Raw genomic sequence first — 72,089 nt, 5'->3', positions numbered from 1 at the left:
AGAGACGAAATAGAATTGATTTGCTTAATAATACTAAACGTAGAGATAAAGAATTTGTTGAATAAGATTTTCGTAGATAATAGAAAGCAGAATTTGCCGAAAAGTTAGTTTTATCTTTTATGGGATAAGAAAAGAATAAGACATCAATTCAAAGGGTCATATGCCTAATATACAGCAAAATGCGGCGCACTTCTTAAACGTTTATAGTAGGGTTAATAAAATCAAATCGAAAACCACATAAAATCGTAAATTGAGTCAAATTTGAAAAAGAAATTCGACTAATAATTTGGTTTAATTTGATTTGGTATTGAAGAAAAACAAAACCCGATTATTTTGGTATTTTTTGTAAAATAATCATTTTACCCCTCCCGGTAGTTGCCCCAAGTCATGTTTGATCAATATTCGAAGTTGTTTTTGTGAAATCCTTTGAAAAGTTAAGGTTTTTGGAAAGTTTTGAGTTTTGAAGTTTTGAGTTGTCAAATAGTGGTATTCAATGTCATTTGGAGTTTTGAGTCTCTAAATAGAATTTCATCGATTCCATCAGCTCCAAAATATGGAATTTGGTCTAGAAGAGTTGACGTAATCTGATTTGGAGCTGTAAGGCCGTTTTGAGGTCCTAAGTTAGAAATAGTTGAGTTTTTGAATTTAAAGTTGACTTTGGTTAACTTTTGGTGTTCGGATGTTCAAAATGAGATTTTGATGATTCTGTTTGATTCGGAGATGATTTTAGGCCAAGGGAGAGTTCATGTGTACTTTTTGGAAGCTCTGAGAGCGTTTGGTCTTTTTGAGCCTAAAGTTAGTTTCTTGGCGTCTTATCGGATTCCAGGTCAAGGAGACCTCGAATTCAAATTCGGAAAGTCTCATTGAGTTTGCAATATTGAAACTAGAATGATTACATAGATGGTTCGTGTGTATGGAATTTTGAACGAATTCTGAGGATCAATTCGGTGACTTTTTGCAATTTTTTCTTTGTTCAGATCTGGTGCGATTGCGATCGTGGAGGGCCTACCTCTTTCGCCAAATCTGCTTTAATGGAGGCCCCTCGCTTTTGAAAAAAGGAGAAATTATGCGGGCGATGCGATAACGACCCAGGTTTTGCAAAAGCGACCCCTGTGTCGCTTAAATGACACTTAAGAGGGTTTAGCTGAGGTTTTGGTTCATTTTCACCATTTTTTATTTTCGAAGCTCGGGAGAAGGTGGTTTCAAGTGTTTTTTGTGGGGATTTCATTGGGTAAGTGTTGTTAACCTAAAATCTACATTACCTATCATTTATATGATGATTTTGAATTCGAATTAAGGATTTTGAACCCCAAATTTTGGATATTTCTTCAAGAACTTCAAGTTTCTTAAATTGGTGATTATGGGTTGTTTTAAACTCCATTTTTGAAATGGTTTTCACTAATGAGTTCCAAATGCTTTGAGGATCATTTTCATCCAAAAATTCTTGAATTTAAACCCCATTTTTGAAATCAGATTTTTGAGCCATTTTGACTCGTTTACCCAAATTTCGTGATTTTGGTGTCGTTAGTTTTGTAATTTAATTGTAAATCACTATTTGAATATGTTGTGGTGTTTTGAGATCTATTCAAAAGGGGAAGACTCAAGTTTGTTATTGATCAGTTATAAACTGAGGCAAGTGAACTTCTAAAACTCCATAAATCTTATACATTACTTGAACTTTCTTTCGTATGTGTGTTGGGGAGTAATGTGATTAAGGCTTGGAATGATAATCTTGTGAATTTTTCTTAAGAAAAGATGAGGGTTAATAAAAAAACTATGTGTGCTATAATTATGTTTAGAAATGTGAACCTCTTGACTTGAACTTGGTGTGAACTTGATGAAATTCTATGATAGCCTTAATGTGATTGTGAACTTGATGAAATTGTCATTTGGTCATTGTTGAATATGAGAATAGACTTGGAAATACTTTCTCACTGATTGATCTTAAATGTGATAAAGGGGTAATGAAATGGAGAGACTTGATAACTTATAATAATGTGAACGAGGTAAATGTTGATGTTGATATAATGTTGATAGTTGTCACATCCTGGGAGGGTCCCCTAGGTGTGGCCGGCACTCGAAGACCATTTTTGACCTCCAAGCGAACCGCCTGGTCCAGTCACCCATTTATTCAATCACCTTCTCTTAGCGAAAAACTCAATTAAGGGTATACCGTTCATAAGTTAGGTCCAAAGGCCAAACAATCATCAACTCGACAAGAAATTTTAAAAAGGGCTACTCAAAAGAACAATTCAATATTTCTACACTCCGGTCTATGAAGCCTCTATCTAGTAAATGACATCAAAACTATGCAAAAAGGGCTTAACATCCTCCGAAACTAGGAGGACTCACCGATAGCTGGGAGTGGGTGTGGATCTTCAATGGAGCGCCGGTTGATGATCTTTGGTACCTGTCTCTGCATCATTAAAACAATGCAGGTCAAATGGCGTCAGTATGTGGAATGTACTGGTATGTAAAATGGCCGAATGAAATGACATAAAGGAAACATCAAACCCACTCGGGACTCAACTCAAGAGAAATAACAACTCAATCAAGTGTCCTAGATCTAAACAAGAATACGGTTTAGACGGGACTAATCACATATCATTCAACTCAATCTGACTCAGAGTACTATCAAGACTTATGTTGGAGTTTCTCTTATCTGACAATCATCACTTATGAGCCAGTGACAGTACAACAAGTCGACGTTGTTGCCGCATCCGTTCATGCTTTGCCAGGGCATGAACGAGTCAACCAATTATGGATCCAATCCAACCAAGTCCTATAATGTCAGGACAAACATTTGGGGAAATATCCAACTTTAATGGTTCAATCCCCTCCTACGTTTGGCGATGTAGTTATTGGGTTCGAGTATGGACTTTACTCTTATCCAATTCGGTGCTCGATACTCCTCCCAAGACTCAATGCTCATAAAACTCCATCCAATCGACTCAATCAAATCATATCAACGAGTCCCATTTAAACCTTGCCAACTCATCCACTCTAGCTCAATCAATCATCTCTAAATCACATCTTTCAAGAGAAATTTAAAGGCACATTTATAGCAACGTGTAAACATAACCAATCATTCCCTCTATCCATTTAATCAACCTTTGAATCTCATCACAATTCCAAGGCTTTAAATCTATAATTCAAGATAAGCATCATTTTTTTTTTGAAAATAGCATCCTTTATCATAATCCACATAGCTAAGAAAAATCAATAAAACATATTTAACAACTCATCTTCATCAACTCATACTCACACAAAGACTCTTTTTGGAAGTCCTTGACTAAACCTCATCAACATAGAAAGAATTACTCTAATAGACAACAAAACTCATTTGAACACAACCCTAGCAAGAAACTTCATTTCTATGGGCATTTATCCTCAAAGAAGGTATAGGGCACATGGGTGGACTCAACCCATGTTTTAGATAGCCTTACATACCTTAGAGAAGACTTGAAGAAAACCTTGGTGTTGGGTCTTCAATGGAGAACTCGAATCTTGAAGCTCTTGGAACTCTTCTTGTTGGAAATGGAGAAGAAGAAGAGGATAGAGAGAGAGAGGAACTCCTAGGGCTTTTTAAAGAGAGAGAGGGGGATGAAAATATGAGCTCAAAATGGACTAGGGTGATACATATATAATTTGGGTAAGTTCCCAAATTACTCCTCGTCAAAAGTTCTGAAAATAGGCTAAAAATACACCTGGCGCGATAGTGGCACGTCGCGCCCTTGCAGCGCCAGGCTGATAACGCCTAAAACCTGTACACCTCGTAGTGCCGCGCCGCGCCAAGGACCAAACTACTGAGGCACATTCTTGGCGCGATAGTGGCGCGTCGCGCCCTTGCAGCGCCAAGGCCAATATTTTCTGGGTTCTGGAAATTGGCTTAAAAAACCCTGTACACCTTTTAGTGGCGCACTGCGCCAGAGACCAAACTACTGAGGCATGTTTCTGGCGTGATGTCACGACCCAATCCTAGGGCCTAGAAGTGACATGGCAAATGAGGAACCCGAAAGTACCTCAAACAAGCCTCTTAGCATTCTTTTTAGCCTTTTATAGGTAATGATGATAAATAAACAAGCGGAAATCATAATAGTAAATCTTCAACTTACATATGTCCAACAATACCTCTAACTATTAGATTTATCGGGGCTAAGACAAGTCCCTAGCTGACCCTCAATCATAATAGAAAAAATGCCATAGTAAAGTATCTTAACATATCATAAGCTAGAAAGATAAAGGATTATTGTTCTCGGAACATGGGAACTCACCAAAAGTAGTATTCAATGGAATATCAAATAGCCACGTGGAGGAAAACTAAGAGGAGCACTGATCCCTACATGGTGATATCATGTAGGACAAAGAGTATGCGTTAGTACTTTGAATGTACTAAGTATGTAAGGATGCATGAACATTGAGGAAACATTAAAATATTTATGTAATATGGAACATAATTTAATATATGCATAATAAATCATATATATATCCTTTAAAACATTCATTTTGTGGGAAATTAACCATAACCGATATTTAAGACCATGCGAGCTATTACATGGAATCCAACATAACCCCCTATGTTGGCCGGGGAGACTACTTGCCAGGTAGAACTCCATCAACTTCATTCATTTCTTTAACATTAACTTTAAGGGTTATTTATGGATCCATTAGCCTAAGCCTACAAGGGCTCCTATGTTGGCACATAGTTAATGAGACAAGGGGTTGCTACTAGGATTCCCTTACCGAATCCCACCTCAATGCCTCATTCGGTGCTAAGTCAATCCCACGGAATAGTTTAATACTTCAAAATATTCATAGCATATAACTTGAAAATTCAAACATCATATTCGGTAGAATAGCTCATTAAAACATTTGATAATTCAAATATGCAAGAATTGTCCTTATTGCATAAAGAATTCATCATTCATATCATTTCATCATTCTTTCATTTCATAAGACTCCTTTTTTTATCATAGATATTGCTTTGATAAATATTTATTTGGAGTCAAAGCTTTCAAGTCAAACTTTATTAAAAATATAGTAAAACTAGGTGGGTTCAAATCACTTCAACTTGCAAATATGTATGTAAATAAATATACATAAATACTTTGAAATCTATTAATTAAAAATCATGCTTTAAACAACCCACCATGAGTTTCAAGAATCTTTAAATAGATAAATAGAGGAATTACTTGTAAACCATCAATTCATACATATGAAATTATGTTACATCAAAATAGAACAATAATCATTAGTTTAACCATGATTCATACTATTAAGTAAAATTAAGAATTACCTTAAGAAAATATATTACTTGAAATCAAAAGACTTAATTGAAAGAGTTTTTGGACTATATGGGTGGAAGAACCCATGGATAAATTCCCACATAACTTAGAGTAGAGCTTAGAGAAAATAAATATAATTTATAATATAATCAAAATAATTTAGACATGAGAGTTGAAGGAATACTCTCATTAAAGCCTTACATACCTGGAATCCGAAGCTTTAGTTGGTACCGAAAGACTTAATGAACACTCTTGAGTACTAGCTTCTCTCCTCGCCGGAATATTTTGTGTACTATCCGGAGTATATGAATCACCGAAATAGTATTTCTTTACTACTAAAAACTAAAACTATATTTGAGAATATGTAAAGAAGTGTATAGAGAGAAGATTTGCTTTGAGAAAGCTTGATGAATAAAATGAGGAAATAAAGTGGGTATTTATAGGTGGAAAAGAGGGACCTAACAATAAATAAAATAATTATAAAGAAAATTTTGAAAATTTAATGGAATATATTGATGTCATGGATGATGTTAAATGGAGGACAATTTATGTCATGAGTGATGTCAAATGTATCTAGATCTTTCCATGGTAGGTGAGATGAGTTCTTTTTAACAGAATACTCTTTTTTGGAGCTGCGTTTGAATAAGATAAATTCCTTATTAGGATTTGGTGTCTCATAAGAATTGTAGATATGGAAGTCTAGTTTCATATCGTTCAAGAATCAACTAATTTGGATAAACCTACAGTGAGATATGATTTTTCTTCTATAAATACTCCTTTCCATCACAACATCCTACCTTACAAAAATTAATTTTGTTTGACCTACTTAGCCTCCGAAACGTAAAATATGGTCTTCACAAAAGTTGTAGGTAATGATCTTGTCCTTACTCAGAAATTTGAATCACCTAATTTGGATATTCCTATGAAAAGTTATGCCTAAAATACAGAGGTTGTATCATGTTTAGGCGAGAATTGAAACATCCTATACAACGTTTTTAGGGGATGTTACATTATCTCCCCATTGGGAACATTCATCCTCGAATGAGAAAAGACTTAGCTTGAGTAGAGTAGAGTGTAAACAAATAACCTATTATTAATACAACAGTGTAATTTAAAACATCATTTAAAACATATTTCATAATTTTGTAGGCATATGACAAGAAAAGTTGAGATGTAAAGATTTCAAGTAATTGAGCAAGAACAACTTAATACCTTTGGTTTGGGTAGAGGAGAAAATATGAGGGTATCTCTTAATCATATCTGCTTCCGCTTCCCATGTTGCACTTTCTATTTGTTGATTCTTCCAAAGGACTTTAACAGATGCAACTTCTTTGTTCCTTAATCTCTTAACTTGCCGGTCTAAAATTTCCACAGAAACTTCTTCATAGGTCAAGTTTTCTTCAATATTCACTACTCCCATAGATACAATGGAACTAGGATCACCCACACGTTTTTTCAACATAGACACGTGAAATACCGGATGAACCATGGCCATTTCCAATGGTAATTCCAACTCATATGCAACCTTACCAACACGTCTCACAATTCTATAAGGTCCTATATATCTAGGGCTCAATTTCCCTTTCTTACCAAATCGAACCACACCTTTCATGGGTGAAACCTTTAGATATACCCAATCATCCACATTAAACTCAATATCCCTTCTTCTAGTGTCAGAATATGACTTTTGATGACTTTGAGCCGTCTTCAACCTTTCTCTAATAATCTTTACCTTCTCTAAAGTATCAAGTACCAAATCAGGGCCCAATAAGGTCATCTCGCCTACTTCGAACCAACCAACCGGTGATCTACATCATCTCCCATACAAAGCCTCAAACGGCGCCATCTCAATACTTGAGTGGTAACTATTATTATAGGCAAACTCGATGAAAGGTAGATGATAATCCCAATTCCCTTTAAACTCCAACACACAAGCCCTTAACATATCCTCTAGTATTTGAATCGTTCTTTCGGCTTGCCCATCCATTTGAGGATGGAATACTGTGCTCAACTTTACCTTAGTACCGAGGCCTTTTTGAAATGATCTCTAGAAGTGAGAAGTGAATTGGGTACCACGATCCGAAATAATGGATAACAGCACACCATGTAACCTCACCAACTCCTGAATATATAACTTGGCATAGTCTTCAGCACTATAGGAAGTTTTAATCGGTAGGAAGTGAGCTGACTTAGTCATTCTATCAATAATTACCCAAATCGAGTCATGATGCTTCCGGGTATGAGGCAAACCCACTACGAAATCCACATTCACATCTTCCCACTTCCAAGTAGGGATTCCAATGTCTTGGGCTAGGCCACCCGGCCTTTGATGTTCGGCCTTCACTTGTTGGCAATTTGTACATTCGAACACAAACCTTGCTATGTCCTTCTTCATGCCACCCCACCAATACAACTCTTTTAAGTCTTGGTACATTTTTGTTAAATTGGGATGAATGGAGTATCTAGAATTATGGGCCTCCATCAAGATCAAACTCCTTAGGCTATCAACATCTGGAACACATATCCGACCTTGGTAGTATAGAACCCCATCTCCCCCTTGGGAAAAGACCTCTATCTTATTTTCCTTTACCAACTTCTTTAACTCAATAAACTTTGGGTCACGATCTTGCTTTGATTTAACATCCACCACCAAAGAGGATTCAGACCTATTTTGAACAACCATACCCCCATCATTAGTACTACCCAACTTCACTTCTAATCTAGTCAATCGGTGAACATCTCTCACCAACTCCCTCTTCCTTTCATCCACATAGGCCACACTCCCCATAGACACTCTACTAAGTGTATCAGTAACCACATTGGCTTTACCCGGATGATAGTGCATACTCATGTCATAGTCTTTAAGGCGTTCTAGCCACCTCCTTTGCCTTAGATTAAGGTCCTTTTAGGTGAACACATATTGAAGACTCTTATGATCAGTATACACATCCACATGCACCCCATAGAGGTAATGCCTCCAAATCTTCAGAGCAAAAACAACAGCCGCCAATTCAAGGTAATGGGTAGGGTAGTTGCGCTCATGCACCTTTAATTGCCTAGAAGCATACGCTATGACCTTGCCGTTTTGCATTAAGACACAACCTAAACCAATCTTTGAAGCATCACAATAAACTACAAACCCTTTAATCCTTCTGGGAGAGTCAAAATAGGAGCAGAGGTAAGTCGATCTTTTAAGGTCTGGAAACTCTTCTCACACTCATCTGTCCATATGAATTTGGATTTCTTTTGGGTCAATTTTGTCATAGGAGATGAGATGGAAGAAAAGCCTTTGACGAACCTTTTATAGTACCAGGCTAGACCTAAGAAGCTCCTAATGTCTAAAGGAGATAATGGTCTAGGCCAATTTTTGACTGCCTCTATTTTCTTAGGATCAACCTTGATCCCATTACCAGATACTACGTGACCAAGAAATGCTACCTCCTTTAACCAAAATTCATACTTACTAAATTTTGCAAATAATTGCCTATCCCTCAATGTTTGAAGCACAACTCTCAAGTGAGTTTTATGTTCTTCCTCACCCCGAGAGTAAATTAAAATATCATCAATGAAGACCACCACAAAGGTATCAAGGTAAGGTTTGAACACCCTATTCATCAAGTCCATAAACACCGCTGGTGTATTCGTTAACCCAAACTCATCACCACAAACTCATAGTGACCATACCTTGTTCGGAAGGCCGTTTTGGGAATGTCACACTCCCTCACCCGTAGTTGGTGATAACCAGACCAAAGGTCGATCTTGGAGAAGTGACTTGCCCCTTACAATTGATCAAATAAGTCATCTATTCTAGAGAGTGGGAACTTGTTCTTAATGGTCATCTTATTTAATTGACAGTAGTCTATGCATATTCGAAGCGATCCATCCTTCTTTCTCACAAATAATATAGGAGCACCCCATGGCGAAATACTTGGTCTTATGAACCCCTTCTCTAACAAGTCCTTTAACTATTCCTTCAACTATTTTAATTCTGTCAGGGCCATAGAGTAAGGAGGAATAGAGATAGGTTGGGTATGAGGGAGGAGATCGATACCAAAATCTACTTCCCTTTCGGGACGGATACCAGGAAGGTCATCAGGAAAGACATCGGAGAATTCATTGACTATAGGAACTGACTCAAGAGAAGGACTTTTGTAGTTGACATCCCTAACCCTTACAATGTGGTAAATATATCCCTTAGAAATCATTTTGCGAGCCTTAAGATAAGAAATAAACTGACCCTTCACCACCGAATCACGACCCTGCCATTCAATAATAGGCTCATTTGGAAATTGGAACTTGACTCGATGATTCCTATAATCTATGGAAGCATAAGATGCATGTAACCAATTCATCCCAAGAATGACATCGAAATCTATCATGTCAAGCTCAATGAGATCACAAGGAATAACTTTATGCAAGATAGATACAAGGCAACCCCTATAGACCTTTCTAGCAATAACTGACTTACCAACAGGGGTAGACACCAAATAAGGCTCTAATAACATTTCAGGTAAAACATCAAATCTATTATCAAGGAATGGAGTAACAAAAGATAAATTTACACCCGGATCTAATAGTGCATACACATCAAAAGAAAAGACCTGTAACATACCGGTAACGACATTGGGTGCATCCTCAACCTCTTATCTCCCATGCAAGGCGTAAAAGCGGTAGGTGCGTTGGACACCTCCTTGGACTTGTTGACCATGAGCAATTTGTCCTTGAGTCCTACCACTACCATCTCTACAATCCTTAGCATGGTGGCCCAGCTTGCCACACTTAAAAAATGCATTGGAGCCGGCTAAGCATTCCCTTTTGTGAGTCCTTCCACACTTCTTGCAAGCGGGGAAAGTTTGAGTAGCAACATTCTCTCTTGGAATCATTGGTTTACCACTCTTGTCCGTGTTGAACTTTGGAGGAGGAGTATTGGTGGAACCTTGTCCCACAAATTGTTGCCCACCTTGGCCTTTGCTATTGTTACCATGATCGGACCTTTGAGGGTTAAACCCTCCACCATCCACTTTAGCCTTTTTGAACCCCCTTGATCTCTCTCTAAGCTTCCCTTTTTCAATTTGTTCTGCATAAGTCATTAATCGAGAGATGTCCATCTCCTTGACCAATATGGCTGTTTTGCACTCCTTGGACACCAATCTTGAGACACCGGAAATAAACTTGCTCATCCTAGCTCTTGGGTCGGAGACCATGAAGGAAGCATACTTTGACAACTTAGTGAATTTGAGAGCATACTCTCTCACGCTCATACTCTCTTGACGGAGGTTGATGAACTCTTGGATTTTGGCCTTCCTTAGCTCCAATGGGAAGAAGCGGTCTAGGAAGGCACCTTTGAACTCTTCCCATCCTATCGACCCTATTTCTTCATCCCTCTCAACAACCTATTATTTGTACCACACTCGAGCCACACCTTTGAGTTGATAGGACACTAGCTCGGCCTTCTCATTTGGTGGCACACCCATGATAGCCACAATTCGGTACACCTCATTAATGAACTCCATAGGGTCCTCATCTAATTTAGAACCATCGAACTCGGGCGGATTCATCCTTTGGAAATCCCAAATCCTAGAGGCTGGATTTTGCATTTGGGGAGGAGGAACACCTAGATTCCCCTGGTTGGCTACGACTTGAGCTAACAAAGTAATAACACTGCGAAACTCAGCATGGGTTACCCTATCCTTATGATGTTGAGAATTGGGAACCGGAGGAGTTTGGTCCTCATCGTCAACCCTTGATCTTCGAGGTGCTCTTCCACGAGTCATTATCTAGATAACACGAAATGGGTCATTAGTTAAAGGAAAGCTTAGGAAACTCTAAGGCACGACATGAATTTGAAAGAAGTAAAATTTTTCCTAAACGCCTCATAGTCTTTTATTCATAATTATGACGCGCTTCACAACCATGAACAAGACCCTATTCGACGTAGTATGTTGGATTTCAAGGATTATTCAAAACCTTGGGCTCTGATACCAAGTTTGTCACGACCCAATCCTAGGGCCTAGAAGTGACATGTCAAATGAGGAACCCGAAAGTACCTCAAACAAGCCTCTTAGCATTCTTTTTAGCCTTTCATAGGTAATGATGATAAATAAACAAGCGGAAATCATAATAGTAAATCTTCAACTTACATATGTCCAACAATACCTCTAACTATTAGATTTATCGGGGCTAAGACAAGTCCCTAGCTGACCCTTAATCATAATAGAAAAAATGCCATAGTAAAGTATCTTAACATATCATAAGCTAGAAAGATAAAGGATTATTGTTCTCAGAACATGGGAACTCACCAAAAGTAGTCTTCAATGGAATATCAAATAGCCACGTGGAGGAAAACTAAGAGGAGCACTGATCCCTACATGGTGATATCATGTAGGACAAAGAGTATGTGTTAGTACTTTGAATGTACTAAGTATGTAAGGATGCATGAACATTGAGGAAACATTAAAATATTTATGTAATATGGAACATAATTTAATATATGCATAATAAATCATATATATATCCTTTAAAACATTCATTTTGTGGGAAATTAACCATAACCGACATTTAAGACCATGCGAGCTATTACATGGAATCCAACATAACCCCCTATGTTGGCCGGGGAGACTACTTGCCAGGTAGAACTCCATCAACTTCATTCATTTCTTTAACATTAACTTTAAGGGTTATTTATGGATCCATTAGCCTAAGCCTACAAGGGCTCCTATGTTGGTACATAGTTAATGAGACAAGGGGTTGCTACTAGGATTCCCTTACCGAATCCCACCTCAATGCCTCATTCGGTGCTAAGTCAATCCCACGGAATAGTTTAATACTTCAAAATATTCATAGCATATAACTTGAAAATTCAAACATCATATTCGGTAGAATAGCTCATTAAAACATTTGATAATTCAAATATGCAAGAATTGTCCTTATTGCATAAAGAATTCATCATTCATATCATTTCATCATTCTTTCATTTCATAAGACTCCTTTTTTTATCATAGATATTGCTTTGATAAATATTTATTTGGAGTCAAAGCTTTCAAGTCAAACTTTATTAAAAATATAGTAAAACTAGGTGGGTTCAAATCACTTCAACTTGCAAATATGTATGTAAATAAATATACATAAATACTTTGAAATCTATTAATTAAAAATCATGCTTTAAACAACCCACCATGAGTTTCAAGAATCTTTAAATAGATAAATAGAGGAATTACTTGTAAACCATCAATTCATACATATGAAATTATGTTACATCAAAATAGAACAATAATCATTAGTTTAACCATGATTCATACTATTAAGTAAAATTAAGAATTACCTTAAGAAAATATATTACTTGAAATCAAAAGACTTAATTGAAAGAGTTTTTGGACTATATGGGTGGAAGAACCCATGGATAAATTCCCACATAACTTAGAGTAGAGCTTAGAGAAAATAAATATAATTTATAATATAATCAAAATAATTTAGACATGAGAGTTGAAGGAATACTCTCATTAAAGCCTTACATACCTGGAATCCGAAGCTTTAGTCGGTACCGAAAGACTTAATGAACACTCTTGAGTACTAGCTTCTCTCCTCGCCGGAATATTTTGTGTACTATCCGGAGTATATGAATCACCGAAATAGTATTTCTTTACTACTAAAAACTAAAACTATATTTAAGAATATGTAAAGAAGTGTATAGAGAGAAGATTTGCTTTGAGAAAGCTTGATGAATAAAATGAGGAAATAAGGTGGGTATTTATAGGTGGAAAAGAGGGACCTAACAATAAATAAAATAATTATAAAGAAAATTTTGAAAATTTAATGGAATATATTGATGTCATGGATGATGTTAAATGGAGGACAATTTATGTCATGAGTGATGTCAAATGTATCTAGATCTTTCCATGGTAGGTGAGATGAGTTCTTTTTAACAGAATACTCTTTTTTGGAGCTGCGTATAAATTCCTTATTAGGATTTGGTGTCTCATAAGAATTGTAGATATGGAAGTCTAGTTTCATATCGTTCAAGAATCAACTAATTTGGATAAACCTACAGTGAGATATAATTTTTCTTCTATAAATACTCCTTTCCATCACAACATCCTACCTTACAAAAATTAATTTTGTTTGACCTACTTAGCCTCCGAAACGTAAAATATGGTCTTCACAAAAGTTGTAGGTAATGATCTTGTCCTTACTCAGAAATTTGAATCACCTAATTTGGATATTCCTATGAAAAGTTATGCCTAAAATACAGAGGTTGTATCATGTTTAGGCGAGAATTGAAACATCCTATACAACGTTTTTAGGGGATGTTACATGCGATAGTGGCGCATCGCGCCACTGCGGTGCCAAGCCCAGTTTTCCAGTAATTGCAACCCAGGCTTGAAAATCTCTACTGTGCTAGTTCATCTTAGGATCATCATATCTTTTGACTCCGAACTCTAAAATTTACATTCCTTGTGGCGTTGGAAAGAAGACTCGATGACCTTTAATTTGATAGGTTATGGGCCATCCAAATTGTCGTATTTCAAAAGATAAGGTCATTAGAAGTCGACCCCTTTTACGAACTCATCTTAAAACTTAGTCACGACGAATCTCTTGGATTTGATTTGGTCCTAGGGACCCCTTTTGACCCCACATCGCCTCCAACATCCTTAAATTTCTCGAAGACTCATCCTAGCTCATGCACATGCCCCTCAATACTCAGGTTCGTCCCTACCCATATACAAGAAGGGTCTGAATCTTAGGGAAATTTTTTTTGAGGGATGTTACAATAGTGTGATGAATTACGCTGATATGAATTATGTTGTGACTATGAACACTATAATTTTCTCATTATTTATGTAAACATGCTTATTTGTATTGATTTTAGAACACTGTGATGCGATCGATTGATAATGATGCTGATGAAAAATGGTTTCGGCGATTGACACTGATGTTGATGGGAAATGGTTTCGACGATTAATACTTATGCCGATGGAAAATGGTTCTAGCGATGTTGATGAGAAATGGTTTTAGCGATTGATAATTATGCTGATATGAAATGGTTTTGGTATATACATGGACCTTGTGCGTCCCTTATGGGTTCCGAACTAATATTCAGCAGATGTGTATCATTAGGACAAATATGAATGACTTTACGTGACATCATATTATATTACATTACATCTTATCTATTATCGTAAAGTTGTGCATATGCCCTTTGTGTCTCTATTATTGATATATTTGACACTGATGGGACTTATTGGTGATATTGATGAGCTAATGTTGATTTGTGTGATGTATGAACTGTGTAGTATAGATTAGGCTAATTTTTGTGCAGGTTGTAGTTGAGGAGATTTGGTTGGGATAAAATAAATTCTAGTGTCTATTAGATTTACTTAGTTTTGTTAGTTGACTTGTTGCGTACCATGTTGTCTGGTACTCACTCTTTGCTATCTACACTTCTGTAGATTCTGAGCCTAGATAGTGATTAAGTTTTCCTTCCATTATCTGAGGCTTTTGAGGACACTTGATAGGTAGTTGTTCGATGCCAGCGATCTCACTTGTCCCTATTTTTATGCTTTATTTTATTTGAGAATCAAATACATAGAGTCTTGTACTTATTTTTTATTTTTATTATAGTAGAGACTTGTACATGTGACAACCAGTGTTTGGGAGTTATTGTAGTTGATTAAGACTTTTGCTTTTTATATGAATTATGCTTTATTTGAATTACTTCTATATTATCTTTTCATAATTGTTGGGTTTAGGCTGACTTGTTCAGTGAGAAAGGATAAGTGTCATCACACCTGAATTTAGATCATGATAAAATGGTATTAGAGCCTCAGGTTCATAGGTCACAGTTAAAAGACAAATCTAAATAGAGTCTCGAGGATCGGTATCGAGATATTTATACTTATCTTCGAGAAGTTATGAAGATTGTTAGAGAATTTTCTTTATTCATTCTTTCTTATCATACGTGGTTATTATCGCTAGTGTTGAGTATCCAGTGTTGTTTTGGCAGATGTTGAGGATCAGAGCTATAACTATTAGTAGAGGGGAGACAGTCTCCGAAGCAGTTATCGACATCCGAGCTAGGGGTAGGGGTAGGACCCGATCTAGAGTTCGTGTTTATAGAATGGTGGCAGGTAAAGGTCATGCCCAAGGAGCGACACCAGTCTGAAGTCATGCTAGAGAGGACCAAGTCCCTCTTGAGATTGCTACTGTACTTTTGCTTCAGGATACCCAGTTGCAGTATTGGGTGCACTTGAGGGTTTTACGCAGAGTATGGGTGTGATTGGTACACCCAAGGGTTCTCAAACTAAGCAGCTGCTCAAACTCCATAACAGAGTCAAATCCTGATTATTCATGTTTAGGTGGGTCAGCCACTATTTTTTCCTGCACCAACTACTGTGCACAAGTTGATCCTAATATGGTTATGACAATAGATAATCATTAGTGTTATAAGAGGTTTTAGAAGATAAAACCACCCGAGTTTCAGGATGGTAGGAGAGAGGATGCTCATAAAATCTTGAAATTGTGCCATGAGATGCTTGAGCCAGTGAGTATGGTTGACGCCCGTGGGATACATTTTGTTATACTCCAGCTTTGTAGTTCAGCCAGGGAGTGGTGGAGGATATTTATGAGGTCTAGATCGATGAGATCTCCTCAGATAAAGTGGGATGCATTTACCAGTGCTTTTGAGGATCGCTTCATTCCATGAAGCGTGCGTGAAAAAAGCAGGTTGAGATTTAAGGGTTTAACACAGGGTGGTAAGTTTGTTGGTGAGTATAAGGTATGTATTTGCTAGTTGTTTCGACATACCAAAGGTTAATTCCAGATGATGCGGAGAGAGTCTGCAAGTTTGTGAGAGGATTAACTTTCTTCATTTGATCATATGTGTTCAAATCAGCCCATGAGGGGGCTTCCTTCCAGTCGATAGTGAGCACTACCAAGAAGGCAAAGTTGATGATCAGAGAGGAATTTGAAGACCCTAATAGGCTCTTTCTAGTGGCTAATTTTCTGCTACCTCATCTGGAGGTAAAAGTTCATACAGGCATGGTATTTTATTTTAGAGTTAGAGACGCTTCTATCCAAACGTCGAAGGGGTGACAAGTAGCTCGAGGGTCCCATAGTTCTAGCCGAGATGGATATGGTATTTCATCAGGTTCATCATAATTGTCCTCTATTATGAGATCTTCTTATACTTATGGGGACCTGGGTCATTTGATGTGATAATTCCCTCTATAGACTCATTCAAGACCCTAGTGTACTCATTTAGCCGCTCCAGAGAAAGATTTAGCATCTCCAACTAGAGGTTGGGGGAGGGTCAACCAGGTAGAGGCGGTAGATCCTTTAGTAGTGGTGTTGTGATTCCGCAAGGAGATAGACGTATAGTACAGATAGGTGGTGGTAGGCTAGCTTAGTGCTATGCTTTTCTGGGGAGATCCGAGGCTGAGGCTTCCAATGCTGTTATCACAGGTATCGTCCCAGTTTGCCATTGACCTACATTTGTGTTATTTGATCTAGATCTATATTCTCCTATGTGTTTGCCCATTTTGTATCTGGATTTGATTTGACTTGTGATCAAATGTATGTGCTTGTTCATGTTTCTACACCCGTAGGTGAGCACATAGTGGTGGATCAAGTTTATCTATCTTCTCTTGTTTTATTGGTTGGGTATGATACTTAGGTAGACATAATTATTCTGGGATGGTAGATTGTAATATGATCTTGGGTATGGATTAGTTTTCTCTCTATTGTGTTATTCTTGATTGTTATGCTCAGAATGTAACCATTGTGATACCTGGTGTCTCGAAGATCGAGTAGAAGAGTGCTAGTGGTTCTTATCCTATTAACGTCATCTCTTACATCTGTACTCAAAGGTTGATTGATAGAGGGTGTATGTCTTATTTGGCCATTATTTGGGATACTAGAGTTGAGTCTCCTTATATGGAGTCTATACCCATGGTTAAGGAGTTTTCTAATGTATTCCCTACTGATCTTCTTGGTGTTCCTCCAGATAGGGACATTGACTTTGCTATTAACTTGGAGCCGTGCACTAAGCCCATTTGTATTCCACTATATCACATGGCTCCGGATGAGTTAAAGGAATTGAAAGATCAATTGCAGAACTTCTTGAGTAAGGGGTTTATTCTTCCTAGTGTGTCACCTTGTGGTGCACCAGTTCTATTTGTGAAGAAGAAGGATGTGAATTAAATATAGACAGTTGAACAAGGTGAGTGTCAAGAACAAATATCTTCTTCCTCGTATTGATAATTTTCTTGATCAGCTTCAAAGAGCGGCTTTGTTCTTTAAGATCGATTTGAGGTCTAGTTACTATCAGCTGAGGATTAGGCCATCAGATATTCCCAAGACTACTTTTCAGACCCGTTATGACCATTATAAGTTCTTGGTTATGTCATTTGGATTGACTAACGCCCCGACAATGTTCATGAAGTTGATTAACAAGGTGTTCTATCCATATTTAGACTCATTTGTGATTGTTTGCATTGATGATATCTTGATGTATTCCAAGACTGATAAGGATCATGCTTGTCATTTGAGAGCGGTGTTTTAGAAATTGAGAGAGCAGAAGTTGTATGCAAAATTCTCCGAGTGTGACTTTTAGCTCGATTCTGTGACATTTCTGGGAAACATAGTGTCCAATGAATGTATTAGAGTAGATCTAGCCAAGATTAAGACAGTTAGAGAATGAACTAAGCCTACTTACCTTATTGAGATTTGGAGTTTTGTGGGGTTGGTTGGTTATTACAGATGCTTTGTGCAGGGATTCTCTACTATTGCAGCTCGTTTGACTAAACTGACTCAGAAGGTAGTAGATTTTCATTGGTCCGATGAGTGTGAGGCGAGCTTTCAAAAGATCAAGACTTTATTGACTTCGACTTCTATTTTGACCTTACTCGAGGAGGGTGTAGATGTCACCGTGTATTATGATGCTTCTAGAGTTGGTCTAGATAGAGTGTTGATGCAAAAAAGGAAGGTGTTTGTCTATGCTTCTAGATAGTTGAAGGCTCATGAGAAGAACTAATCTACTCACGATTTGGAATTAGCTGCGATGGTGTTTGTGTGGAAGCTATGGTGTTATTATTTGTATGGTGTGCATTATAAGGTATTCACCAATTATCGGAGTCTTTAGAACAGTTTCAGTCGAAGGGATCTGGACTTGATACATCGTATATGGCTTGAGTTATTGAATAAGTATTACATAATTATCTTGTATCATCCAGGAAAGGCCAATATGGTGGCCGATGCTTTAAGTAGGAAGGCTCCTAGAATAGGGAGTCTCGTGTGATTAGTGTTGACAAGAGGCCATTGTCTAGGGATGTTCAGAGGTTAGTCAACAACTTTGTCCGGTTATAGATTTCTGAGAAGAATGGAGGTTTTATTATTTTTATTAAGCCTTGCTTGAGGATCGAGGGTAGGTTTTGTGTGCCTAAGATGGATAACTTAATCAGATTGATTCTAGAAAAGGCTCATTATTCTTGATATTCTATTCACCAGGGTACAGCAAAGATGTATCATGAACTTAGCCAACACTACTGATGGTTTGGAATGAAGAGTGACAACACAGAGTTTATGTCCAGGTGTTTGACATATCCAGAGGTTAAACCTGAGCACTAACGACCTGGAGGTGTGACTCAAAGGATAACTATTCCTATATAGAAGTGGGAGCGGATCACCATAGACTTTATTGTGGGTTTGCCTACCACTGTGGGTGTTATGACTCCATTTGGGTAGTTGTTGACAGACTGACCAAGTTTGCCCATTTCATCCTAGTTTGGGTAAAGTATACGACAAAAAATCTAGCCAGCTGTACATCAATCAGATTGTTCGGCTTCATGGGGTGTATGTATCTATTGTTTCTGACTGGGGTTTATTATTTACTTTGTATTTCTGGAGGGCATTACAACATGGTTTGGGTACTAGGCTTGATATTAGTATAATTTTTCACCCACAGATCGATGGTCAGTCTAAGTAGACGATTCAGGTGTTGGACGACATGCTCCAACCTTGTGTTATTAATTTGATGCTTAGTGAGTTCAGCACTTGCCCTTAGTAAACTTTGCCTGCAACAATAGTTATCACTCTAGTATTCAGATTACCTCATTTGAGGTGTTGTAAGGTAGGTGGTGTCGATCTCCCATTGGTTGGGTTGATTCAGCTAAAGTAGACTTTTTAGACACGAACTTTCTTAGAGATGCCATGGAGCAGGTTTGTATGATTCAGGGTAAACTCTTGAAGACCCATAGTAGGCAAAAGAGATATGCAGACAGAATAGTTCAACCATTGGAGTTCATGGAGGGTGACCATGTTTGAATCTGAGTGTCATCCATGAAGAGCGTGATGCGGTTCGAAAAGAAGGGCAAGCTTAGCCCTCGATTCATTGGCTCATTTGATATTTTAGGGCGAGTGGGAGAGGTGGCTAATACATTACCCTTTACACCTAGATTATAATTAATACATCTTGTTTTTCATGTTTCCATACTCCAAAAGTATGATTCGGACTATTCCCACATGATATGCCTTGATTTGATAGAGTTGGGTCTAGATTTGACATTTGAGGAGGAGCCCATAGCTATTATAGGCAGGTCCGCAAGCTTAGAACTAAGGAGATTACTTCAGTAAAAGTGTAGTGGAGGCATCGTTTAGTCAAAGAGCAACTTAGGAGTCAGAGGATGGCATGCGTGCCCAATATCCCTAGCTTTTTGAGGCTTCAGATACTTTTTTTTACTTTATGTTTGAGGACGAACATGAATTTTAGTGGTAAATGATGTAATACCTCTGAAGGTCATTTTGATACTTTTCATAAAATGACTATTTTACCTATCCCGATGATTGCCTTTATTCATGTTTGATTAGTATTCAAATTTGGTTTTATGAAATCCCTTGAAAAGTTAAGGTTTTTAGAAAGTTTTGAGTTTTGAAGGTTCGAGTTGTCAAATAGTGGTATTCAATGTCTTTTAAAGTTCTGAATCTTGAAATGGAATTTCGATGATTCCATCAGCTCCGAAATATGAAATTTGGTCTAAGAGAGTTAGTCGAATCTGATTTGGAGTAGTAACGTGGATTTAAGGTCCTAAGTTAGAAATAGTCAAGGTTTTAGAGTTGACTTTGATCAATATTTGGCATTCAAATGTTCGGAATGAGATTTTGAAGACTCTGTTTGATTCGAGAGATGATTTTAGTCCTAGAGAGAGTTCCTATGTATTTTTTAAAAGCTTCAAGGGCATTTTGGTCTTTTTGAGCTTAAAGTTAGTTTCTTGGTGTCTTATTAGAATTCGGGTCAAGTGTGAAGTGTATACATATCATCATAGTTTACAAGATGTGTTCACTCAAAGAGACTTGAATTTTAGGCAAAGGAGGTGGATGGAATTGCTGAAAGACTATGATATTTCTATTCTTTATCACATAGGAAAAGCTAATATTGCTTCTGATGCCTTGTGCAGACTAGCAGGAAGCATGTGTAGTTTAGCTCATTTTCAGGTTTCTAAATGCTCGTTGGCTAGAGAGGTTCAAACTTTGGATACTGACTTTATGAGGCTACAAGTAATTGAGAAAAGAGAAATTTTGGCCCGTGTGGAGGCAAGATCTCATTTTCTTGACAAGATTAAAGGAAAGAAGTTTGATGATGAAAAGCTGAGCCGGATTCGTAATATCGTCTTGCATAAAGAGGCCAAGTGTCATGACCCTAACCGGCCATAATTGACACCCATACTAAACCTCCGGTGGGAGAATCATTACTACAGCCTAAACTAACAACATTCACGAGATATAAGAAGTTTAAATATACGGAAGGAGGTTTAACAACAAAACAAAGTCTGAGTTCCCATAAACTCAGAAATATCTAGTTATCAACCCAAACATGCAGAATTTACCTTCTAGGAACTGAAAGTTGGTATAGCAAAACTCTAACAACTAACAAGTCTAAGAAAAAGGGGATGCAACCCCAAATAGTCATAAGAAAAGGAAACAGTGTAAACTCTAAGTCCTAGAAGAAAGGTTTAGAATAAGGAAAGTCTATGACAGCCCGAAAGAGATGGCTCACCCTTAAACTCGAAACAACTAATGGTCTCTATTCTAGGTCTCTCAACAGCCGTCTAAATATACCTTGTACTAAAAATATAGAGAAAGTGTAGTAGCAGTACACAAAATCAACCGTGTACTGGTAGAATCATGCGGCTAGCCAGTAAACGAGTCATGGACAAGTAAACACAGCACAATAAGCACATATATAAATAATATACTTAACCAATATCATCGCATAACCAGTACTCAACATTATCACAGTTCATCAGTCTCAACATCATGTAAATTCACATAAGGGTACTCTCATGGGACCTATAGGTACATATCTATATGTCGGATCATGACACTCGGTCCAAGGTTTATGTTGGAATGTGACATCCGATCCATATGTGTGTTGGAATGTGACACCCGATCCAAATGTATGTAAAAATGTGGCACCTGATCCAAACATACAAGTTATCCACAATCACAATGAATAGTCAACTATCATATCTACCAAGAACGGGTTCATTATAATTCATGGCCAGAAAGTAGTCATTTTACTAGATCATTTCATGCCTCCCTATTCATATACACATATACATTCATTGAAGTAATTTAATAAGTACATGATTCACATACGGGAAGACAAACCATCACTTACCTCAAAACCAAGTTTTGACTGCTCTAAGTGAAGGAACTTTCCCTTTACAATTTCACTCAATTTGTTCTTGGTCTAAAAATAGTAATATTATATAAAGGATCAATACAAGGCCTAATTTACATGAATTATAACATAATTCTCCCTCTTAGACTAGCCATGATCCTAATCCCCATTCTAGGGCTAATTTCCACCATTAGTTACAGTCCATAACCCTCTTTAATGATCCCCCACTATAGTTTATAGGTTTTAGGAATCAACTTGCAAGTTTAGGAAGTAATTTACTTACATTTGGCACAAATTATGGTGGAAACCAACAAGAATTCACCCTAGGTTGCTTCTGGTCTCTTAAGAATGAAATGGAATAACTAAAAACCATTCTGGAACTTTTTTCCGACTTTAAGTCACGTCTGTCCTGCCATAGTGGGACTATCCCACTCTGGTGACCTCTTCTTGGCGGGATTATTCCTGTTCAGGCAGGATATGAAGAGATAAAAAGCTCGTAAAAAGTCTCGAAGTCTCTTATATCACAACATACCATCATCCCATGATGTCTTCACATTTACCCAACATGCCAAGTTTTAATCCCCCCCCATCCATTTCCAAATCACCCTAGACCTCACCTGGCTTAAAATCCATCCAAATCTAGCTTAGGCTCAAATTTTTCCGAGTCACTACCTAAAGTTTTATGGCTCAAATTCCTTCCTCATTGTCTTATTCGTAATGACTGAGCCAGGTCATTATAATAGATATTAATTTATATATCACTCATCCCCGAGTGACCAACTGGGAAAAATAGGCTAAGACAGAGATAAAGTAATACCTGATTTGATGAATAACTGCGGATACTTGTCTGACATTTCCTTTTTGGTCTCCCACGTAGCTTTCTCTACTGGACGATGCTTCTATTGAACTTTCATAAACATAATTTCTTTTGTCCTCAACTTTTAGATATCACAATCTAAGATTGCCATTGGCTCTTCTTCGTACCGAAAATTCGTGTCTAATAAGACTGAATTTTATTTAATAATATAATCCGCATCCCCACGATATTTCTTCAGCATTAACATATGAAATACCGAATGCACTCCCGATAAGCTAGGAGGTAAGGCTAATCTATATGTCGTTGTCTCTATGCATACATGAATCTCAAAAGGACCAATATAATGAGGATTGAGCTGGCTCTTCTTACCAAATCTCATTACCCCCTTAATGGGTGACACCTTTAGCAGCACATGATCGCCGACCTGGAGTGCTATGTCCCTTATCTTATGGTCAACATACTTTTTTTAGAAACTTTAAGTAGTTAGAAGCTTATCTTAGATGCTCCTTACCTTTTCCTGAACATCCTTTACTAAGTCCACCCCAAAGACTCCACTTCTCCAGTTTTAAACCATCCTATGGGAGACCTACATCCCCTCGCATAAAGGGATTCGCATGGTGCCATCTCAATATTGGATTGGTAACTATTATTATAGGAGAAGTCATACAAGGGAAAGAACTTATCTTATTGTCCCCCAAAATCCATCACATATGCTCTCAGCATATCTTCCGACACTTGAATAATCCTTTCTGACTGTCCATCTGTCTGTGGATGAAAAGTTGTGCTGAAAGTGAGTTGAGTGCCAACTATTCATGCAACTTTCCTCAAAATTTAAAGGTAAACTGTGTACCCCGATCTGAAATGATAGAAAGGGGCACCCCAGCCTTATTATCTCCTTCACATAAATCTTTGCCAATTATTATACATTGTAGTCCACTCTAACTGGAATAAAGTGGGCTGACTTTTTCAATCTTTCAACCACCACCCAAATGGAATCATACTTCTTCGAGGTCTTGGAGAGTCCCACCATGAAGTCCATACCTATTATTTTCCACTTCCATTCAGGAATAGGCATTTTTTAGAGCAAGCCTACAGGTCTTTGGTACTCATATTTTACCTACTGGCAATTTTGGCACTTATCGACATATTATGCTATATCTTTCTTCATACCCAACACAAATATAGACGTTTCAAGTTTTGTAACATCTTGTTCACTTCGAGATGAATAGAGTATCGTGAACCATGAGATTCGAACAAAAATTTCTGAATTATACCATCTATCTGAGGAACACAAATCATTTTCTTAAAGTTAAGCACCCCACCTGCATTAAGGACTGGATCTTGGGTCTTGCTCATTAACATATTTTCTCCAATCTCATTCAAGTTCGCATCCTCAAATGTCTTGACCTTAATCTCTTCAATAAAAGTGGGTTTTAGATCAACACTGTCCATTATTCCACCCTTTTCTGAAATGCCTAGCTTTATGCATTTGGCCTCTAAAGCCTGAATCACCCTAGCCAGGGGCAACTTGCAAGCTCCCAAATAAGCTAGATTGTCCATGCTAATCGGTTTTTGGCTTAGCATGTCTACTATCATATTAGCCTTACCTGAATGCTATTGGATGGTGACATCATAGTCTTTAAGAAACTCTATCCATCTTCACTGTCTCAAGTTCAAACCTTTCTGGGTGAACACATGTTGCAAACTATGGTGTTCAGTAAACACCTCACACTTAACATCATAAAAATAATGCCTCCATATTTTTTAGAGAAAACACTACCGCTGCTAACTCCAAGTCATGAGTTGAGCATTCCTCTCATGCACCTTCAACTGCCGCTAATCATAGGATATAGCATTCTTATCCTGTATCAACACAGCACCCAAACCGAAATATGAAGCATTATAATAAATAATAAAGTCTTTACCTTCAATCGTCAGGGTCAATATAAGAGTTGTGGTCAGAATAGTCTTGAGCTTTTGGAAGATCTCTTTACACTTATCAGTCCACTCAAAAGGTACCTCCTTTTAAGTCAGTCTTGTTAAATGGTTAGAGATAGAAGCAAACTTCCACATGAATCGGCGATAATAACTAGCAAGTCCTACAAAACTTCAAACTTTGATCACAAAGCAAGGTTAAACCCAGTTCTTAACCTCTTCAATATTTTGTGGGTCTATCATTACCCTTTCCTTCTAAATAACATGACTCAAGAAGGCAACTAAAAGTAACCAAAATTCACACTTAGAAAATTTTGCATATAGTTTCTACTTCCCCAGGACACCTAGAACAATAAAAAGATAGTCTGCATGTTCTTGCTCACTCTTCAGATATACCAGAATATCATCTATAAACACAATTATGAAGGAATCTAGGAATGGCTTGAAAACTTCATTCATCAAACTCATGAAAGCTGTCGGTGCATTGGTCATCCCAAAAGACATCACTAAAAACTCGTAGTGCCCATTTCTTATTCTAAAAGTTCTCTTTGACACATCCTCCAGCCAAATCTTCAATTAATAATACCCAGACCTGAGATCAATTTTTCAAAAGACTGACACACCTAACAACTGATCAAAAAAGTCATCAATACGCAGAACTCGTACTTATTTTGAATAGTGACCTTATTTAGTAGCCGATAATCTATGCACATTCTCATGCTACCATCTTTTTTTTAACAAACAATACCAAAGCACCCCAGGGAGAAGCACTAGGACGGATAAATCCCTTATCTAGAAGTTCTTGGATTTGAGACTTAAGCTCTCTCAACTCTGCTGGGGTCATGCAGTAGGAAGAAATAGAAATTGGGCAAGTGCCCGACTCCAAATCGATATAAAAATATTTGTCTCTATCGGGAGGCATACCATACAAGTCTGTTGGGAACATATCTAGAAATTCACACCTTACTGGAATAGACTCGATACAGGGAGATTCTATATCAACATTTTGAATATGGGCCAAATAGGCCAAACAACCATGCCCCACCATTTTTCTAGCTTGGAGAAAAGATATGACCTTAGTTGGCTTCGGCTTGTACACCTCTTCCCACTCTAATATTTCCCTCCTCGAGATCTCTAGAGTCACAGTCTTAGCATTACATAAAACACAATATAATAATAGGACAACCAAGTCATGCCTAAGATTACCTTAAAATCATTCATGTCTAAAATCACTAAGTAGGCACAAGTTTAAAATCCCATAAATACAACTGACCAAGCACTAAATATAGGTGACTATGACAGACTCTCTAATAAGGGTAGAAATATGGATGGGGGCATCAAGTACATCACCAAGTGCATAGTAGTAGTCCAGTCATAGATAAGAATAGTACCTTTGATCACTATATCAGATGCCTCAGCCTCGGTCTTGCTTGAAAAGGCATAAAATTGAGCCCTACCATCTTGATGAGCTACTTCTTTGCCTAATTGTACTGCTTCTCAACATGCACTACCATTACCTCAGCCTCCATGCCCTCTTGAATTTTATCCTCGCCTAGCCTGTAGACGTCTTCTGCCGCTTCCGCAGAGACCTCCGTTTGTGGGTACTACTACACTGGCCTGTTGAGGTTCTGAATTTATCTTGCAATGGTGGATCACTCCCTCCTGATGTGACCCAACTCTATAATTAAAGCAGTTTTGCTCAAAAGATGGCCTACTTCTCAAAAAAGAAGCTCCTCGGCCCTTTCCTGGACCGGATGCTATTGTGGAGTACCTGAAAAAGTGCCCGTAGAGGCGGGCAGTAATGATTGAATCGGATGGGCTACAATTTCCATCTTGCCTGACCCTCTAGAATAGGATCCTTAAAAGTTACCCATACTATTGGGCCTTTTAGACAAAGCCTTGGCCTACCCATCTCCTCATACTCTCTCTATTTTCTTCATAAAATCAGTGACTTCATTGAAATTTCTACCCAACAAAGTCATGTGATCTAACAAAACTTACAACTTAGGGTTCACCCTTTCACAAATAACTAGATTCTCTCTTCTTCTGTAGTTACCAGCTGAGTAGCGTACCTGGACAATGCATGAAATTTGGCCTCATAAGTGGCCACTGACATACCATCTTACTCCAATGCCATGAACTAGTCTTTTTTGCGATCCTTCAAGTTACATGACACATATTCCTCTAGAAAAACATAAAATTAGACCCATGTAAGAAGGTGAAACACAGGTGAATGAGATTCCATATAATCCCTCCACCACTACTTAACTCACCTTGCAGTAGGAAAGTCACAAACTCAACCCCGTATTGTTGAACTATGCCCAACTTCTGCAACCTCTCATACTAGTCCTGAATGAACTCATAAGCATCCTCATTCTCAGAACCTTGAAATACTAGATGCTTCAACTTTAAGAACTTGGTTGGCATCTCATGTTCAATGTCAATCATAGCCAGACCCATTAACGGACTTAAGAGTAAAGAAGATTAGATAATAATTTGGATCGTCAGATACCGATTAGAATCAAGTTATAACACAAAAGGAGAAAGAAGATTGAGAGATTTCCTAAAGTCTTATAGCCTCTCAAAGAAAAGTACAAATGCCTCTGTAACATTTCGCAAAACTCTACAAGACTCATTTTGGTACAATGAGATCAACGAACCTAGGTCTTTGATACCAACTTTATCACGACCCTAACCCATTGTGATTGGCACCACTAACAACATTCACGAGATATAAGCAATTTAAAGATGTGAAAGTAGGTTTAACAACAAAATAAAGGATAAGTTCTCATAAACTCATAAATATCTAGTTATCATCCCAAACATGCAGAATTTACCTCCTAGGAACTGAAAGTTGGTATACCAAAACTCTAACAAGTAACAAGTCTAGAAAAAAGGGGATGCAACCCAAAATAGTCATAGGAAAAGGACACAGTGTAAGAGTCCAAGTCCTGGAAGAAGGGTTTAGAATAAGGAGAGTCCACAGCAGCTTGAAAGAGATGGCTTACCCTTGAACTCAAAATAGCTAACGGTTATCTATTATAGGTATCTCAGCAGCCGTCTGAATATGACATGTACTCAACGAAAATGGAGAAATATAGTATCAGTACACAAAATCAATCGTGTACTAGTAGGATCACGCAACTGGCCAATAAGCAAGTTATGGACAAATAAGCACAGCATAATAAGCACATATATAAAGAATAGATTTAACCAATATCATTGCATCACCAGTACTCAATGCTAACACAGTTCATCAGTCTCAACATAAAGCAAATTTACATAAGGATCCTCTAATTTGACCTATAGGCACATATCTATATGTCAAAATATGATACTCGGTTCAAGGTTTGTGTCAGAATATGACACCTAATCCATGTATATATCAGAATATGACACCCAATCTATATGTATGTTGGAACATGACATCCAATCCAAACATACAAGTCAGTCACAATCACAATAAATAGTCAACTATCAAATCTACCAAGAACAAGCTCATTACAAGTCACAGCTATAAGTTAGTTATTTCACATAGATCATTTCATGCCTCCCTATTCATATATGCATATGCATACATTGAAGTAATTTAACAAGTACATGATTTACATACGGGAAGACAAACCATCACCTAACTTAAAATTAAGTTTTGACCGCTCTAAAGTGCAGGAGCTTTTCCTTTTTGATTTCGTTTAGCTTATGCTTGGTCTAAAAATAGTAACAACATACAAAGGGTCAATAAAATGCCTAATATATATGAATTATAACATAATTCTCCCTCTTAGACCAATCCATGATCCTAACCCTCATTCTAGGGCTATTTTCCAGCATTAATTTTAATCTAAAACCCTCCTCCAATGATCACTCACCATAGATTATGGGTTCTAATAATCAAATTACAAGTTTAAGGAGTAATTTACATACCTTTAGCATAAATTGTGGTCAAAACCAGCAAGAATTCACCCTAGATCACTTTTTGTCTCTTAAGAACAAAATGGGATGACTAAAAACCATTCTAAACTTTTTTCCAACTTTAAGTCATGTCTTTCCCACCACAACGGGACCATCCCGCTCTGGCGGCCCTGCTCTGGTGGGATTATTTTCACTCTAGTGGGATATGTAGTGATAGAGAGCTCATAAAAAGTCTTTAAGTCTCACATATCACAATATACCCTTATCCCATGATGTCTTAACATTTACCCAACACACCAAGTTCAATTTTGGGAGTTGTACTCACTCGAATATGATTTCATAAAGCCGTATAGGCTCCATATCATCTTGTATATTAATCAAATCTATCAAACTATAGGTTCAATCCTTCATCCATTTTTGAATTACCCTAGACCGCACCTAACTTATAATTCTTCCAAGTTTGGTCTAGGCTCAATTTTTTTCAAGACACTACCCAAAGTTTTCTGGCCTGGATTCCTTTCCCATTGTCTTATTTGTAACGATGGAGGAAAGTCATTATACCAAAGAGGCGATGATAGATGAGGAAGGCATCTATAGGATCAAAGGGCGGGTGTGTATGCCTCGTGTTGATAATATGATTCAAACTATTATTGTAGAGGCTCACAAATTGAGGTACTATATATATCCTGGTGTAACCAAGATATATCGTGATCTGAGATAGCATTATTGGTAGAGTAGAATAAAGCGTGACATTGTTGCTCATTTTCTGAATTGTCAACAAGTAAAATATGAGCATCAAAGGTCTAGAGGGACACTTCGAAGAATGTCCATTCCTGATTGGAAGAGGGAAAGAATTGTAATGTATTTCAAGGTCGGTCTTCCAAAGACATTGGGTAATTTTGATTCGATATCAGTGATTGTCGATACGTTAACTAAGTTTGCTCACTTCATTCCAGTCAAGGTGACTTATAATGTAGAGAAGTTAGCCAAACTCTATATCTGCGAGATTGTTCGATTGCATGGAGTTCTGGTTTCCATCATATCAGATAGAGGTACGCAATTTATTTCTAACTTTGGAGGACCTTGCAGGCTAATTTAAGTACTAGATTGGATCTTAGTACCATATTTCATCCTCAAACCAATGGCTAGTTTGAGTGCATAATTCAAGTGCTAGAGGATATGTTTCGTGCATGCGTGATAGATTTTGGTGGTCATTGGAATCAGTTCTTACCCTTGGCAGAGTTTTCATACAATAATAGCTATCACTTTATTATTAATATGGCTTTATTTGAGGCATTGTATAGGAGCAGATGTAGATCTCCAATTTTTTGATTTGATGCATTTAAGGTGAGACCTTGGAGAATTGATCTTTTGAGGGAATCGTTAGAGAAGGTGAAATTCATTCAGAAAAAGTTTCTTGTAGCTCAGAGCAGTTATAAGGAGTATGCAGACCATAAGGTTAGGGATATGAAGTTTTTGGAGGGAGAGCAACTGTTATTGAAGGTTTCACCCATGAAGGGTATGGTGAGGTTTGGTAATCGAGGTAAGATCAGTCTGAAGTATATTGGGTCATTTGAAGTTTTAAGTGTGTTGTAGATATGGCCTAGAAGTGGCTTTGCCTCCAGATTTGTCCGGAGTGCACCTGGTGTATCATATGTCTATACTAAAGAAATATCATAGTGATAGAAACTATATTATTCGCTAGAATTCGGTCCTGTTTGATGACAATATGTCTTATGAGGAGGAGCCTCTCTATTCTGGATAGGGAGATTCATAAGTTGAGGTCTAAGGAGATTGCATATATGAAGGTCCAATAGAATAATTGTCCAATTGAGGATTTCACTTGGGAGATTGAGATCGATATACGCGAAAGATATCCACATTTGTTGGTTGAGTCATGTAGCCTTTCCTACCTCACTTTTCATTTGATCGTTTCGGGATGAATGGTGGGTAAATTGGTAGCTGATGTAACATTCCATTAGGTCGTTTCAAGTACTAGAGTTTTTTATCCCATAAAATACTCATCCCGTAAATTTTAGATGGAATTTTGGATTATTCAATAACTATAATTATTTAGTTGATGGGTAAATGTAGACATTAATTTAATTGGTGGGCTAAATAAATAATTTATTTAATACCTTATACCACTTATTTCATATATATTAAAATAAGTTATTGAGATTTGTGACCCTTAGTACATAATTATTTTAAAAAATGAAAGAGAATGGCAAGGGACTAACATGTACGGCGTACAGAATAGAGAGAACAAAGTGCTTCGGGTAAGGAATTTGAAGTGGCCTTTTCAATTCTGTTTGTGCATACATCAATTGCTTCATATATAAGTAATACTATTATATTATTATTGGATTGAACCAAAGAGCGAGGGGGGAGGGGGGAAGAAGTGGATTACTGCAATGTGGGTTCATTGTCCTTTTAGATCAAATGGATACAAATTGAGTGCTAATCATTGCTAATAATAAGGCAATGGTTAGGTCATGATGAGCTAATGATGGAATGATTATGGTAGAGTGTATCAATTGTAGATAGGGCAAAATTATGCTCTTTTTTTCGTGGTGTAAGTCAGTGGGTTTGTAATTAGTTAGTTCAATTTTGAATTATTATCCTTTTGTTATCATATTATGATTTAGGTTTGAGAAATTGGTATATATAATTAAATATTAGGTGTATTATGATACATGAATCCCATTAGAGTTATATTATTTGGACAAATTAAGACTTAATCCTATTTTTGATATTAAGAAAATTGATTATAAATTTGTGTAAGTTTTTGAGTCTAGGATAGACATAGTAATATGAGTGTCTACAGGCTCATTTACTTACGAATATTGTACATTGACAGATTGGAAATGTTCGGAGGCATTGAACAAAGAGAAAATATTCGTGAATCAGCTTGCTTGACTTTGGTTCTTCGTTGAGGTGGTTATGATTTATTCTATATCATAGAGAGACTCTTAATAGTGATTGATAGTAATTGAGTAATTTGTGAAGTTTTATATGCATTTAATTGTTGTGGCTTGGAAGGTTGATAAGTTGTTGTTATTGGTTTACAATCACAAGACTGTGAAATTTATAATCTTGAACTTACTCTATCAAAACTGTTGACTTGAATAAATAAGACTTGGTGAAATATTATTAATGAAGTGGAAAGTGATGATAAAGAATAATAAATTAAATATATTTGGATCGGATGTCACGAACCGGCATAATATATTTGAATCGGATGTCACGAGCCGATACGATATATTTGAATCAAGTGCCACGAGCCAGCACAATATTATTGGATCGGGTGTCACATTCCAGCACGATAATATTAAAGGAAAACAAATTAAATGACTTAATATTATCCAATCTCAAATAACTCATTTCCCAAAATACCATGGTGTGGAGGTCTGAGTCCTCATTTATACTCTTGATATTGTTGACTGATTACATAATTGTTTCAATGTGTTTTCACTTGATCTTGATCTTGTTGTTTACCACTTGTTAAGTGTCATAGTTGATTTTCTCCTATTACTTTATGCATATTGATTTCTATTTCGAGTCGGCCGATGATACCTACTCAGAACATGTTGCCTTGTACTGACCCCTAATTTTATTTTTCTTTGTTTTATTTTGTGGAGTGCAACGAGTGTATCATCGACTTCGACTCGCCCTCAGCTCTAGCCTGTCTCTAGTATATCAGATTTCAGGGTGAGATATCCTCCTAGATCATGTTGGATTTTCCTCGTCATGGCATGATGTCCTTAGTTTTTTCACCCACACTACTTTATTTATCTAATCCGGTGTTTGATACTCTTACACTTGATATTTTGGGATTAGATGTCCTTAATGTGATTACTTTCAGGTTTTGGAAAATGATATGTAATAGACTTTAGTATGTTTTTATTTCGTACTTTAATAAGATTGAGATTTTCGCATTATTGTCGTATTTCATAAGTTGAACACCTAATATAATTTGGAGTTTGTATTCGTTGGTTCGCCCACTTAGAAGGTTAAGTGTAGGTTCCACTCATGATACATTTTGGATTGTGACAAAACCCAATACAAATAATTTGATTTGATATTTAAAATAGTATAACTTACATAAATCTCATAATATAAGGAACAAATTATATTTTATCCCAATATTTTTTTAATTTACAAAAATCCCTTAAAATTTGTACCATCCCGATACATAGGAACCATCTGGATACATTAATTCTGATACATTAGACAGCTTGGTTGTTATGTTTAAAAGAGAAATTAAATGTTAATTCCACAAATCATGCAAAAAAAATTGATATCAATCTCTACCAAAATTTTATGAACTTCAAACAATTCAAATTTCAAATGTTCTTCTCCCCAATTTATCTCAAATCGTAACAAATTTTCTTGTTCATCTTCTTCTTCATCCATTTTTTTCATTTTAGTCATCAATTATCAATTTTAAATTATTATTTTTATAGTTTTTCATCTACAAATTTTTTATAATATGAAAATATACCTTTTTTCATATTATTGAATCCGATTGAGATCTTTATTTATCAATTTTAAATTATTGTTTTTATAGCTTTTCATCTACAATTTTTTTATAATATAAAAATATGCCTTTTATTTTTCCATATTATTGAATCCGATTGAGATCTTGATTTTTAAATGTTTACTCAAAATGACGAAATCGACTGCATTTTTCAATTCTACATTGTTTTCTTCAATACCCATTTTTCAATTCTACAAATCTGGATAAGTTTTGGTTATGTATCTAGAAATAATATTTTGAATTAACCTAGAAATTAATTCTATCTTATGATAACAAAATTTTATCCATAAAAAGTTTTGTTGTTAGTGGCTCCGATAAGGGCTTTGAATCGAGAATCATGGATGACGTTATTGTTTAAAGTGAAAAATAACCTACGAGAGTTGATACAAATCAAGAAGAAAGTGCAGAAGGATTTCATCGTCTTCTTTTTTTCTGCTTTCAGCAGATCAGTTGTTGATTTTATTTTTTTATTTTAAGTCATTCATCTTTTTGTGATACATTGATCTTGGGCGCATTTATGAGCCCATGCACTATGTTTGGCCATTGTTGTGTGGCATTCTGAGAAGTTATTGAAGCCAAATGACGTGTTTTGGATGAAATATCAAGCAAGTGTGCAATAAGGTATGAGTTCCAACATATGTAGGAATTTTGCAAAGCAAAAAGCAGGAAAAATAGTCCTGGCGCTATAGTGGCGCGATGCGCCACTGCAGCGTCAAAACCTGCACAGACTCTAGTGGCGCGACGCGCCAGGATGCAAACTACTGAGGCATGTTTTGGGCGCGATAGTGGTGTGATGCCTCACTGCAGTGCCAAGTGAAACTCTTCAGAAATACTAAGGGTGCGATAGTGGCGCGATGCCCCACTGCAGCGCCAAGCGAAATTCTTCAGACATTCTCTGGGCGCGATAATGGCGCGATGCCCCATTGCAGCGCCATCAACTTTCTAATTATTTATTATTCTGCCCTTCAATAATTGAAAGTAGAGAGCACTTTAAATAGTTGGGTGTGCTAGGGCAAAAGGAGAGACGTTTTTGGAGGCGGAAAAAGAAGAGAAGAAAGACGAAAGAAGAAGAGAAGCACAAAAACATCTTAGGTTCTTTTCTTCCTTTATTGTATTTTAATGTATTTGGAATTGATTCCTTGTTGTTGTTATTTATATATGAGTAGCTAAACACCCTAATTCCGGGGCTATAGCTACGAAACATGATTTAATAGCATTTAAACTTGGTGGAAGATGGGTTGTTGATTCTAATTACTCTTCCATTCTTGTGGTTATGATTTTGATGTTTGGCCAGCATTAAGATATATGTGTTGTTTATCTTGAATTCGGAAGAGGACAGGTAGATAGAACAAAGAAGGGAAGGAATGTGTTCATACTAACATATGTTAGCGTGATTAGTAGATAGGATGCTTGTGACACATACCTATTTACCACATTTGGTTATGATAAAGGATGATAGTTAAATGCATTTTTATTATTTCATACCTATCACCGCTCAATGATGTAGTTAGGTTGGCAATGAAGATAGGCAATTATAGGTCGGAAAACCATAATTGGATTATTAACCCTTTTTATTAGTAATTAAATAACCCATCGGAAACTAAGATTGAATAATAGTAAACTTGATTTCATGATAGGCTATAGCCCTGGAATCTCTTAAAGCCTGATTAATATACATAACTATTGCATTGTCTTCACTTTGAGAAAGTGTTTATACTTCCAAAAATCAGTAACGAACAATATTAACCTCATTGCATAACTATAATTAGTGTAGGCATTTGAAAGAAATTGTTTGCCTTATCAAGGTCCCTATGGGTTTGATATCTGGCTTGAAAGAGCCGCTTTACTACTTGAGAGACTACGTACACTTGCGTGTGCAATTGTAGCCACAATAAGTTTTTGGCGCCGTTGCCGAGGACCTTAGAAATTAGGCAAATTGACTTTCTATGTTGATTGTGCTAGCGTTAACAACTTGGTCTTAGCTGTGAATTTTCGCAGGTAACTTAAACATTACACTGGACAGAGACAAAGAGCTTGTAGATCCGTTATCCGAGTCTGAACAATTCTTTCAGTGGAAAAGGCGAACAGCGGCTTCGCGAAACTTAATACATAAACTAAATCTGGCGGGAAATCACGATTTAGAAGGAGAGGTTTTGCCAGAGGAGCTCCCTGCAGCCATGGCAGCCAGGATAGTACGTGATGTGGCAATCCCACTCACTGCAAATGTCACCTCCAGCATTCAGAAACCGCCAGCTGGAAGGAGATTTAAATTAAAACAGAACATGGTGCAATTGTTGCACTCTAATGGACAGTTCACGGGATTACCTCATGAAGATCCTTAAGTTCACATCCAAAAATTTTTAGAGATCAGCGACACTTACACGCCAATTGGGGTATCTCCTGATTATGTGAGACTAACATTGTTTCCTTTTTCTTTGATAGGAGAAGCCAAGAGGTGGTTGAACCACCAAATTCAATCACTTCGTGGAATGATTTGGCCCGCAAGTTTCTTATAAGGTTCTTCAGAGCTTTTGGTTTTTTCATGTTGTCAAAGAGTTGAACAATGGTTTTTTGTGGTGCGAAGTATGTGGAAGCAGTGAGCATGTGGCCGAACATTGTGGAGCAAATCCAGAATTAATAAATTTTGTAGGTAATGCACCTAAGGGTGTTGGTAACCAAAACTATGGAAATACTTACAACCCAAATTGGAGAAACCATCCTAACTTCTCATGGGGTGGAAATCAACAAAATCATCATCACGGGCCAACTCAATACAGACCACAGGGAGGTGGACACCAATACAATAATCCTAGTCAAGGATACAATGCTCAAAGTCAAAGTGATCAAGGATCAACGAAATCGGGAAGCATGAGTGTTGAGGATATGTTGAAACAAATTATGACAGACCAAGCCAAGCTAGCTTCCGATGTCCGACAAAATCAACTGGCTACCCAAAATTTAGAGAAACAGCTTGGGCAATTGGCAAGTGCACATAGTTCTCACCAATAAGGGGGCTTACCAGGTAACATTGATCCCAATCCCAAACAGGTGAATGTCGTGAGTACTCGCAGTGGTCGCCCACTCACTGAATTGGCTCCCAAAGCAAAATTAGCAGAGGAAAAAAGAAAAGAGCAAGTTGGGCAAGAAGGTAAACCTAGCGGTTCAAAAGCAATAGAGGAACCAAAGACAAAACCTCCTCCTCCATTTCCTCAAAAATTTAAAAAGAAGAAAGAAGAGGAGTGTTTTGCAAAGTTTATAGATTTGTTGAAATAGGTGCAAATTAATTTGCCTTTGATTGATGTTTTACAGGGAATCCCAAAGTATGCTAAATTTGTCAAGGATATCGTGGCCAATAAAAGCAAGTTAGCTGAATTTTCAACTGTGGCACTCACTGAAGAGTGTAGTTCAAGAATCTTGAACAAAAGCAAGCTTCCAGCCAAACTAAAATATCTAGGTAGTTTCACGGTGCAGGTAACCATTGGTAAATATAGTAATGCAAGAGGTCTCTGTGATCTGGGTGCTAGTATCAACTTAATACCTAGATCCATGCTTAAGAAATTAGGCCTGAGAGAACTTAAAGCAACAACTATTTTGCTACAGTTAGCTAATCGTTCTGTAGCTAGACCTGATGGTATCATTGAAGATTTTTTGGTACAAGTAAGATCCTTCATCTTTTCTGTTGATTTTGTCGTTTTAGATTTTGAGCCGGACCCCGATGTTCCTTTTATCTTAGGACGCCCGTTCTTAGCAACAGGCGGGGCACTAATTCATGTGGCTGCAGGTAGATTGACTATGAGAGCATATGATAAAGTGGAAGTGTTCGATGTATATCATGTACTGAAATTGCCTGCAATTTATGAGGAGCTATCTGCTGTAACCATCATTGATGAGGAAATATCAGCTCAATGTACTACCTCAAATGACCCATTGGCGAAAGTCGTAATGGGTCAAGATATTGCAGAGGACATGGAAGCTAAAGAGCTAGCAAGTGTGCTTGATATGCCAAATATTAGCATGTGGAAGAAGAATGTAGAACCCTTGAACAGAGAATTGGGTCCTTCACCCAAGCCTTCTCTCGAGGAAGCCCCTAAATTGGAGTTAAAAAAACTGCCAGCACATCTCAGGTATGTTTTTCTTGGAATAAATAACACTTTACCTATAATCATTTTATCTGCTTTGTCTGAGGCACAGGTCCTAGCAGCACTGGAGGTACTAAAGAGGCACAAAAAGGCTATTGGGTGGCAAATGGCTGATCTTTATGACATCAGCCCCGCTTTATGCATGCACAGAATTTTCATGGAAGAAGGACATAAGGCTAGTGCACAACCACAACGCCGTTTGAACCCCATCATGAAAGAGATTATGAAGAAAGAGATAATTAAATGGCTAGATGCAGGCATAATATACCCAATTTCTGACAGTGAGTGGGTAAGCCCAGTTCAGTGTGTACCAAAGAAAGGGGGAATGACTGTGATAACCAATGAAAAAAACGAGTTAATACCTACAAGAACATTGATTGGATGGTGCATATGCATGGACTACAGAAAGTTGAATGATGCAACACGAAAAGATCACTACCCTGTGCCGTTCATTGACCAAATGCTTGATAGGTTAGCAGGCCAAGAATACTACTGTTTCTTAGACGGATATTCAGGTTACAATCAAATCACCATTGCACTAGAGGATAAAAAAAAGACAACATTCACATGCCCTTACGGAACTTACGCATTCAAGCGTATGCCATTTGGCCTTTGCAATGCTCCTGCCACTTTTCAGAGGTGTATGATTGCAATATTTCATGATATGGTGGAAGAGTTTGTAGAGGTTTTCATGGATGACTTTTCAGATTTCAGAGAGTTTTTTTATCTTTGCTTGAAAAATCTAGAGAAAGTACTTGCAAGGTGTGAAGAAACAAACCTTGTCTTAAATTGGGAAAAGTGTCATTTCTTGGTAAAAGAGGGTATTGTGTTGGGACATAAAGTGTCAAAAGATGGGTTGGAAGTGGACAAAGCAAAAATTGAAGTGATTGAGAAACTTCCACCACCAATCTCAGTAAAAGGAGTTCGAAGTTTTTTAGGTCATGCCGGATTCTACCGGCGTTTCATCAAAGATTTTTCAAAGATAGCCAAACCAATGTGTGGATTGCTCGAAAAAGAGGTAAAATTTGTTTTTGATGATGAATGTTTGCAGGCATTTGAACTCTTGAAGAAAAAGCTGATTGAAGCCCCTATCCTACTAGCTCCTAACTGGGAGTTACCTTTTGTGCTGATATGTGACGCAAGCGATACAGCAGTGGGTGCAGTTCTGGGACAAAGGAAGAAGAAAATTTTTCATTCCATTTATTATGCAAGCAAAACTCTTGACTCTGCTCAGGCAAATTACACGGTCACGGAGAAGGAAATGTTGGCGTTGGTCTATGCGTTTGATAAATTCCGCTCTTACTTGGTAGGTACAAAAGTGATTGTTTTTACTGACCATGCAGCTCTTAAGTACCTATTCAACAAGAAGGAAGCCAAGCCAAGGCTCATCAGATGGATTCTGTTGTTACAAGAATTCGATATTGAAATCAAAGATAGGAGGGAATGAGAAAATTAAATAGCAGACCATCTATCAAGATTAGAGGGTTCGCCCTATGTGGCTGAGCAGGAGCCGATAAAGGAGGAATTTCTGGATGAGCAACTGCTGGAAATAGAGGTACAAGATCTCCCATAGTACGCAGATATTGTGAACTACCTTGTTAGTGGAGTGTTTCCTCCTGATGCTACCTCACAACAAAAGAAGAAGCTTATGCATGATGCTCGCCTCTATATATGGGACGAGCCTTATTTATTCAAGCGAGGTGTTGATCGAATGGTGAGGAGATGTGTGCCAGAAGCAGAGGTACACCAAGTATTGGTTGCATGCCACTCATCACCATATGGCGGCCATCATGGAGGAGAGCACACTGCACATAAGGTACTTCAATCGGGTTTATTTTGGCCTACGTTGTTTAAGGACGCTGCAGGTTATGTGAAGAACTGTGACCAATGTCAAAGAACGGGCACCATATCACGAAGACATGAAATGCCTTTGAACAACATTCTAGAGGTTGAAATCTTCGATGTATGGGGAATGGACTTCATGGGTCCTTTTCCTCTCTCATGTGGAAATCAATATATATTAGTGGCAGTGGATTACGTGTCCAAATGAGTCGAAGCCGTGGCCCTTCCAACAAATGATTCAAAAATGGTGAGCAAGTTTTTGAAAAAGCACATCTTCACTCGATTTGGCACTCCCAGGGCAATTATCAGTGATGGAGGGTCACACTTCATAAATCAAACAGAAAAGAATCTCTTGGCTAAGTATGGGGTGAGGCATAAAGTTGCTACAGCATATCATCCTCAAACCAGTGGTCAAGTAGAGGTATCCAACAGAGAGGTAAAACAGATATTACAAAAGACTGTGAATGCGCAAAGGAAAAATTGGTAGGAAAAATTAAATGAAGCTCTTTGGGCATACCGAACAGCATACAAAACACCCATTGGAACCTCCCCATACCAAATGGTATTCGGTAAAGCGTGTCACCTACCAGTGGAGTTAGAACATCAAGCTTACTGGGCAATCAAGAAGCTTAATTTGAATCCAGAGCTAGCAGGACAGAAGAGGTTGAATCAATTGCACGAGTTAGAAGAGTTTAGACTCCATGCTTATGAAAATGCCAAGCTCTACAAGGAGAAAACAAAGCGATGGCATGACAAGCACATCATCACTCGCACTTTCGAACCTAGACAAAAGGTACTTTTCTTCAATTCTAGACTCAAGCTCTTCCCTGGAAAATTGCGATCCAAATGGAGTGGACCTTTTGAGGTAGTGCGTACAACGTCACATGGAGCTGTGGAATTGTGGAATACAATGAAAACGTCTACATTCTTGGTAAATGGACAAAGAGTAAAAAATTACTTTGGTGAAGATGTTAACCGGGAAGAGGAAGCCATCGAACTGGAAAATGAGTGAGGCAACAGCTGGGTTATTCCACGATGGAAAATAAGGCACTGCACAAGAGGCAACCCGTGATGTGTATCGTAACTTAGGACTTATAGTTTGTAATTTTATTTTTATTTTTTATTTTGTTTCTTTAAAAATAGAGTTTGATGTTGCGATTATATGTATATATATATATATATATATTTCGTCGAGCCACGACCAAAAATAAGGCGCTAGGTGGGAGGCAACCCACCTAGTTGTTTATATAATTGTGAAAATTTCATGTGCAGAACAACAGATAGCAGTGTAGAACAAGCTGGAGTTTGGAGAAGCATAGGCAGAAAAACAGCTCTTGGCGCTACACTGGCGCGATGCGCCACTGCAGCCCCAAAACCTGCACAGATTTTAGTGGCACGACGAGCCAGGAGGCAAACTACTGAGGCATATTTTGGGTGCGATAGTGGCGTGATGCGCCACTGCAGCGCCAAGCGAAATTCTTCAGAAATTTATTGTGGAGCTACACTGGCGTGATGCACCACTACAGCGCCACTAGCAGGGTCGGGCCAAAAGCCTAAATATCAGGTTTAAAATAGACCAAAACCCCCAAAACCCTCCATTCCCTCAATTGCCTCCATTATCTCTATTTTTTCTCCTCCATTAGCCGACCCTAAAACTCCCAAAACCCTTCCCTTTCAACTTCCCCTCTAATTTCTAAAACTCCCAAAACTTTCCCCCTTCAACTTCCACTCTAATCTCTACTATAAATCACCTTCCTTCACACACATATTATACCACAGAACATTTACCTCACCAAAATATCACTAAATCTTCTTTCTCTACTCTTTGAACTTTTCCAAACAACCACATTACCAAGAATCTGATTTCTTTCTTCCAAATTACCCTTCTCCTTTCTAATGGCATCCAAAGGAAAACAAGTGGCCCAAGGAGTTGGCAACAAGAGGTTTCGAAAAACTGGTACTTCTTCAACCACTGGACAAACAAGCTCAGGGATACCACCGCATCGATTTGGTAGACAAGCAGTGGAGAAGTATGGACTAGATTGGTTTGACTCCCAGAAAGAAGCTAAATACATAGGAGATGAATATGTGAATGAAGGAAAGCTACAGACGGAGTTTCCCCGAATTCACGAGATGGTCTACAATCTGGGTCTTCAATTCATTTTTGAAGACCAAGGTGAGTGCAATTTAACTCTTGTCCGTGAATTTTATGCAAATTGGAACACTGATCAGTCAAGTACCATTAAGGTAGAGGTTCAGGGTAAAGTTATCCGTTTTTCAACTAGAAGTTTGAATGAGTTTTTGGGGACACCACATTGTGATTTTAATAAATTTATAGATATGAAAGAACAGCCACCATACAGAGATATTCGTCATACTATTTGTGGTACTAACTCCGTTGCACGATGGGAGAGGGCAAAAGACACCTGTAGTCACAGTACGCTGCATTATTCACATTTGAATAGTGAAGCCAAGGTGCGTTTAAAAATCATGTGCAGTGTCTTGTTGCCATGTAAGCATGTATCAGAAGTGACTAGGGAAAGGGTTGTCCTAGTTTACCGGTTGATGAAGGGGTTGTAGGTAAATGCAGGGTCGGTGATCCATCGCAATATGCTAAAATTCAGAAACAATAAGAGGTGGCGTTTCTGTTATGGAAGCATAATAACCCGAATGTTGAGGGCTCAAGGAGTTGAGGAAGAAAGTCATGATCTAAGTGCACCAAGGGTGCCGCATTTGATTTGTAAGGTGGTTGACGTGACCAAAACAAGGAGTCATGATGCAGTACAGAGATAAATGTTATTGGCTGTAGAACGATAAGCTCGCGATGAAAGTTGGATGAGTCGCATGTTTGGAATGGCAGAATTACAATTGTGTATTCGTGGTCGTCCGGCAATGGACGACGAGATGACAGAATTGGTAGAGCGTTATCCTCTGACGGATAGTGCTATGTATATGTGCAGGGTAGGGCCAGATTTTCAAGAGCCTCTGGATGATGATGAACCCACCATGGAAGAGGTGGGAGAAGACGAGGAAGATGAAGAACCAGAGGATACGGCTACCACTGCTCTTATGGTGGTAGATAACACAGCCACCATAATTGGAGGAGATGATGACTGAGCTATGCAGGGAGTTCTTTCTTTCACTCTTAAAACTATGCATTATTATAGAGCACTGGGGATGGTGCTTTGTTTAAGTATGGGGTGAGAATGTGGGAATTGATTATTGTACCTTTGTAGAAACTTTACTTTAGTGCATTTTAGTGCATTTTTTTATTTTGGGTTTCTTGGTAGTTGTTTTCAGTTGTTTAGCCAAGGATAGTCCCTTTTGAACCGTACACACAAAAAAAAATGTGTTGCAGTCTGTTTGGATGGAAAATGTCTGACTAGGCTATACATGTGAGGGAAGGCATGTTATGAAATAAAATGACTAGTTTAAGACACTTAAATTCTTGTATTTGACTCAGGTGATGCATGCTTAATTTTAATTCATATGATTGTGTAGTTGGCATTCAATAGTTATCATCCTTCAATTGTACATGTGCTATGTGGAAGTGAGGATTGTATGTATTCATTGCAGACATATCGAGAGCTAGAACTTGCCTGGGGTGCATGCGAAATAAAATAAAGATTGTTTAGTTTAGGAAAGAAACTAGGCATTTCCTAGATAGCCTTGGTTATTTTCCCTTGCTTTATACTAAACCCAAGCTTTCAATACTCTCTTATTCCGAGCCTCACTTTGCAGTTTAATCAATCCTTGAAAAAAAATGGTGAGAAGGGTGATGTATTGAAGTGTTTAAGAAAGATACCAAATAATGATTCTTACCGTCCCACCAGTTTAAATCACAACCTATGAAGACCTATGCAATCCTAAAACTATTGCGTTCTTGTATTGGTAGAGCAAAACACGAAGGGCAAGCCTATGGAAATCCTTGTGTCGCACATGAAATCGTTTGAGTGAGTGAGTGATTTTGTTTTTTGCAATATACACACAAAGCTACTCTAGTGCTTGGGGGTATTTCGATGTAGTGAGATGCACATGTTAAATTGTAAGGATTTGATAATCTATAGAATGTCCAATTAAATGATGCATATGAGTTTGCTGTATTATAGAGTCAATTCTTGAGTTTAAGAAGTGTTGAACTAATTAAGATGATTGAACATGTGTAGCCAGGTGCTCAAGGTATATCTGAGACAGATTGCATTATGTTCATGCTAGGATCAATGTCTATGCTCAATTCAGGTGTTTGTTCGAGGACGAACAAAAGTCTAAGTGGGGGGCGGTGATCTTGGGCGTATTTATGAGCCCATGCACTATGTTTGGCCATTGTTGTGTGGCATTCTGAGAAGTTATTGAAGCCAAATAACGTGTTTTGGATGAAATATCAAGCAAGTGTGCAATAAGGTATGAGTTCCAACATATGCAGGAATTTTGCAAAGCAAAAGGCAGGAAAAATAGTCCTGGCGCTATAGTGGCGCGATGCGCCACTGCAGCGCCAAAACCTGCACAGACTCTAGTGGCGCGACGCGCCAGGATGCAAACTACTGAGGCATATTTTGGGCGCGATAGTGGCGCGATGCCTCACTGCAGCGCCAAGTAAAATTCTTCAGAAATACTCTGGGTGCGATAGTGGCGCGATGCCCCACTGCAGCGCCAAGCGAAATTCTTCAGAAATTCTCTGGGCGCGATAGTGGTGCGATGCCCCACTGCAGCGCCATCAACTTTCCAATTATTTATTATTCTGCCCTTCAATAATTGAAAGTAGAGAGCACTTTAAATAGTTAGGTGTGCTAGGGCAAAAGGAGAGACGTTTTTGGAGGCGGAAAAAGAAGAGAAGAAAGACGAAAGAAGAAGAGAAGCACAAAAACATCTTAGGTTCTTTTCTTCCTTTATTGTATTTTAATGTATTTGGAATTGATTCCTTGTTGTTGTTATTTATATATGAGTAGCTAAACACCCTAATTCCGGGGCTATAGCTACGAAACATGATTTAATAGCATTTAAACTTGGTGGAAGATGGGTTGTTGATTCTAATTACTCTTCCATTCTTGTGGTTATGATTTTGATGTTTGGCCAGCATTAAGATATATGTGTTGTTTATCTTGAATTCGGAAGAGGACAGGTAGATAGAACAAAGAAGGGAAAGAATGTGTTCATACTAACATATGTTAGCGTGATTAGTAGATAGGATGCTTGTGACACATACCTATTTACCACATTTGGTTATGATAAAGGATGATAGTTAAATGCGTTTTTATTGTTTCATACCTATCACCGCTCAATGATGTAGTTAGGTTGGCAATGAAGATAGGCAATTATAGGTCAAAAAACCATAATTGGATTATTAACCCTTTTTATCAGTAATTAAATAACCCATCGGAAACTAAGATTGAATAATAGTAAACTTGATTTCATGATATGCTATAGCCCTGGAATCTCTTAAAGCCTGATTAATATACATAACTATTGCATTGTCTTCACTTCGAGAAAGTGTTTATACTTCCAAAAATTAGTAACAAACAATCTTAACCTCATTGCATAACTATAATTAGTATAGGCATTTGAAAGAAACTGTTTGCCTTATCAAGGTCCCTGTGGGTTCGATATCTAGTTTGAAAGAGCCACTTTACTACTTGAGAGACTACGTACACTTGCGTGTGCAATTGTATCCACAACATACATATAGGTTCAGATTTTTAATGTATCTAGTTTTTAAAAAAAAATTAATGTATAATGCCTTCGTTTCAACATTATGATACATTATATTTTTATCATGTACAATATATCGTGTTCAAATATTAGTTTTGATACAAAACCTTAATTTGTTTAATTTATTGAAAAATAAATTAGCATGTATCATGTTCATAGTTATGATTTAGATACATAATTATTAAAAAAATTGTTATCTTTTACTATCCGATACACACACAAACTTATCCAACTAGAAGGTTATGTATTTGTAGACATTATCAAATATAATTATTGATACGTAAACACTAATGTTTTTATAACAATATTAGTTTGTATCATATTCATAGTTATGTATATGACATAACATTGATAGAGCAACTGATTGATTTTTTTGTGTGTGATTTTTGTTGTTAATCTTTTTCTGATACGTATGAATTCTGGTCTATTTTCATATTTAAACTTATGTATTCATGCCTTTAGTTATTTACCTGATACATAATTATTAAAAATTATATAATCTACCATGTATCAGTTGTTGTTATATATCTGCAGTCTTTAATTTTTATTCAGATTTATTCAAATTAGAAGGTTAGGTGTCCGTGCACATTACCCAAAAAAATGCACTTGATACATAAACCCTAATGTTCTATAGCTAAAGCACTGTGTATCAAATTAATTGATATGTACATGATATATAATATATATTAAAATTCAATAGTTTCAAACTTTTTACATGTATCATATACATATCAACTCACAACTGTGTTATTTATCACACACAAAAAATGCTATTGGCAACAATTATATTTATAATGTATCTTTTATAAAATACAGTATTTCTTAAACAAAATAATGCACATAAATAGTAATGTATCATGCACTATATTTTTGGACATGATACATAAATTCAAAATTATAATAAATGTATCTGATACATAGCGACTATCACACAGTAATGTATCTATCTCAAATCTAACATCTTATAGGCAATAATTACTTATTTAATGTTCTAGTAGAGATATAATACTTATCAATTTAAACAAGATACATAAATAGTAATGTATCACGATAAAGCTACCCATCTTGAAAATACAATTCAAATTTAATGTTTCATAATATTGAAACGAAGGTATTACACATTGATTTAAGAAACAAAAACAACTAGATACATTAAAAATTCGAATCTATATGTATCATAAAAAGATGAACAACAAAAATTGGAAAAAAAAACAACAATCTGATCTATCGAAGGCAAAAAAAAACTTTTCTACCCCTTTTAGGCCGGGGGGGGGGGGGGGTCTTTTCCACAGTCACTTTAAAGGACGAAGATACATCCTTGTTCAGCTTCGCCTTCTCAACTTTCTGATTCGTCATTGATAATGATCGTGCAATTGTTTAATCTGTTTTAACCAAATCTTCATCGTCATATCAATCATAAACACGATCAATATTAGGTAAGTTTAACTGGGTACTCCCAATGCTAAAAGAAGGAGCATCATCCATATGTATCAAGACTTTGAATATGCAAAATCAAAAAAAAGAACACATATGTATGAATTTTCAGATGAAGATGAAAAAACTACATATTCAGAAAGTTGAAATCAATTGACTGGAGAGAAAATAAGTTTGAAATTCAAAATTGTAATGAATAAAGTAACTATTGATTGAGGGAGTAAAAATAGGAGAGATTGGAGGAATGAAAATAGAAAGAGAGAAAATAGGAAGTGATGTATCCTGTGGGGTTTTAGAGGAAAAAGAGGAATTTTTGAAATATTTTAGACTGGAAGGAAATAATAGAAAATATTATAAATATGAATGTGTAGATATGTAATTTTCCCTTTAAAATATCTGAATCAATCCGGTCTGAACAAATTGATTCTGAGCTTTAGTGAGCTTAGAATCTTCTTGTGACAATAAGAAACAGAGGAAACATGAAGAATCAACGAAGAAGAGAGAAGAGAAAAAAGAAGCGAAGAGAGAGAAGAGAGAGAAGAAGAGGAAGTGAAAATATCTTTACATCTTTTTGTATATTCACTTAGAGTATCATCAGTGTATGTATCCATATACTTATACACTCAATTAACACTCAACTAACAATCAACCAATCAGTTACAACTACCTCAACTAATTAACTGCCTAATTAGCTCTTTAACAGATCTTAGCCAAATGACCAAAAAGTCCCTAACTTGCTTAACCTCTAACACGGTCCATGTACACCCCTAATTTAGAGTTTGTGAGTCATTTTTTTTAGATTCTTTTAAGTTCATACATTGCCTAACATGGATGTAATAACGTTTTGAAAATCTATATAAAATATGCTTCTCCTTCAATAACATGAATTTCAAATGTATAGATGTGTTTGGTCTATCATTGAAATTACTGAAAATGCTTGTACTATTGTTTTAGTTTCAATTTATGTGATGTAATTGAAACTAAAACCCCGGGGATCAACTTGAGATGGTACCAATAGAAATATCAAACCCCACCCTTGCTTCTTTGCGAACTATCTTTCCCCACGTTCCATTTTCTTGATGTAGAAAGCATACCTCATAAATGGTTTCATGATGGTGTTTGCTTGGCTGGTATGTAATGCAGGTTGCCAGAATTTTGTTATTCATTTACTTGTTCTACCATATCTACGTCCACCACGATCAGGTATATTCTTAATAATATATGAAGACATACTAACAAATGTGCTCAAGAAAATTGATTAATTGTGTGCTTTGTTTGTTTTTTGGATTGAAACATGTTATCAGGTGTCTTCTTTTGTGATTTTCTTGGTATGTGTTGTGCCATTGTTAATTGCTGTGACGAACTTGGTTTGGTTCTGGAAGATTGTGAAAGGACTTAAGAAGACTTTAGCAAAGAGGCACTGAAGTTTGGACCAAATTAAATCCCCCCCTATGACATATTCAAATGCCTTATTTTTTAAGAAAAATATTTCTAGTAGCTATATTAGAAAAGGTAAAAAGGGATACTATTCTCCTTGTGTACATAAAAATTGGATACATCAAGAATTGACTTGCTACTCTCAACGAGAAAAGAAAAGTTCAATAGAAATATTCTCCTAGCTAGCATAGTCTACTTGATATGTTCTCCACATTTTTATTTTTATTTAAACGCTCGATTTGGTCTGTACCCTACCTTATAAACTAAAACTCAAAAGGTAAATACATTTAGCAGAAGATATAATGCCAATCTAGACCCTGAAGAGCCTTATATGTCCTCCACATGTTTTCACATATTGGATGAGTAAAACACTTATTAATCCTCACTGTGATTCAAGACCATACTTTTAAAAGGGTTTCCCACATAGGCAAATTGGCAAAGTGTCTAAAATTCTCATCAAACATGTAAAGCCTCCTTCCTACATTGTTCGACTGTCTATAATTTGAGGGCATTTTATATGTCACTAGTTCACCCTCAAGTCTCAAAGTAGGAAGGTTGGTGATAGGGGAGACATATTCCTTATTGATGTTAAGCTGCATTTCATGAATGTATCCCAACTTTGTACTCGATATTACAACATCTTTTCAATAACCTTAACTTCTTTCGATACTTCTCCACACCAATATTAAAAATATCAATAGACAATTTTAATTTTTTTTGACAGACTCTGTAGTAGTTTTTTTTGTACATACAGATGATTTTTGGAATTATTTCCACATGTTATTTAAGGTTTCAACAAAAGAAAATTAAAAATAATTAGAAATTTGAGAATAAAATATAAGATTTTTTTTGAATTGGTTCTTTTCTATATAGAAAAAAAATGTAGAAGATGAAGGAACACATAGTAAGAATTAAATAATTAATCGACTAGAGTTTCTTTGTTCATGATTCGTACAAAAATTACTGGGCTCCTAGATACAAATGCCAGCGTTATTGGTATCCCACGTTAATGTATAAAATACTAGCTAGGGGGACTACTCTATATTACACAAAGGGTCGTTTGGTCGGTGAAACGGGATAGATAAAGAGGATATTTTACTCCACCATCTTCTATATGAGACAGTGGAGTAAAATAATCTTGAGATTAAATAATATTCATTATCAAATATAGTCAAATATCTCAAGATTATTATCCTTATCCCATTAATCAGCGATCCCTAATTTTATTTAACAATAGAAACATGAAGAGATAGATAAATCTAGGTTAATGTGAGAATTGTCCTTTGTAGATTGCACAACTTGCTTTGCGGAGGTATCACATTGGGAATTTTTATGATAATTATCTAAAGGCCAAAAATTGATCTCCCTTTCACATTCACCATCTGCTTCATGTGGAAACTCACAAATTTCACTACTTGGACCACCATCTTCTTCTTCTTCCTTTGTCATTCCACTACTTAAACTTCCTTGTGCTTCCTGAATACACACAAAGAAATTAAAATGAAATTTAATGTACTATTTGAATTCAATATTAAAGCTAGTAAATGCAATTTTTAATATTTTGTTTATATATAATTACAAAGAACCAAGGATTCTAATTGGATTAGATTAATATTAATGGATCATTTATCAGTCATTCATTGAATGATAAATAACTATAAATGACGGAGACAAACGATTTAAATAACGGAAAATTCAATATTTAAAAATTGTATCGAGAATGAGTAGAAAGATGGAAACAAGACCAGCTATAATTTGAGAGTTTAATTAACTTTTAAGATGATTTTTAGCATTGAACTTATTGTATTTAAAAATTAATGGATTCTGACCTTATACTATTTGTTGTAATTTTAGTGGATTTTTATATATAAATTTAACAAAAAATGATCTATAATATGATTGAACTATTCAAATTGGTACAAAACTATCCTCTGTTTACCTTTCTGCCCTCAAATACCCCGGACGTCAATCTTTTGGTCATATTATACCTTTATGTTTAACGCCCCAAATTTTAATCTGAATTAATGATGTATGTGTCACTTATCTATTGATGACCCTATAATTAACTTAAACTAATTAAACCCAGTAAGGAGGGTAAAATGCTCTTCGCTGAATGATTTTTTGTTTGTAATGTTTAAACTCAAGACCTCTAATTAAGGTAAGAATCTCAATCATTCCACCATATCCATTAATAGTAACCAGGTTGTCTTCACATTAACTATTTAAATTAGGATGAAATAAATTAGTGAGGAATTAAAGAAAATAATCAAACCTGGTAGTCATAGCAATATATATTATTTTCAGCAATATGTGCATTGATTATTGCTTTGTAATTGGGGGATTGATCACTTAGAGGGTCAATCTGCTTGCTGCTCTTTGAAGGACCATATTCTAACGTTTCACATACATGCCTGCAAAAGTGTAATGGAAAATTACATGTCTTGACGATTAATTAATCGAGGGAATTTTCATCATGTAGCTTGGTATAAATAAGTCAGTTAAAGTGTATATAGATTACCAACATGATTGAGTCGCCTTTTTAGAGGAGCGTTTTGATTTCAGTGTCAGACTTTTTAGCATGAATTCGAATTTATATAGGTATTTGGCTAACAAATATTTTTTCACTTTATTTAAAAATTTTAAAGCTGCAGTTGTATTTGATTATACTTTCTGAAATTGTCTGCTAATATATATAAAAAAAAATGCTAAAAGTAAGATATAAGATCAGTAGTATTAGTTACCGCATAGGATTGGTAAGTTAAGGTCTAGCTCCTCTTGTTATTTCTATTGATATCTTTTTATTTTTAATAAAAGACTGCTAGATAGTCTGTCTAATAATAAATTTGCTCAAAAAAATGGAAGACCAGTAGTATTATTTATCTTTTCTTCTTCTTCTTTTAACCCCTTTTTCACAAAAAGAAGTGATAATTAGGTAGAAATATCGGCTCAAAGTTTATGGAAATATTTACACAGTTGACTAATTGTGCTTTAGCTGAGTCAGAGAACACTAGCTGGGATACATAACCAAATTAAAAGTCATAGTGTTTTGGTAAGCTAATAATGCACTAATTAATGAATGGCATTTAATTATCATCTAGGTCTTTCCTTCTGCAGTCAAGTAAATGGAATTTAAATTCATATATATTGTAAAAAAAAAAAAAAAAAAGAGGAAAGGAAGCACTAATATGGTGGTACATTTTCTGTAAGTGTTTAGATATGTAAATTTTATTTTAAAATTTATATGCAATTTACACCGAAGATTGGAGGATTAACCCTTCATATACACTCCAAATTCCTTTATATAAATTGAGACATGAGTATTGTGATAATAATTAATAATTATAATAAAAGGCAATGAATAAGACAAGAGAATATATATAAAAGTTTTTTTTTTGTTTTCACTGTACGGTGTTTGATATTCATTTTTAATTTTGATTCTCACCATAAAAGGTGTATTAAAGAGGAAAAACGTGCTTTCTATCAGAATTCTTTTATTCTAAAGGTTCGAACTTGAGACATATAATTAAGAGATTTCGGAGATATAGAGACTTACTCAAGTGGGGAAGAGCAAGAAAATGAGAATTGTGGTCTCTCTTCATGGAAGTTGTTCATAGACCTAACAATATTAAGGTTGGCTGGCTCCTTCAAGTTTCTGTACATCTGATTTTTCAGAAATTTAATTATACATCAAACAATTAATTAATTATCAAGAAACACTACTGGGCTTGATAGAATTTTTTTAAAAAAAAAAGAAAGGAAGAAAAAATAAAGAGTATTTTTTTAAGAATAATATAAGGAAATTATGCATGGCTTAGAATGGAACAGCTCATTAATTAGTAGTCTGGATTTTTCAAACTTTTAATTGGTTTATTATTTCATAATTGTAGGGCTTCATATATACCTAACCTAATCAATCAATGAAATCAATTATCTAATTTTAAGCATCATGTGCTAAATTAAAAGTTTATAATCGAAAAACAAAGAGAACACAAAATAAGAAGAAGTATTACAAAATAAAATTACCAATTAGGTTGTTATATTCTAGGATATTAAATTAAAACTTTGAAGGGTAATTATTTTTCACTCAAAAATATGAATTCTTAAGTTTAGATCAAGTTAATTCTTCCCCTTTTATGCCTCACAAAATATGGTATGCCAGACTGTTGATATTAAAGAAATCAAATTGCAAGTGTCGACATAAAACATAATATAAACGTGCTTCAATATTCCTTCCTTTTTCCTTATTTCTCACTTTCAAAACGTCATGATTATATTTGTATTATTGAAACCTTTAATTTCAAGAAAAAGAATAGAGAAATTCCATTTTAACTAGTTTCAAATTTGATCATGATTTAGTATATAGATATTATAATGCAAAACTAGAAAGAATAATAATGCATGTATTCTATATGTTGCTTCTAACTCTCTAAAAATATTTTCTCAAAAATATATACTATTAAAAATCACTATTTTTCATTGAAATTTCTACTGAAATATGTTCAATGACTATTTTCACGGATATTTTGATTGAATCAATGAGAAAAAAATAAATAGTAGTATTTTTACACGAAAAAATTAGGAAGCTTCTCATTATTTTAGTAAGAATCTATTTATTTCACCATGTATTTTTCAGTGAGCTTTTTTGGTGGAAAATTGGTGGGAAAATCATATTTTATAATACAAATTTTCCATTGATTCGCTGTGGGAAAAACCTCGTTTTCTAATTTTAACATTACTTTTGATGAATCTGACACACAACCTTTATCCCTCAATATTTTTTGAGAATTCGAACAATAGGTGCAATATGAATTACCTGGAGATGGCTTTTAACATGAGAAATCTTCAATCCCTTTACTGCCATCATCTGTTGAATTCTCTTTGGAGTTGCTTCTGTCATTTTAATTCAAAAAAAAAAGCATTACTCCTTAATTTATCCTCAATTTTTCACTAAATACATATCATCATTATTAACTAATGATCATCCCATAATTCTTGATGACATATCTTTATAAAACTCTTTCTACTACCCCTCCCCCCACCCAAACAGATAGCCAAAAACATAAAAATTAGAAAGAAAATATATATGGATCAAGAAATAAACAACTAAAAAAAATACAATTTTTTTTTTGGGAAACTTACTATGTCCTCCTCCAAGATGTTGAACAGCTTCAATGAAGAGTTCATGAAGTTGAGGTGTCCATCTAAGTCGAGGAATTGATGATTTCTTGTACTGTCTAACAACTATTTTTTTAGAACACTTCTTTTTCATTATTGACAATTCCATCATCAAAACATATAAAAAATAGATTGGCCAAACTTATATATATAGCAATATATTAGGTTGTAACCATAAAAAGAAAGAAGAGAATTACGGCTACGTAGAGTCTGATATTATGGACTTTTCTTAGTCTTTCTTTGGACTTTCCTAAACATCCTCTCATTCCTTCCCACTTCCTCCCCAACCCTCCCCCCAACCCCCAACCCGGCGACGAGCTGGACGCGAATATGCTGAAAAATTATATTGTATATATAAGTTTAAAATATTTTTTATGTATATAAATTAGGTATTGAATTCTCTTGACTCTCTTCATATATTTACTTTTTATATTTTGAATCATCAATCTTATTGAAAATTTTCACTACTTAAACCCCCAAAGAAAGAAAAAATGAATTTAAAAAAAAAGGTAGTAGAAGGTAAAATTGTACGCTCAATTTATTTGTCTTAGTTACTATTTGAACAATCAAAAGATAGTTTATTTGACCATAATTTTTTCATATTGTTAATAATTGTAATTTGTAGTACTTTTTATGTAGTTTATGAATATGTGAGTCTTATTTAAAAAAAATTTGAAGATTCTATGCCTACATATATTCACATCGAACATTAATTAATTTAACCATATATCATAATTCATACTAAACCAAATAAATTGAAACAATGGGAGTAGGAAAAAAAAGAATTTTTCTTTACGAAAAGACTTTTGCATATGGTCATTTAATAATTAAAGACTTTTGATATCTAATGTATACATACGTACCATATGCATGTATTATATAACCTTTTCCACCATATTTTACTTTTTGTTGTTTTGTATACGTAACACGGAATTAAGATGCATTGAATCCTAAGGCATTACATTAATTTTCCTGGTCCCAAATAGAGATATATAGGGGGGCAAATGCATCTTAATAATTCCCTTAAGATTAAGACTTAAGAATGTTATAACTTAATTTTTGAAATTTTCAATTCAATCTGAAAGAAGACAAAAAAAGGTTTATTTGTTTTCAACATGGACATAGCCGAAGTATTCAATTTTAATCTTAATTAAAGATAGATAAAATGGATTGAATGTATTAAATATTACTTCATAAATACTATTTTATTTTATGTGACATTATTTCCTCATTAATTCATTTTAAAAAATGTTTTTTTTCATATATGAAAGTAACATAATTTAAACTTTTCATTTACATATTTAGGGAGTAAAAAAATTTATCCCCAGTCAAATATTATGTCATACTAAAAAATCCACAAGTTTTTTATAAAAATCATTTCTATTTCTTAAAATTTTATCTCAAGTCAATCTAGGATAAATTGAAATAGAAGAAGTAATATTCGTGTATGAAGTTGTAGTACCATTATCAATAATGCACCCAAAAGAAGTTCATTTGAGGAACTTACATAATTTAATAGAAAAAATGATAATAATGAAACACAAATGATTGTATATCGACCGAAACCTAGAATATAAATGTCCCCTTATATTTGGTGTTCTTATTGGTGTAAAGAGCTCGAAATTAAATGACAAAATAAAGCAAGAATTTTAAAATAAAAAAACATGCTCTCAATCTATGTATCATATATGCTCACTCCGTTCATCTTTACTTGTTCACTATACTATAAATAGATGTTTAACAATACTTGTCCATTTTATGAAATCAAGAGATAATTTATACTTAATTCCTAATTTATCCTTATCATTAATTAGTAGTCACTTTTCTATTACATTTTTCAAGACATTATATCTATTATATTCAAAGGATGATACGGTAAAATTACCCTTCTATTTGTAATTTCTTAAAAATTGTGCAAAGTCAATAATGAACAAGTAAAGATGGACAGAGGAAGTATTAGTTATCACATTTCTCTTACACAACAACTTTTTAAGAAATTATAAACAACAAGTACCTTCTCCGTTTTTTTTAAGTTGTCATGTATACTAAAAATATTTATTTCAAAATAATTGTCAATTTAAACAATTAAGAGAAAATTAGTTATTATTTTTCAACTTTTTTCCTTTGCATTAATTATTCTAGAAATAAGAGGCACGTAAATAAATAAAAATTAAATAATTAATAAGGGATATATTAGTTAAACTACCTTCTTAATTAATTTTTTTTTTAAGAATTGTACAAAATCTTACTATAATAAAAGAAATGGAAGGAGTTTATTTTCATGTAATCAATATTATTTACTTTTAAAACAAGTACTCCATCTATCTCAAAAAATAAGTTTCGTTTTAGCTCTTTTCACGTCTATTAAAAAAATATATAAAAAGTATCATTTATTAAGTTATTCTTTTTATTAAATCTTTATTGAGAATTAGCCACTATTAAAAGAAATAGTTCTTTAATATAAAGTTATAATCGAAAAAATTATTAATTATTGTTTTAAAATTTTACAGCAATAATTATTTTGGGATAATTTTTTTTGTAAAATATTACTTATTTTATTACGAAGAAAGTAATCTTAAGGGTATCTTGATATTATAAATTGAAAAATATTTTGGGACAGATAAGTTTTTAGTAATGTTAATAGCTACTTTGAAAGGGAGTACAAATTAATTAGTTGAAAGGTGTGAACCAATTAAAGGAAGTTTTGTGTTTATAGTAGTATTCTTTTTAATGAAAGCTCTCATCATGAATATATTGTCGTGTCAATAAAAGACGGTGCCTACTTTTGGACCCCATCTTCATATATATAAAAATATAATATAATTGGTCCTCATCTAATGGTATATATGCCGTGTTCAACACAATTATAAATTCTTTTGCCAAATTCAACATTGCATGAAGAAATTTTAAAAAGGTGAACTTAGGAATTTCACGAAAGCTTCTTTTGGAAATTATTTTTAAAAGGCAAAGCTCACCTGTTAGTGTACCATCATCTAGTCTATACTCCATAAATGATAGAGTGAAGTGAGAATTTTCAATAAAAAAATTTAAAATATATAAAAAAAGAAATATATGAATCAAAAAATTAAAAAGAAGTTCAATATTTATTATATTAAAATAATTTTGATTATGTATAAATAATGAATATTTTCCTGAAGGAAGTTCAGATACCCCTCGGCGTTGGCTAGTTCCACTCCTGACTCTGGGTGTGTTCAGTACAAAGATGGAAAGTATTTTTTTAGAAAAATAAGTGAATTTTTATTTATTTATTTATTTGTGTTTTGTATATAAGTTTAAAATATTATTTTAAAAATAATTTAGATAAATATTATTGGAGATCGGGGCGGGGATTAGATATGGGATGCATGTGTGATGGAGGTAATGCCGTAATGGGCTATGGAGAGTGAGAGAAAGACATAATTAATGTGAAATGTCAGCTTATTTTTCTTAATTTCATTAGAAAAATTATTTTCTTCATTTTTAAGTAACTTATTTTTATAGAAAAATAATTTTCTAAAATTTTTAATCAATTAAACCTGATTTTTTTTTAAAATAAAATAAAATTCTCTGTACGGGACACGCCCTCTATGTTCGTAATTAGTTTCTTAGTATAAATACAACACGCATTGCACATATTTCAACCCTTTCGTGAAAACGTAGATACTCTTTATATTATTAGATTATCGTAATGCTAATTATAAATAATTAACAATAAAATAGAAATAATAACATAAGAATAAGATATGCTATTCTCTACAAAATACTTATTAAAATACAATAATGATAATGTGGATAAATTAATTTAGTAGTTCGCCGCAGTTTGCATCCGCATGGACCACACCACTTTTGAATATTTTTGGGGTGAGTGAGAAATGTCCAGAAAATCATCACATGGCTAGTACACAAATTAAATAGATTAATATCACTGACCAAATAAAAATTTTCTTTCGCATAATTTTATTGGATTTAATTTTTACAATTTATTTATTATTCGTGCTCGCCTGGATCAAATCATTGTATAAATTAACTATAGAAAGTCCTTCACTTACAGACGATAGGATTGTATTGTTCACATGATTTTCCTTGTTCATGTTAACATTCTCACTTTGATATCTTTAGATTTTATCATTAAAAAAAAAAAAATCTCAATTGACAGAATGTTCCATTATTAGAATGAATCTGGAGTTGATCAGGGAACCGACCATAGAGATGTATTCGATTGCAACTTGCAAATCATTTATCAAGTTGGCTAAATTTGTGGATAGTAGAAAATAGGGAACACAACATTCTGCTTCCTATTAACAGAAAATTCTCTTTAAAAGTTGAACCTTATTTTATATTTTTCATGTCTCTTGCGTATTTCATAAGATTAAGAGTAAAGTCGCTGGTTTAGGTGATCATCATTTAATGTTTGCAAGAAATTAAAGGAAAGAAATCTTGTTTGGACGTCCAACATGTACAAGACTTCCCCCTCACATTAAAGTGAGATCTGACTAAAATAATTGGTTCATGTTACATATGTTCAGGGATTAAAATAAAATAAATATTGTACTAATTTCTTAGCTGTGTCGTATGTTATGATTTATCCTTGAGAAAGAATGTATAAATTTACAGAAAATCCCAAAAAAAAAAAAAAAAGATCATGTGATTTTGAGTACTAATTGCTACCTACCACTACCAGTGTGAATTGTGAAAGTGTCTTTATGCTAAAAAAATATAATAATAAAAAATACGACATGTGGTTCTATTTCCAAAGCCATTTAAAAAAGAACTTACGTAGAAATTCCGTGCAAGAAATTTCACATAAATTTAATCTATCATGTCAAGATCTTTATTCTTTTTTTAAAAAAAAAAAACTTTATGTTTAATAATATACTATATAATATTATAATAAATTGTTTGTAACTTTCTTAAGTATATTTAGAGTATTAATTGAATTATGGTTTGGATAAAAATAGAGTGGAAATGCCGTAGAAATTAGGAGAGTTGGATCAGAAAGTGACAACAAATCATTATTTGACTAATATATATATATATATATATAGAACTATAGAAGCCATTATGGAATTAATTTATGTAGTTATCTTTGACTCTTTAACTTTTCCCAAACCCTTTTTCTGCCATCCTATAAGTTCCCATTTTCAAACGATGGTGAAGCCTATTTTCGAATTAATTTATTAAGATTTGCGACATAGAAAATCCATTTAATGAGAAAAGATTTTCTATCAAGCATTTCAATTCAACTATTTATATACATTGTGAGAAAGACCTAAGAAATTTCCATTGCAACTCCCAAAATGTATTTCATTCTAAAATGTAAATTGTATTGAAGTCTTTAAACGTGGAATAACATACGTGGAAAAATAAGCATCATTTTGTTAATTAGCATTCTCTTTGTTTTAATTTGTGTATCTCCTTTTAATGTTTAATTAAGATTTATCAATAATTATGGGACTAAAAATACTATGATCCCTTTATTAATTATATGTAAATGTATTGACTTCTTTTCTTTTTCTTTTTTTTTTGGGGGGGGGGGGGCATATATTGATATGAGTATCAAGTAATAAAGTCGGTAAAATCACAAATTGTCCTATATTTGCCGCCCTCAAAGAAAATGAGACCAAAATGGATAAGACCCTTAATCAAAAGATTCAAGTTAATTTGAAGCTGAATATGAAAAAAAAAATTGTTAGATAGTGTTTTCACCTTAAATGAATCATACACAACGCAAATTCAAACTAATTAAACCTCAATTCAATACGTCACATCAACATCAATATCAAATGAAAAATTGATATGCTTGATAAAACTATGCGTAGAGATCGAGAATTTGTTGAATAAGATTTTCTTTAGCTATTGGAAAGCCGAAAAGTTGATTTTATCTTTTACGGGACTGAAAAAGAATATAATCACTTAAAAGGGCCATATGCCTAATGTACGACGCACATTTTAAACGTTAAGTTGTGAGCCATTCTTTTGCCTAACATGGATTTGAAAATCTCTATAAAATAATGTGATTCTCCTTTAATAAAAATTTCAAAGTGGAAATGCTTGTTATTAATCAAGAATATATATATAGATTTAATTTTACAATTAACATTCATATACCAAAATTTACATTCACATATGTCTTCTTGGACTTTATTGTTTTGGCCGGTTTAATTATTTGAATATATATATATATATATATATAATAAAGTTTTGTATAATTTGAAGGGGAAATGAAGGACACGTATGAAATTGTCATTGTGTTAACGTGTGGAAATCTAAATATAAAGTTTTAAGTAGAGAATTAAGCTTGGAGATTATTCAAAAGGCGTAATTAATTATTACTTTGTCTAGTAGCTCTCAATACAAGTCATAGAGTAAGAAACCTCTGACAATCCTCCTCGGCTTATTAACTATATATATACATCATAATTTATGTATATATTTAATGAACGCCATAAAATCTTAAGACTCGTAAAATGATATGGAGTTAATATTAGATAAGTCGACGAACTGATCGAATGAACAATTGAAGAAAAGTACATGTTAGTCTTTAATTTCAACAATTTTCTCATCCTAAAGATTTTTCAAGTTGGATCAATCATTTGACATTTGAAGGCATTGCTAACTATCTTTTGAAAGTTTAGCCCAAATCTGTGGGTGGCTTTTTCAATCAATTAACGCTTTCTTCTTCTAGAAGGATATTGGGTTATATGGAAATCCACCAAAAAATGTAAAAAAAAAAAAAAAAAAAAAAAAAGAAGAAGAAGAAGAAGACATAGGCATTAGCAAATAAGGTAAAGATTGACAAATTATAAATAGCATTATTTAGGTCTCTAATGACAAATTATACGATATTATTAAGTTTTCAAGTGCTTACTATTATGTTAAAAGTTATAGTTGATAGCAAAGACGTAACTTTATTTCTAAACTAAGTTCATCATGCAACTACCATGTTCGATCATGACTCCGACCCAGGCTACTCCAACCCCATTATAGACCTTGTCATAGGCAGGATGTTGGCGTTATCACATATTATATATATATTCGCACACACTAGCGATCATACATATATATATAGTCATATATATATGCATGCATACACCGGCCATACATACATACATACGATAAAAATTCTGCTATAAAATAAAAAAAAAATTGCTATTTTTTATAATAATTTAAAAGTATTGTCAATGTAATTAAGCTTAAATCCTTATATCACATAATTTTTTGTTTTTTTTCCTTTTCTTAGAATTGAGCATTTCAACCTTCAACTCTTTATTCATGGAGGTGAGAAATAAATTAGATGACTGAAAAAAGAAAGAGAATAAAGATAAGAAGATACTTTTTGATATTTCAGCACTCATTAAGTCATTATATATATATATATATATATATATATATATATATCTTTGACGGACGGCTATACTGTGTAAATTTCCCATAAATATTGGCACGACAAGGAGATTGTGTCATGACAGCCCAAGCCCAATTATGAGAGGTTTTGTGAGCCCAAAGTCAACAACATTTTAGCATTAAATGAGACTCTATAGCTACAGTTTGCTTAATTATGGCTAATAGCAAAATATTAGGAGAGGAGAGAGGTGAGCGAGATATGGGAGAGAGAGGGGAGAGTGTATTTTTTCACTGATTTTGGAGAAAAAGAATACATATTAAGAGGAGAGAGGCGAGCGAGATCGAGAGAGGGAGAAGAGAGGATTGTATTTTGTATTTATTTTGTATTGTATTCTGTATTTATTTTATATTAATTGTATTTGAAATACAATGAATACAACTATATTTATCCTCTCTTTGATTGGATACAAATATGTTTGACAGAAAGGATGAATACATATTGTATTCATATGAATACAAATACAATTGATACAAAAGTACAAAATAAAGTTTTTCAAATATAATTGAAATAAAATACAAAACTCTCACCTATATTTATTGAATACAATTGATACATCTATTTTGTATTGTATTCTGTATATATTTTGTATCAATTGTATTTGAAATACAACGAATACAACTGTATTCATCCTCTCTTTGATTGGATACAAATAAATTTACAGAGAAGATGAATGCATATTGTATTCATATGAATACAAATACAATTGATACAAAAAATATAAAATACAATTTTTCTAATACAATCGAAATAAAATATAAAACTTTTACCTATATTTATTGAATACAATTGATACATAATAAATTTGAATGTATTTCTTTTTATTGGCGGGAGAGAGAGGGGGTGAGAGATGAAAGGGCTGGAGAGAGGAGAGGGTAAGAATGAGGGAGGAGAGGCAAGGGAGAGGGGACACAAAGAGAGTGAGAGAGAGGAGAGGTATCAAATTAGAATACAATTAATTTGCTATACAATCAAAATATTGTTCTTTTTGATAATTTTTTGAAACTGTAACTATTTTCTATAAATAAATTAATAAATTTGCCTAATTTAATAATTTTCCCATTGGGGATTGTGAAGCAATGCTAGATGTCCCATCCGTAATTTCTATCATTTTATTGAAGATAAAAAGAAGAAAAACTATCAAATTACGTAAATTATTTTAACATATTTATTAATTATCCCTATAGTTTAAAATAATCATATATTGTCTTACTAATTAATAATTATTTCATATTAGATTTTAAGTCAGATATACCTAGATACATGTTTTTTGCTATCAGATATGCTGAAATAGGAAGAGAGGCGAGCGAGAATGGGAGGGAGGCGAGCGAGATTTGTCTATGTATCCCAGATACATGCGAATCATACGATATATAAGTATCTGACATGTATTTAGCACTAGATACATATATCTGGGATATCAGATATACGAACGTGATAGGAGAGTGGCTAGCGAGATAGAATGGAGGCCAGCAAGATTTGTTTATGTATATCAGATACATGATCCACTTGGATACAATATATCTAGTACAAGTTACACCTAATTTTGATCCCATGTATCCGAGATACATGTACCTGGACGCGCATTATACATGTATCCGAAGTCTAAAATCTCGCAAGATTCATAATATGCAACATATCTAAGTAATTATCTCCTAAACTAGTGAGATTTATGTAAGTTATCCAACAAAAAAAAAGGATCACCTCTCACACTTTAGCTAGCGTTTGGCCACAAATTTCAAAATATTTTTGGCTGGTCATTTTTGGCAAAAGTTTCACCATGTATTTGTCCATAGATTTTAGGATAAAATTTTGATTTTTGAAAAAATAATTATACCCATAACTTCTAAAATTATTTAAAATATCTATAAGTTTGTATTACCATTTTTTTTATTTTGTTTTCAAGTTGAAATGATATTCAAAAATTAGAGTTGTGTATGAACATAATAAAGTGTGTGACTAATTATTTTTTCATGGGTCAAGCACGTGATTTTTTTTTTAATACGAGTGGCGGAGAGGTTTGATCTCAGGACCTCTGTCTGCTCTATTATCATGTTGAAGTGCATGACAATCTCATCGAAATTCTTAAGCTCGTATTATCATTTTATTATGAACATGCTCCGTAAAAAGTAATGACAACGAACACAATTAATATGAATCTGAAAAAAGAGAAAGAAAACAAAAGAAAAATACCACTAATTTGTATACGAAAAAACTAATTTTACTACTTGTAATTGAGAGTGACTTTGGAGAGTAAGCTCGGATAACATTTTTATTTAACTGTATAATTATTGTACAATAAATTAGGATTGAAATTTAGTTCAAAACTATAAATGATGAGTGCTTTATAAAATAAAAAAATTGGGATAATTTTTAAATTTTTAAAAATTCTCAAATACTAGAATTTGGCCCAAATAGATAACTAATTATCTTCTTTAGTATTGTACACTCGAGATGTCTAATGTATTAATGTTGGACACAAGTATCTTCTTTATATATACTAAAGAAGATATTAGATAACTAATTATCTTCTCAAGTATTCTACATCTCCAGGTATTTAATGTTGTATACCGAATCTTTTAGTATTTCTGTAAGAAAATAGTGGGTCATATGCGACTAAAAACTTAAAAACTTGGTTATGTAGGTGTAATATAATGTTGTGGACCGTATTTTTGAGCAATTATCCCAAATTACCTTAAATAACAGTTCAAAAAATAATATTCTTCGTACGTATTTTACAGACAATTCTATTATCGTATTAGAATCATATGCTTCTAATTAAACAACATGTGATAGATAATCGACAACAAATGACATATTTTAAAAGTATATCGCCTTATTTGATCATAACAATCTTATCACGTGAAAATTATATATATAATGAAAAGTTGTTAATTGTGGTTGACTAAACAAAGCTAAAGCAATGGAAGCAATGAGACCACGACACCCCTCACTATTAATTTATGCAATTTGGCGTGTTCTATTATATATTTCAGTCAAGACCTAATGTAGGATTTGATTAAACTCAAATAGTGCAAATTAGCCCAAAAAGTCCAATCATTGGGTCATGTCTATCACATTTTTTTTTCAACCAACAATCATTGAGTCATGTCCATAACATTTATTTTTCAAAATTGGTTGTTAATTATTTTTACGGTCAATAATATATTATATAGTTTTTGTAATTCGAAACGCTTTTCCGCCAACCACTAGTCCAAATATTGATTAGATAAAATTTCCAGAAAGAATAAAAAGAAAACCATGTGGTACGTACATGCCTAGGCCAAGGGTTAGGACGATTATGTTCCCATTGGAGTGTTGTGCCCCCCAGTTCATCTATATTTTTGCAATACGTTATAAATTTGTGTGTAAAAATATCATTAATTAAAATCTAGGAATTCACGTCATTTTTTAATGAGACATTAAAAATTATATATTAAAAATAAATAATATAAAAAAAGTGCTATATTTTACTCTTTTTCTCTCGCTCACTGTACCTCCCATCCATTATGTTCTCTTCTTCGCCACCCCCCCCCCCCAAATTCCATACGCACCTCCCACTCCCAACACTTTTCCATCTTCTTTAGCCCATAAATTTTCTCAATCAACAAAACTCACCAACTATGTCTACCAATGATATTATTTCGACAAAAATTGATCGTTTGAAGATGGTAACTTATTCTCTTGAATCTGATTATTTTTTAGAAAGAGAGATAAAGATAGAGAGCTTTCTTTGGAAGTGAGACAAAATGAAAAAAATAGGGAGAAGAAAGAATGGTTGTTGAGGATAAATTTTGGGTGAGAGAAGTAGTTTTATGATTTGAGATTTCAATTTTAGAGAGAAGTTTTCAATTTGAATCTTCCAATTAAAAGCTCAAATCATGTAATCCGTTTTTGATTCGAAGACAAATAAATCAACCCAGAGAATCATTCAAACAAAAAATGGATTTGAACATTTATTTCTTTTTAATTTCGTATAAACCCATTTCTGATTTGAGCTTTCAATGAGAGAAATTTTCTTCTTCTTCTTTTCAATTGGTATGTTTTTGTGGGGTGTTTGAAGGATAAGAAATTTTCTTTTAAAATAGAGTGAGATTGCAAAAAGAATGGTGAAAATCTATGGGTGGCGGCGAGCCGGCGAGCTAATTTTCTTTCACATGAAATGAGAAGAGGAAGGGGATATTTTTATTTATCCTTTCTAGTTTTTTTCCTCATTATATGTAAACAAATTTAATTATTTCCTAAAATTTTATTTCATGATATGCCTCTCAATTCACTGACTTCTCACACTTTTAATATGCGTGATGTACACGCATTTTTTCAACTCATCAATTTTATTGCCACATAAACTTGGTCAACGGTCAGAAAAATTTAAAATATTGGATTTTATTGAGTTTAAGGATTCAATTGACAAAAAATTAAATGAAAGAATTCAGAATACAAACTCATACAAGTACAGTGGTCCATCAGACTATTTCGCCTTAAAGTTTTCCTAATTTACTTCATGGATTAGTGTATATGCAGGTTTGAGCATTTGTTAAGTTAAACAGAATGTATGTATCTGAATTTGTTAAACAAAATGTATGTATCCTAGTTTGGGCATATATCTAGAGCTCGAAATTCAGATACAAAAATTTCGTTATTCAGATATAAAAAACAGAGCTCAAAAACAAATTAATGAAGAAGAAGAATGGTATCTTTGATGTTACTCCCAAACAGGAAGGAAGGGAATTCCGAAATTTTAGAATATTTAAGGAACTTCTTTTGCTTTAGATTCTCAAAATATGTTAAATGGAGTGATTTGCTCCATTATTTAACCAATTCAGTAACGATCTATTAATAGCAAGCATCTCTCATGTATCTCGCTCATTATGTATCTCGGATACAACAAGCAGATACATGTATATGTAGCCTAACTAATGATATAAAATGTAATATTATAAATTAAAGTGTATCTAATAATTAGTTCCTAACCTGGTGAGATTTCTATAAACATTCAGCTTTGTTATCAAAGATCGGCTCTCCTTTGCCACTAGGCCTACCAAAACAGAACTCTATCCTTAATAAACAGAGTTGGGCCAATCCAGAGCCCATTTAAACGATCCAAATTTGGGCATAAATTCTAGGGATAATTACGTTACATGACCATTTGGCAAAAGAAATTATTAAAAAAAATAGTCATTCATTATATAGGCATGTATAGTCAAGCTATATTCAGTTTTGGAATGTATCATAATGTATATTCAGTGTATAGCTCATGTATACGTAATCTATATTGTACTGTCAATGTATATTTTCTATGACTTTTGGTAAGCTATATTGTATAGTCACTGTATATTTCGTATGATTTTGGCTATTTTTTTATGTAAATAAAATATAATTATATTTGTTGTAAACTAATTAGTTTATTGTATATATTTGAAATTGTCCCTAAATTCTATTTTGGAAAACTTACATAGATATAATATATTAAAAAAATATTTACCATTTATAGCAATAACATTTTTATTTTCAGTAAACACTCATAATACATTTATAATACAGTTTTAATACATATTACAGAGAATAATTTATAAAATACGTATACTACAAATTTTACCGATGCATAATACATTTATAACACACTTTAATGCATTTATAATACATTGTGTCAATTTCTTTCAAAACAAGCATAATATATTTTAAAAACACTTATAATACATTTACATCACATGCATAATTCACTTTTAATATATAGTGTAGATTTATCATAGTATTGCTATGTATTGTTATAAATGATAATGAATAAAAAGTATCTCTAAAATTAATAATTATTTATTAAAAAGTACTCACTCAAATAATTTTTCCTTCTATTTTTTTTGCCTATAAAATAGAATTTGTGATCAATTAAATATGTTTATTATGTTAAAATACCCCGTCCATCTTATAGACAAAAGTTGGAATTACTAAAAAGTTGAACAGCTTCCCTAACTTCTTCTATTTGAATTCTCGGTTATTGCTTCACAATGAGCGGAAGAGATTAAAATATAAGAGTACCCATAAGTCAATTACTACTTTAGTTTATTCTCCTAGAAAATAATCTTCCTAATAGTTTTAAAAATTTATGGGCATAAATCATATATATTTTTTTTAAAAGTCAAATATTTTTTTCAATTTTTATGGCCAAACGCATGATGAAACCTCATCAAAAATAATTTACCAAAAATATTTGAAAATTTGTGTCCTTAGACTTTGGCCCAATTAAAACCACTTTTTTTTTGAAAGAATTACCTAACTACACTCTGACTATATTTACTATTATTCCATGTCATTCTAAAATATTTCAAAATTTTCTATTTTTTCTTCCAAACCCACCTTATCCTCATGGCACGGTTTTCGCTCCCAATTTTCACTCCATATTTTTTTATTTTCACTCCCTCAAATCACAACAGTTAATTAGCATTTTGAATTTCAAATTTTGTTCTCTCTCCACTCAATGTTAACTTCTTTTTTCTCGAAAGGTAATTTTCGTTCTTCATCTATCTCCTGTTCTTATATTTCAACCTTTTTTTTGTATATTCGAACTTCTTATATTGGGTGGTTAATACATAACTGTGCTCAAGAAATTGTTCCAATGATACCTATAGAGCTAATGAAATTTCAAAAAACGCTTACTTTCATCAAATGTAGCCTCAAATCACAAGATCGAACTTGATTACCAATGCAGGCCATAACAAAGTTTGAATATTGAAACAACACATCCGCATCAGCTTGCTTCTTCTAAAAAAATAATTTTGTTTTTAGTTTTTTTCAATTGGTGACTCTAGTAATGACTTTGGATTGAGATTCATGGGTGACATCATTGTTGACAGTGATAAAAAGATACTGGAGTTGATACAGAATAAAGGAGAAAGTGTAGGAGGATTTCTTCGTCATTTTTTTTCTTTCAGCAGATCAAATTGTTGATTTTTTTTTATTGTTCATCTTTTCTAATGCATATGGGTTCAGATTTTAATGTATCTAGTTGATTTTATTTCTTAAATTAATGTATAATGTCTTCTTTCAATATTATGATATATTACAATTTTATCATGCACAATGTATTATGTTTAAATATTAGTTTTGATACTTGATATAAAAATTCTACCAAATGTATCATTTATCATGTATCAGGTGTTGATATGTATCTTCTACCTTATTCAAATTTGAAAGGACATGTATACGTATAAAGTACCAAATCATATTCGTAATACATAAACTTTACTATTTTCATATCTAAACATGTATGTATCATGCATTTAATTATTTATCTGATATCTAATTATTAAAAATTGTATAATCTACCATATATCAATTGTTGTTATGTATTTTAACTTTTGTTCAGACTTATTCAACTTAGAAGATTATGTGTTTGTACACATTACCCAATAAATACTCTTGATATATAAACCTTAATGTTCTATTAGCTAATTAAAATATTGTGTATCAAATTAATTGACATGTACATGATATACAACAATGTTAAATTTGACTAATTCACTATGTATTAGATTTATATATTATCAATTTAATTGTCATTTTTATGTATCAAATTTAGATACTATCACTTTAGTTGTATAGATATTTATCTTATTTTTTAATTTGAATATATTATGTTAGTCACTCCAGGATGTTGCATGTAATTTTATCGATATTGTCTTTTTCTATTATAGATAGATGACTAAGAAAATGATACATAACAGCATGACATGACTACATAATAATGGTCTTGACACACAACAATCCATTTGATACTTATTAACTTACATGATACATTAAAGTGTCATACAAGTATGTATCAAATTCATAAATGGTGATATATAAATGTTATTATCAAAAGTTTATTTAGTTTGAGGCAAAATGTGAAGATCTTGAAGTTATGTATCTAATACAATAAATATGGAACACATTCATACATACTAAATCATGTATCAGATACATAGCATAATGAATCATATACACAACATTCTGTCTTTTAAACAGTATTAATATCAAATACAACTTTTATTTAAAACATCTCCACAATTGTGTATTTGATACACAATTTTATGGAACACAATAATAAATCTACTAAACCATATAGCTGATACATGACAGAATGTATCGGATACACAATATTCTATCTTAATACTATGAACAAATACATGAACTCATTCTTGCATGACTTACGCATCCTTATATATAAATTTGGATACACAACGCCAATCCATCTTGTCACGACGCCAATCCATCGTGACTGCACCCACAATACTTATTTTTGTGGGAGAACCATTTCTACATCCCACCTTATCAAACTTTAAGAGATAACAATTAAAGACTTACGAAAGTAGAAATAAACCAGAAATAATGCTGAGTTCCCATAAACTCAGTCAACCATGTTAATAACTGTAACATCCCCTAAAAACGTTATATACGATGTTTCAATTCTCTCCTAAAAATGATATAGCCTCTGTATTTTAGGCATAACTTTTCATAGAAATATCCAAATTGGGTGATTCAAATTTTTGCATAACCACAAAATCATCACCTACAACTTTTGTGAAGACCATATTTTACGTTTCGGAGGTTAAGTAGGTCAAATAAATTAATTTTTGTAAGGTAGGATGTTGTGACGGAAAGGAATATTTATAGAAGAAACATCATATCTCACTGTAGGTTTATCTAAATTAGTTGATTCTTGAACGATATGAAACTAGACTTCCATATCTACAATTCTTATGAAGACAACAAATCCTAATAAGGAATTTATCTTATTCAAACGCAGCTCCGAAAAAGGGTATTCTGTTAAAAAGAACTCATCTCACCTACCATGGAAAGATCTAGATACATTTGACATCACTCATTACATAAATTGTCCTCCATTTAACATCATCCATTACATCAATATATTCCATTAAATTTTCAGATTTTTCTTTATAATTATTTTATTTATTGTTAGGTCCCTCTTTCCCACATATAAATACCCACCTTATTTCCTCATTTTATTCATCAAGCTTTCTCAAAGAAAATCTTCTCTTTATACACTTCTTTACATATTCTCAAATATAGTTTTAGTTTTTAGTAGTGAAGAAATACTATTCCGGTGATTCATATACTCCGAGTAGTACACAAAACGTTCCGGCGAGGAATGAAGCTAGGACTCAAGAGTGTTCATTAAGTCTTTCGGTACCGACTAAAGTTTCGGAATCCAGATATGTAAGGCTTCAATGAGAGTATTTCTTCCAATCTCATGTCTAAATTATTTTGATTATATGATAAATTATGTTTATTTTCTTTAAGCTTTACTCTAAGTTATGTGGGTGTTTATCCATGGGTTCTTCCACCCATGTAGTCCAAAAACTCTTTCAATTAAATATCTTGATTTCAAGTAATATTTTCTTATGTTAATTCTTAATTTTACTTAATAGTATGAATTATGGTTAAACTAATGATTATTGCTCTATTTTGATGCAACATAATTTCATATGTATGAATTGATGGTTTGCAAGTAATTCCTCTATTTATCTATTTAAAGGTTCTTGAAATTCATGGTGGATTGTTTAAAGCATGATTTTTAATTAATGGATTTCAAAGTATTTATGTATATTTATTTACATACATATTTGCAAGTTGAAGTGATTTGAACCCACCTAATTTTACTATGTTGTTAATAAAGTTTGACTTAAAAGTTTTGACTCCAAATAAATATTTATGAAAACAATATCTATGATCAAAAAGGGAGTCTTATGAAATGAAAGAATGATGAAATGATATGAATCATGGATTCTTTATGCAATAAGGACAATTCTTGCATAGTTGAATTATCAAATGTTTTAATGAGCTATTCTACCGAATATGATGTTTGAATTCTCAAGTTATATGCTATGAATATTTTGAAGTATTAAACTATTCCGTAGGATTGACTTAGCACCGAATGAGACATTGAGGTGGGATTCAGTAAGGGAATCCTAGTAGTAACCCCTTGTCTCATTAACTATGTGCCAACATAGGAGCCCGTGTAGGCTTAGGCTAATGGATCCATAAATAGCCCTTAAAGTTAAAGTTAAAGAAATGAATGAAGTTGACGGAGTTCTACCTGGCAAGTAGTCTCCCCGGCCAACGTAGGGGGTTATGTTGGATTCCATGTAATAGCTCGCATGGTCTTAAATGTCGGTTATGGTTATTTTCCCACAAAATGAATGTTTTAAAGGATATCCATATGATTTATTATGCATGTATTACATTATGTTCCATATTACATAAATGTTATAATATTTCCTCAATGTTCATGCATCCTTACATACTTAGTACATTCAAAGTACTAACGCATACTCTTTTGCCTACATGATATCACCATGTAGGGATCAGTTCCCCTCCTCGTTCTTCTCCACGTGGCTAGTTAATATTCCATTGAAGACTACTTTTGGTGAGTTCCCATGTTTCCGGGAACAATACTTATTTATCTTTCTAGCTTATGATATGTTAAGATATTTTATTATGGCATTTTTTCTATTATGATTGAGAGTGAGCTAGGAACTTGTCTTAGCCCCATTAAATCTAATAGTTAGAGGTATTGTTGGACATATGTAAGTTGAAGATTTATTATTATGATTTCCGCTTGTCTATTTATCATCATTACCTATGAAAGGCTAAAAGAATGCTAAGAGGCTTGTTTGAGGTACTTTTGGGTTCCTCATTCGCCATGTCACGTCTAGGCCCTAAGCTTGGGTCGTGACAATAACAACAAAAGGAGGAAGTAAAAACATCCTAAGAAACTGAAAGTGATTGTACCAAAACTTTAACTAACAAGTCTAGAATAGAGTACAACTCCGAATAGACACTAGTGAATAAATAGAAACATTATTTGAAAATCTGAGTCCCAAAAGAAAGACTGAGATTAATGAAAAAGTCTACGGCAGCATGACAGAATAGCTCACCCTTGGACTTTGAAAAACCTGCTAATCTTCCAACAAAGGGCTCTCTGCAACCGAATGAATATGACCTATACTCAACAAAAGGCAGAGCAATAGTAGTATTAGTACACAAAATAACACTGTAATGGTAGAATCACGCAGTTAACCCGTAAGCAGATCATAGATAAGTAAATTTTAATACAATAGGCATATACATATACAGAATAAGTCAATCACATCTCAATATCACAGATCAATATCTTCCACATGCTATAATTCACACAAGGGTCCTCTCAAAGGACCTATAAATAGTCAATTTTGTGCCGGAACGTGACACCCAATTTAAATATGTGTCGTAATGTGACATCCAATCCAAATACGTATCAAAACATGACACCCGATCCAAATTATGTGTCAAAATATGATGCCCGATCCCAAGATAGCACAATCAGAAGAACAATTAATTTTTATAATATTTATACCACCAAAAACAGGTTCATCATAATAACATGCCAGCAAATGATCATTTCACACATAATCTAGCATGTTTTCCTATTCATATACACACATATATATCATGAAGCAATTTAACAAGTATATGAAACACATACGGAAAAATAGACCATCACCTATCTTAAATTCAAGCTTTCAGAACCTTACAACGCAATAGCCTTTCTTTTCAGTGTTCGTTCTTCTCGTTCTTGGTCTAGAAGCATTAAATACATATCAAGGATCAATATAATGACCTAACTATCAAAAAATACAACACAATATCATTTCCTAGGCCAAACCCATGATCCTATCCTTACCCTAGGGTTATTTCCCACCATAGATTTTTAGTTCAACCCCCCCAATGATTATCACCCATACTTCTTATTTCTAA

The 72,089-nt window shown here is 34.2% G+C and overlaps 1 protein-coding gene across 1 annotated transcript; it reads right to left on the bottom strand.

Moving 5' to 3' along the window:
• Window positions 1-48,624: 48,624 nt before the first annotated feature.
• LOC129893468 (two-component response regulator ORR29-like) lies at window positions 48,625-53,108 on the bottom strand. Its single transcript, XM_055969005.1, has 5 exons — window positions 52,859-53,108; window positions 52,533-52,609; window positions 51,273-51,379; window positions 49,992-50,130; window positions 48,625-49,195 (listed from the first exon to the last, which is right to left on the bottom strand). The coding sequence occupies exons 1-5, from the start codon at window positions 53,004-53,006 to the stop codon at window positions 48,947-48,949; spliced, it is 720 nt and encodes a 239-aa protein (XP_055824980.1). The 5' UTR covers window positions 53,007-53,108; the 3' UTR covers window positions 48,625-48,946.
• Between the last annotated feature and the right edge of the window lie 18,981 nt (window positions 53,109-72,089).

This window comes from Solanum dulcamara, chromosome 6 (genome assembly GCF_947179165.1).
Source record: "Solanum dulcamara chromosome 6, daSolDulc1.2, whole genome shotgun sequence".
NCBI classification, from domain to species: domain Eukaryota; kingdom Viridiplantae; phylum Streptophyta; class Magnoliopsida; order Solanales; family Solanaceae; genus Solanum; species Solanum dulcamara.
The sequence above is the reverse complement of the archived record's forward strand: the minus strand, read 5'-3'. Positions and strand labels throughout refer to the sequence as shown.

Bases quoted from the DNA above. Each gene is read 5' to 3' on its own strand.
- LOC129893468 (XM_055969005.1), bottom strand. From the start codon at position 53,006: ATGATGGAATTGTCAATAATGAAAAAGAAGTGTTCTAAAAAAATAGTT. The intron at 52,610-52,858 runs GTAAGTTTCCCA...TTAAAATGACAG, and splicing joins ACATCTTGGAGGAGGACATA to AAGCAACTCCAAAGAGAATT. The intron at 50,131-51,272 runs GTAAGTCTCTAT...ACACTTTTGCAG, and splicing joins TCTTGCTCTTCCCCACTTGA to GCATGTATGTGAAACGTTAG.